At 35.8% G+C, this 72,089-nt stretch overlaps 1 protein-coding gene across 1 annotated transcript; it reads left to right on the forward strand.

Annotated features, from left to right (window-relative positions):
• The first annotated feature begins 21,482 nt into the window (after positions 1-21,482).
• Positions 21,483-22,088, forward strand: LOC116626461 (olfactory receptor 6J1-like). The gene has a single exon (XM_032395783.1). The coding sequence runs from the start codon at positions 21,483-21,485 to the stop codon at positions 22,086-22,088; it is 606 nt and encodes a 201-aa protein (XP_032251674.1).
• Positions 22,089-72,089: the final 50,001 nt, after the last annotated feature.

Here is a 72,089-nt window from a genome sequence, read left to right on the forward strand (position 1 = left end):
GATTTTTGATGACTGCTTCAATTTCCTTAGTGGTTATAGGTCTGTTCAGGTTTTCTATTTCTTCCTGGTTCAGTTTTGGTAGTTGATACATCTCTAGGAATGCATCCATTTCTTCCAGGTTATCTAATTTGCTGGCATAGAGTTGCTCATAATATGTTCTTATAATTGTTTGTATTTCTTTGGTGTTGGTTGTGATTTCTCCTCTTTCATTCATGATTTTGTTGATTTGGGTCATTTCTCTTTTCTTTTTGATAAGTCTGGCCAGGGGCTTATCAATCTTGTTAATTCTTTCAAAGAACCAGCTCCTACTTTCGTTGATCTGTTCTACTGTTCTTTTGGTTTCTATTTCATTGATTTCTGCTCTGATCTTTATTATTTCTCTTCTCCTGCTGGGTTTAGGCTTTATTTGCTGTTCTTTCTCCAGCTCCTTTAGGTGTAGGGTTAGGTTGTGTACTTGAGACCTTTCTTGTTTCTTGAGAAAGGCTTGTATTGCTATATACTTTCCTCTTAGGACTGCCTTTGCTGTATCCCAAAGATTTTGAATAGTTGTGTTTTCATTTTCATTGGTTTCCATGAATTTTTTTAATTCTTCTTTAATTTCCTGGTTGACCATTCATTCTTTAGTAGGATGCTCTTTAGCCTCCATGTTTTGAGTTCCTTCAAACTTTCCTCTTGTGTTTGAGTTCTAGTTTCAAAGCATTGTGGTCTGAAAATAGGCAGGGAATGATCCCAATCTTTTGGTACCGGTTGAGACCTGATTTATGACCTAGGATGTGATCTATTCACGAGAATGTTCCATGGGCACTAGAAAAGAATGTGTATTCTGTTGCTTTGGGATGGAATGTTCTGAATATGTCTGTGAAGTCCATTTGGTCCAGTGTGTCATTTAAAGTCTTTATTTCCTTGTTAATATTTTGCTTAGACGATCTGTCCATTTCAGTGAGGAGGGTGTAAAGTCCCCCACTATTATTGTATTGTTGTCGATGTGTTTCTTTGCTTTTGTTGTTAATTGCCTTATATAATTGGCTGCTCCCATGTTAGGGGCATAGATATTTACAATTGTTAGATCTTCTTGTTGGATAGATCCTTTAAGTAGGATATACTGTCTTTCCTCATCTCTTATTACAGTCTTTGGTTTAAATTAAAATCTAATTTGTCTGATATAAGGATTGCCACCCCAGCTTTCTTTTGGTGTCCATTAGCATGGTAAATGGTTTTCCACCCCTTCACTTTGCATCTGGGGGTGTCTTTGGGTCTAAAATGAGTCTCTTGCAGACAGCATATTGATGGGTCTTTTTTTTAAATCCAATCTGATAGCCTGTGTCTTTTGATTGGGCATTTAGCCCATTTACATTCAGGGTAACTATTGAAAGACAGGAATTTAGTGCCATTGTATTGCCTGTAAGGTGACTGTTACTGTATCTTGTCTGTGTTCCTTTTTGGTCCATGTTGCTTTCAGGCTCTCTCTTTGCTTAGAGGACCCCTTTCAAGATTTCTTGGAAGGCTGGTTTCGTGTTTGCAAATTCCTTTAGTTTTTGTTGTCCTGAAAGCTTTTTATCTCTCCTTCTATTTTCAATGACAGCCTAGCTGAATATAGTATTCTTGGCTGCATATTTTTCTCATTTAGTGCTCTGAATATGTCCTGCCAATCCTTTCTGGCCTGCCAGGTCTCTGTGGATAGGTCTGTTTCCAATCTAATGTTTCTACCATGTAGGTTACATATCTCTTCTCCCGAGTTGCTTTCAGGATTTTCTCTTTGTCTCTGAGACTTGTAAGTTTTACTATTAGATGTCCGGGTGTTGACCTATTTTTATTGATTTTGAGAGGGGTTCTCTGTGCTTCCTGGATTTTGATGCCTGTTTCCTTCCCCAAATTAGGGAAGTTCTCTGCTATAATTTGCTCCATTATACCTTCTGCCCTCTCTCTCTTTCTTCTTCTTCTGGGATCCCAATTATTCTAATGTTGTTTCATCTTATGGTATCACTTATCTCTCGAATTCTGCCCTTGTGATCCAGTAGTTGTTTATCTCTCTTTTTCTCAGCTTCTTTATTTTCCATCATTTGGTCTTCTATCTCACTGATTCTTTCTTCTGCCTCATTTATCCTAGCAGTTAGCGCCCCCATATTTGATTGCACCTCATTGATAGCCTTTTTGATTTCTACTTGGTTAGATTTTAGTTCTTTTACTTCTCCAGAAAGGGTTTGTCTAATAACTTCCATGCTTTTTTCAAGCCCAGCTAGTATCTTTTTTTTTTTTTTTTTTTAAAGATTTTATTTATTTGACAGAGAGAGACAGCGAGAGCAGGAACACAAGCAGGGGGAGTGGGAGAGGGAGAAGCAGGCCTCCCGCCGAGCAGGGAGCCCGATGTGGGACTCGATCCCGGGACCCCAGGATCATGACCTGAGCCGAAGGCAGACGCTTAACGACTGAGCCACCCAGGCGCCCCCAGCTAGTATCTTTAAAGTGATGATTCTGAACTCTAGATCTGACATTTTACTGATGTCCGTATTGAGTAGGTCCTGGCAGTCGGTACTACCTCTTGTTCTTTTTGTTGAGGTGATTTTTTCCATCTTGTCATTTTGTCCAGAGGAGAATAGATTAATGAGAGAACAAAATGCTAACAGGGTGACAACGTTCCCAGAAAAATATACTCTAAACAAATCAGAAAAGACCTGAAGCAGCGGGAAAAGAAAGGGAAAGAGAGAAAAAAGAAAGAGAAAAAAAAAAAGGAAAAGAAAAAGATAAAAATAAAAACAAACAAAAACAGAAAAAAAACACAAAAAAAACCAGAATGTGATCAAATATGATCACGCTGGTATATAGATCAGTGCCACACACTAGATTTTGGGTGTATTTGGTCTGTTAGAAGAAAGTGCCTCTGGAAATTTTAAAGAAAGAAAAACTTATATATGTACAAAAATCAGGGTTGATATAATGAAGGGATGGAATATGACTGTAAAGATGGAAATTATAAAAAATTTTATAAAAGGAATTGATAAGAAGTTTGAAAAAGAAAGAAGAGGATTTAAAAAAAAGAGAGAGAAAAAAAAGGGAGAGAATGTGATCAGGCAGGGGAGTAGAAAAAAACCATACAATAGAAATTTAGGGTATATTTTGATCTGTTAGAAGAAACTATCTCAAAATTTTAAAGAGAGAACTTATATATATATGCCAACAATACAGGTAACTACTATGAAGGGTTAGAATATGACTCTAAAAATGAAAAATAAAAATGAAAACTAAAAATGTTTTTTTTAAAAAAAGGGATTGTAAGATGTTGGTTGAACAAAGGAAAAAGAAAAATTAAAAAAAAAAGTTTAAAAAAAAATTAACTTTGAAAGACTAAAGAATCATGGTAAAAAAGCCATGAATTCTATGTGCAGTATTCCCCTAGCACTGGAGTTATGCTGTTCTCACTGATCGGTAAACTTGGTCTTGGCTGGCTGTTCTCGCTGATCTTCTGGAGGAGGGGCCTGTTGCCGTGGTTCCCAAATGTCTTTGCCGGAGGCGGAATTGCCCCGCCCTTGCTGGTCTGGGCTAAGTAATCTGCTCAAGTTTGCTCTCCGGAGCTTTTGTTCCCTGCAAGCTTTCCGTACAGCTTTGGAGGCGGAGAGTGAAAATGGCGGCCTCCCAGTCTCCGCCCCGGAGGAGCCGAGAACTCGGGGCCCCGCTCCTCAGTGCGCCCTCAGAGAAAAGCAGTCAGTCACTCCCTTCTCCCCGGTCTCCGGCCGCACTCCGTGCTCACCCGGCCTGTGACCGCGTGTTTCTCTCTCTGGCACCCGACCCCGGGTGGAGTCTCCAAACCCAGCAGATCCCCGCGGTGCGCTCCCGCACCTCTCCTCCCGGGGGAAGAAGGTGAGTCTCCCCGGATCTGCCGCTTGTTGGGTCCCTGCTGGAGGAGCAGTGGCCCGACTGTGCCGCGGATCACGGTTTATGGCAACCCTGAGCTGAGAGCCCGCGCCTGGGCTCTGTCTCTGCAGCCAGCTTCCCCGCTCCGATACCTGGGAGCTCTGCCGCTCTCAGGCACCCCCGGTCTTTCTGTGACCCCGAGGGTCCTGAGACCACACTGTCCCGCGAGGGTTCCACCCCCCACTTCACCACCAGAGTGACGTCCCTCAGCGGAGCAGACTTCTAAACGTTCCGATTTTGTGCTCTGTGGCTCTATCACTTGCCAGAAGCAGCCGATGGAGGCCCCTCCCCCGCCGTCTATCCTCCCGAATATCGCCTCGGATTCACTTCTCCACACGTCCTACCTTCCAGAAAGTGGTCGCTTTTCTGTTCAGAGAGTTGCTGCTATTCTTTTCTTCGATCTCCTGTTGAGTTCATAGGTGTTCAGAATGGTTTGATCCCTGTCCAGCTGAATTCCTGAGAGGAGACGAAATCCAGGTCTCCTACTCCTCCGCCATCTTGCTCCGCCCCCTCTGCATAATCTTTGTCAATATTTCTTACTCTAAGACTACTAAAATCTCTATCTTTATATCTTTAAGGTGAGTTTCCTTTGTGTTGCAATGTACTGCCTATAGGATAGTTTCTGGCTATTGACATCATCTCTTCATAACGTAGACTATACTTTCATGGGTTATATGGAAGTAGCTAATAATTGAAGACTGAAATAAGATAAATTGTTCTATTGTCCATACCTTCCACTTGTAGGAGACCTTCTGAGGATTCATTACTGGGACTCCAGTTTTTAATGAGTAATTTTTCTTCTGAGAGCAAACATGATAATGGGGGGAAGTCAATAGTCCTCCGAACAGCACACACTCACACACACACACACACACACACACACACACACTTGTTTGAACATAGGACTCCTAATTCTCAGTAAAATAATAAATTCATATGGCTTGCGCAGCACATTGATAAAAGGCAGTGGAAAAAAAGTTAAAAATTAAATACCCAAGAAAAACTTATTTGCTTCTATGTAAGTTAACCCTATAATTTATTTCCCAAATAAGGAAATGATTGATGATGAAAGGAGGCAATAATAATAATTTAGGGTGATAGGAGGTAGAATCCAAGACTCTCTGAGTCTGATAAGCTGAGGTTATGATATCCTACACATATTGTAATTTACAACAAGATAATTATATGAAAATATGTTTTTATGATTGTCAGTGATACAAAATGACTTCACAAAATTTACTAAATGAATGGTTGTTTTCCAGTAATGTCAGCATCATAGCAACACAATGTGTCCCTTTTTTTGTTTCCTATTTTAACAATTAAAATTCAACAACCATTCAGAAGCCAAAGTGTGTCTGTGCAAGCGGTGGAAATAAGCACCACATGCCAGGGGACCCAGAAGGATTCATGGTACAGGCTATCCTTTATTAGATATGTCTTTTGCAAGTATTTTCTATCACTCTATGACTTGTACTCTAATTCTTTTGATGTCTTTTGCAGAACTGAAGTTTTAATTTTATTGAAGTCCAGCTTATCAATCATTAAATATGAACTGTGCCTTTTTTGTTGTGTCTAAAACGTCATTGCTATACCCCATGCTATAGAGGTTTTCTCCTTTGTTATCTTCTGGGAGTTTTTTTACAATTCTGTATTTTAGATTTATTGCTATGATCCATTTTGAGTTAATTTTTATGAAGAGTACAAAGTCTATGCAAGATTTGTGGGTTTTTTTGTTTTGTTTTGTTTTTTGCATGTGGACATCTAGTTGTTTTACCCTCATTTGTTTGTTTTTGTTTTTGTTTTTTGGTTTTTAATATGTTATGTTAATCACCATACATTACATCATTAGTTTTTGATGTAGTGTTCCATGATTCATTGTTTGTGCATAACACCCAGTGCTCCATGCAGAATGTGCCCTCTTTAATACCCATCACCAGGCTAACCCATCCTCCCCCCCCCCCCAGAACCCTCAGGTTGTTTTTCAGAGTCCATTATCTCTCATGGTTCGTCTCCCCCTCTGATTTCCCCCCCTTCATTCTTCCCCTCCTGCTATCTTCTTCTTCTTCTTTTTTTTTAACATATAATGTATTATTTGTTTCAGAGGTACAGATCTGTGATTCAACAGTCGTGCACAATTCACAGCACTCACCATAGCACATACCCTCCCCAGTGTCTATCATCCAGCCACCCCGTCCCTCCCACCCCCCACCCCCATTTGTTTTTAAGAAATTATGTTTGCTTCATTGTATTGCTTTTGCTCCTTTGTCAAAGATCAGGTGACGATACACATATGGGTCTCTTTCTAGTTTTCTTATTCTATTTAATTGATCTATTTGTCTATTCTTTTGCTAATACTGCACTGTCTTGATTACTGCAGCTCTATAGTAAGTCTAGAAGTCAGGTGACTTTGTTTCTTGTTCCTTTGTTTGCTTGTTTGTTTGTTTTTTCTTTCAATATTGTGTTGGCTTTACTGGATCTTTTACCTCTTTGTAAAAACTTTTGAATGACTTTGCCTCTATATGTAAAATATATACAAGATATATCTTGCTGGGACCAAATTTGACTTGCTAAATCTAAAGATTAAGTGGGGAAGAACTGACATCTTGAGTGTATTTAGTCTTTCTATCCATGAACATGAAATATCTTTCCATTTATTTAATTATTTTTTTAAATTTTTTTTAAAGATTTATTTATTTTACAGAGAGAGAGAGAGCATGAGTGGGAGGGGAAGAGGGAAAGGGAGAGAGAAGACTTTATCAAGCAGACTCCAAACTGAGAGCAAAGCCTGCACAGGGCTCAGTCCCATGACCCTGAGATGACAACCTAAACTGAAACCAAGAGGTGGAAACCTAACCAACTGTTCCACCCAGACATCCCTTATTTTGATTTTTTCATCAGACTTTTTTACTTTTCCTTATATAGATCCTGTACGTACTTTATTAGATTTATACCTAAGTATTCATTTTGGGGGATGCTCATTAAAATGGTATTGTTTTTAAAAAATATAAAATAAAATGGTATTGTTTTTAATTCCAAATTCCACTTGCTTATTGTTAGTATATAGGAAAGCAATTGATCTTGTGTATTCACTTTGTATTCAGCAATCTTGCTAGAATCACTCATTAGTTTCAACTTCTTTTGTTGATTCATTTAGATTTACGACATAGATGATGATGCAATCTGTGAACAAAAACAGTTTTACTTCTTCCTTCCCAGTAAATATACATTTTATTTCTTTTTCTGGATTTACTGAATTATCAAAAACTTCCAATACAATATTGAAAATGAGTGGTGAGAGGAAAATAGCTGTTTTTTTATTACTGAGTCAAATTTGTAAACATATTAAAATATTTTGAATAAATTTGAGATATAATACTGTGTAAGATATACACCATGTTACATTGATACACTTGCATACTGTACTGTGATTCATGAAGCAGTAATATTTATCATATTACATAATTATAGTACAATATTAGGGTCTATATTCATTATACTATTAATTAGATCTTTGTTAATTATTTAATACTTATTACAAATTTGTACACTTAAATACCATCAATCTTATCACCTCCAACCCTCACACATTTACACACATATCTACTGGTACTACCACTTTACTCTTTTTTTTACAGATTTAAATTTTTTAGATTCCACATACAAATGGCATCATACCATTACTTGTCTTTGTCTGACTGATCTCACTTAGCATAATATGTTCAAGGTGCATCCATGTTACTGGAAATGGAAGAATATGATCCTTTCTCATGACTAAATAATTTTTTTATTCATTCATCCATTGGTGGACATTTGGATTGTTCCCATAGCCTGGCTATGGTGAATAATTCTGTGATAAACATGGGAGTGTGCATATCTCTTTGAAATTTTGTTCTTATTTTCTTTGGGTATACACCCAGAAGTGGAATATATGGATTTCATGGCAGATCTATTGTCAATTTTTTGAAGAAGCTTCATGTTGTTTTTCATAGTGGTTGGAGCAATATGCATTCCCACCAACAATGTATAATGGTTCTTTTTACCTTCTTCACCAGCATCTCTTGTCTCTTGTCTCCTTGATAGCCATTCTCACAGGTGTCACGTAATATCTCATTGTGGTTTTGATTTGCATTTCCCTGATGATTAGTAATGTCGACTATTTTTTTCTGTGCCTGTTGACCATTTTGCTGCCTGCCTTAGAAAAATGTCTATTCAGTTTTTTTTCCTTTAAAAAAAGATTTATTTATTAATCTAGAGAGAGAGAGAGAGAGAGCGCAAGCCCCTGAGTGGGGGCAGGCAGGGTAGAGGGAGGAAGGAGAAGGACAAGCAGATTCTGTCCTAAGTGTGGAACCTGTTGTGGGGCTCCATCTCAGGACCCTGAGATCAGGACCTGAGCCAAAATCAAGAGTCAGATGCGTAACTAACTGAGCCACCCAGGCATCTCCAGAATCCATTTTGTAATCTGTCTCTATGTCATCATTATTTTCTACTTCATTTTTTTTATTATATTCAGTTACCCAACATGTAATACATCATTAGTTTTTGATGAAGTGTTCAACAATTCATTAGTTGCATATAATATCCAGTGCTCATCACATGTGTTTGCCTTTACCCATCACCTGGCTACTCCATCTCCCCAATCCCCTCCCTTCTGTGTCCCTAAGTTTGTTTCCCAGAGTCCAGAGTCTCTCATGGTTTGTCTCCCTCTCTGTTTCTTCCCATTCAGATTTCCCTTCCTTGCCCTATGATCCTCTGAACTATTCCTTATGTTCCACATATGAGTGAAACCATATGATAATTGTCTTTCTCTCCTTGACTTACTCCACTTAGCATAATCCCTTCCAGTTCCATCCATGTTGATGCAAATGGTGGGTATTCATCCCCTCTGATGGCTGAGTAATATTCCATTGTATATATGGACCACATCTTCTTTATCCATTCATCTGTTGAAGGGCATCTTGGCTCCTTCCACAGTTTGGCTATTGTGGACATTTCTATTTAGTTTTATTCATTTTTAAATGTGTTTGTTAAATTAAAAAATAAACAAATAAACAAGCAAAGAAAAAGCAGAATCAGACCTGTAAATACAGAGAAAAAAATGATGATTGCCAGAAGGGAGGGGTGGAGGGATAAGAAAGAATGTGTGAAGGGGAGAGGGAGGTACAGGCTTCCAGTTATGGAATGAATAAGTCACAGACATAAAAGGTACAAGATAAGGAATATAGTCAATGATATTGTAATAACATTTTGTGGTAACATATGGTAACTACACTTGTGAGCATAGCACAGCATATAGCGTTGTCAAATCACTGTGTTGTATACCTGAAGCTAATGTAACATTGTGTTACAACCATACTCCAATTAAACTGAGTAAGGAAAAATTTAATTCCAAAGGTCTTAAACTTTGAAATACGATTCTACCATAGTTATCTAAATAAGCAATAATAGGATAGAGAACCAGAATAGTATAAATATTATTGGAATATAAAGCCTTTAATGCTAATAACCAAAATATGATAAAAATAAAATCAATAGGGATGCCTGGGTGGTTCAGTCGTTAAGCATCTGCTTTTGGTTCAGGTCATGATCCCAGGGTCCTGGGATCGAGTCTTGCATCAGGCTCCTTGCTCAGTGGGGAGACTGCTTCTCCCTCTGCCTGCCATTCACCTGCTTGTGCTCTCTGTTGGTTGTTGTTGTTGTTGTTGCTTTTTCTGACAGTCTTACAATTTTGGGAAACAAATTGGGGAGAATACATTCATGACTATAGAATAGTTTATAACTGCTTAGTCTGGGAATGATGGGTCTTCTCCCCTTGCCTTATAGAAAAGACAATCAAGACTATGAAATTTCTAGGGTCACATCTCTAAGTCACTGCAATTTAGAAAGAGGATTGAAGCCTGAGTTCATCATTGCTTCTCCCCTGGAGGCAGGGCTTCTAAGATAAATGGTCTGCAGGGGAAAAAAAAAAAAAAAGAAAAAAAAATATATATATAAACAACTATAATTAAACAAGAAGTAAGTTTCCCAAGTTTAACAAAGTGAAAAAAAAACTTCCATAAAATTTGTACCCCCCCAAAAAAAGAAATAGCTACTTCTATAGATGTACTTTGGACCACAATGAATTAATAAAAGTATACAGTGCAATTTATTGTTATTGACTTAAGAACCAAGTTGGTAGTTTTGATATCATTAACATAATTAGCATAAGGATTTATATTTTTTGAATACTTATGTATTAGGCACTTTGTTAACATTTTTCCCTATATTATCTTTCTTACCCTTACAACAATAATGTGAGGAATATGATATTATTGCTCATTTGTGGTATTTAGTTTATATAGTTAATATAAGAGAAACCATATAAAGTGTTAAAAGTTCTTAAAATTTGAATTTATATATTATAAATTATTATTTTAATATAAATTACTAAAACTTATTGAGTGCTTATACATATTCTGAGTCACTGAGACATGATGCCTGAATCAGAGGCTATAATTTAGTCAGAGTGAAAAGACATAAATGTGTTTAAAAAAACACAATTTTTATACATATGTTAATTTGTATTTTTGAAAACAGAGTAAGGAAAATGTATTTCTGTAAGAAATGTTTGAGTATGCAACTGATGAATCACTAAACTCTACCTCTGAAAATAATAATAATACACTATAATAATACTAAAAGATAATAATACACTATATATTAATTAATTTTATTTTTTAAATTTTTTTTTAAAGATTTTATTTATTTATTTGACAGAGACACAACGAGAGAGGGAACACAAGCAGAGGGAGTGGGAGAGGGAGAAGCAGGCTTCCCGCTGAGCAGGGAGCCCAAAGCAGGGCTCAATCCCAGGTCCCTGGGTTCATGACCTGAGCTGAAGGCAGACGCTTAACAACTGAACCACCCAGGTGCCCCTATTTTTTTTTTTTATTTTTAAAGATTTTATTTATTTATTTGAGAGAGAGAGAGAAAGAGAGAGCACGAGTGGGGGGAGGGGTAGAGGGAGAGGAAGAAGCAGGCTCCTCACTGAGCAAGGAGTCCTTCATGCCAGGGCTTGATCCCAGGATCATGACCTGAGCCAAAGGCAGATGCTTAACCAATGAGCCACCAGGTGCCCCTAATTGATTTTAAATTTAAATATATATATATATATATTAAAATGATATAAACCAGAAAAAGTGAGAATTCTGTTTTGTTTTGTTTTTATTTAAATTCAATTAGCCAACATAAGGAATAGTGCAGAAGATCATAGGGGAAGGGAGGGAAAACTGAGATGTTTGAATAATGTTCTCCCAAAATATTCCATTATGACAAATTATCTTTTTTTATAGGTAAGAGAAGTGGTTATATATAGAAACAGAAACTATACTTATAGGTTACCTAATCAATAGACTGATGTTTTCCAATCATGCAGATATATGGTAATTCAGATAAAAACCCATGATAATCTGTTTTTTATTTTCAGTGTTTAATAAACTGTCCTTATCAAATAACTGGTTATATTCTAGCCTCTAGGATGAATTATAAAATTCTGGTAACCCTTTGTAAATCATTTCCTCTTTCTTCTAGGTCCTTGTTTTCTGTCTCATTTACCTCATCATCTATATTGAAATTTGTTTAGTTCTTTACATATCTTTAAATTTTTCAGCTTATACTTAGTACATCTAATTTCTCTTTGCCTGGAATTTTCTCACTACGTTCTACCACATTTACCATGACCTCTACGACCTGAATAAATCCTTTCTTCTATAACCAGATTCTTAGCTACAGTAGTCTCTATGCAAATCCATTCTACTTTTATTGTACCTGTAAAGTCATAATATTTGCATTAATTTGTAATATCAGTTTTCCCAAATAAGCTAAACTCTAAATGGGACCTGGAACCATGTTTGTTCGATTAATATTGTATCTAAAACATTGAGCCCATTTCTTGTATGAATGGATTAATGAATGGATTGATGAACGATGTGAGAAAAATACTATATTGGGAGAAGAAATGTAACATTATTCTGTAAATGTGTAGTTTAAGTGCCTAAGGAAAAACCCAGGGTATATATGATGAATTTAGGAGGACAGATAAATTTAGAATTTATGTCAGCTAGAAGGGTCAGAATTCAAGGTCTTTAAATTTATGAACATAATTTAGATTACTAAGTGGAGAAGGTGGTAGAGGAGAACATAGATCATGGGAAAAAAATTAAATGGAGTTAGATATCAAAAATTTAAAGAGAATCTTTACAAAGCATTAATGCCATAAAAACATACAATATTGGAAAGTTTAAGCCACTTTGGAAAACAGTGTGGAGGTGCCTCAGAAAATTAAAAGTAGAGCTACCCTATGACCCAGCAATTGCACTACAGGGTATTTACCCCAAAGACACAGATGTAGTGAAAAGAAGGGCCATATGCACCCCAATGTTCATAGCAGCAATGTCTGCAATAGCCAAACTGTGGAAAGAGCCGAGATGCCCTTCAACAGATGAATGGATAAAGAAGATGTGGTCCATATATACAATGGAATATTACTCAGCCATCAGAAAGGATGAATACCCAACTTTTACATCAACATGGATGGGACTGGAGGAGATTATGCTAAGTGAAATAAGTCAAGCAGAGAAAGTCAATTATCATATGGTTTCACTTATTTGTGGAACATAAGGAATAGCATGGAAGACATTAGGAGAAGGAAGGGAAAAATGGGGAGGGGGAATTGGAGTGAGAGATGAACCATGAGACACTATGGACTCTGAGAAACAAACATGGTTTTAGAGGGGAAGGGGTGGGGGTATGGGTTAGCCCTGTGATGGGTATTAAGGAGGGCATGTACTGCATGGAATACTGGGTGTTATACGAAAACAATGGATCGTGGATCACCACATCAAAAACTAATGATGTATTGTATGGTGATTAACATAATAAAATAAAATTTAAAAAAAAGAATAAAAAAATAGGGAGGGGGCCCCTGGGTGGCTCAGTCGGTTGAGTGTCCAGCTCTTGATCTCAGCTCAGGTGTTGATTTCAGGATCCTGAGTTCAAGCAGTGTGGAGCCTATTTTAAAAAATTTTGAAAAATAAAATACAATAAAAATAGGTAGGGAAAAAAAAAAAGAGTAGCATTATACCCCCAAAACAAATGATCCAGTAAAAAAATAATAGGCAGAAGATATGAATGGAAATGTTTCCACAGAAAACATGGAAATGGTAACACTCACATGAAAAGTTGTTAACATCACTCATTATCAGGGAAATACAAATCAAAACAACAATGAAATATCACCTCATACCTGTCAGAATGGCTAAAATTAACAACAGAAGAAACAACAGGTGTTGGCTACGATGTGGAGAAAGGGGAACCCTGTTACACTGTTGGTGGGAAGGCAAAGTGGTGCAGTCACTCTTGAAAACATACGGAGGTTCCTCAAAAAGTTAAAAATAGAACTGCCCTATGACCCAGCAACTGCACTACTAGGTATTTACCCAAAGGAAACAAAAACACTGATTCAAAGGGATCATACAGCCCAATGTTTATAGCAGCACTATCAACAATAGCCAAATTATGGAAAGAGCCCAAATGTCTATCAACTGATGAATGGATAAAGAAGATGTGATATATATATACACAATGGTATATTACACTATATATCTGTATCTATATATCTATATCTATATCTATATCTATCTATATCCACAAAAAGTGAAGTCTTGCCATTTGCAATGAGATGGATGGAGCTACAGAGAACTATGCTAAGGAAGATAACTCAGTCTGAGAAAGACAAATATCATATGATTTCACTCATATGTGGAATTTAAGAAACAAAACAGATGAACATAGAGGAAAAAAGAAAAAAAAGAAAAAGAGAGGGAAACCAGAAAACAGACTCAACTGTAGAGGAAAACCTGAGGGTTGCTGGAGGGGAGGTGGGCAGGGGAATGGGTTAAATGTGTAATGCATATTAAGAAGTACAGTTGTCCAGGTGAGCACAGGATGTTATATGTAAGTGATTAAACACTAAATTCTACACCTGAAACTATTACACTGTACGCTAACTAACTGGGATTTAAATAAAAACTTGGGAAAAAAAAGAACAATATTTCACTAATTAAATCATTCATTATAGGAATAACATCACAAAGATATCAGAATAAGAGATCTTAGCCTCCATTCCCTTATAAAGCTCAACAGTTATACAGCTATGCACAAATAAAAATAGCTCTGAGGGAGCTCAGGGGTCCACTCAAAAAGCTTTATCAACACAGTAAAACAAACGAAAAACTGCAGAGAAAAAATAAGAGGAAGCTTCATTTGGCCCGCATCCTCCCATAACCCAGGCTGGTACTCCTCAATGCCAAGAGGGAATTTTTTGAAAGTAAGTGGGGATAAATGATCATATTCTCCAATCTTTCAGAGCACTGCAGGAATGACCCATGTCAGTTTCACTCCACAGAGAGATTGGAAATGCTGAGACATCTACAGATAAGTAGGAACAAGGAAGAAAAACAGGGGTTACCAGTATACTGTACAGGACCCTAGTGGCCTTGCCCACTGATGGCCTCAGTAACCCTTGCAGATACAGCAGACCCTCATCCCAAGGTTTTATCACTGAGACAGTTGTCATGGATCCTAGGTAGAATACCCCAATGGCGTCTGCTGTTGAGGATACCAATGATTAGCATAACCACCACAGACACCCTACAGATTTTGAGGCCGATTATTCTCCATAGATTTTTTCTTTTTTTTCTTTTATTTTCTTTAATTAATTAATTTATTTATATTTTATTATGTTAGTCACTATACAGTACATCATTAGTTTTTGATGTGGTGATCCACAATCCATTATTTTCGTATAACACCCAGTGCTCCATGCAGTACGTGCCCTCCTTAATACCCATCACCGGGCTAACCCATCCCCCTACCCCCCTCCCCTCTAAAACCCTGTTTGTTTCTCAGAGTCCATAGTGTCTCATGGTTCATCTCTCACTCCGATTTCCCCCCCTTCATTTTTCCCTTCCTTCTCCTAATGTCCTCCATGCTATTCCTTGTTCCACAAATAAGTGAAACCATATGATAATTGACTTTCTCTGCTTGACTTCTTTCACTTAGCATAATCTCCTCCAGTCCCATCCATGTTGATGTAAAAGTTGGGTATTCATCCTTTCTGATGGCTGAGTAATATTCCATTGTATATATGGACCACATCTTCTTTATCCATTCATCTGTTGAAGGACATCTTGGCTCTTTCCACAGTTGGGCTATTGAGGACATTGCTGCTTTGAACATTGGGGTGCATATGGCCCTTCTTTTCACTACATCTGTGTCTTTGGGGTAAATACCCAGGAGTGCAATTGCTGGGTCATAGGGTAGCTCTATTTTTAATTTTCTGAGGCACCTCCACACCGTTTTCTAAAGTGACTGTACGAACTTCATTCCCACCAACAGTGTAAGAGGGTTCCCCTTTCTCCACAACCTCTCCAACATTTGTTATTTCTTTCCCTGTCCATTTTTGCCATTCTAACTGGTGTAAAGTGGTATCTCAATGTGGTTTTGATTTGGATTTCCCTGATGGCTAATGATGATGAACATTTTTTCATGTGTCTGTTAGCCATTTGTATGTCTTCTTCAGAGAAGTGTCTTTTCATGTCTTCCTCCCATTTTTTGACTTGATTATTTGTTTTTTGGGTGTTGAGTTTGAGAAGTTCTTTATAGATCTTGGATACCAGCCCTTTATGTGCAGTGTCATTTGCAAATATCTTCTCCCATTCTGTGGGTTGCCTCTTTGTTTTGTTGACTGTTTCCTCAGAATAAACCTAACCCAAGAGGTAAAGGATCTATACTCCAGGAACTACAGAACACTCATGAAAGAAATTGAAGAAGATACAAAAAGATGGAAGAAACTTCCATGCTCATGGATCAGAAGAATAAACATTGTTAAAATGTCTATGCTACCCAGAGCAATCTATACCTTCCATGCCATCCCGATCAAAATTCCAATGACATTTTTCAAAGTGCTGGAACAAACAATCCTAAAATTTGTATGGAATCAGAGAAGACCCTGAATTGCCAAGGAATTGTTGAAAAAGAAAAAACAAAGCTGGGGGCATCACGTTGTCCGATTTCAAGCTATATTACAAAGCTGTGATCACCAAGACAGCATGGTACTGGCACAAAAACAGACATACAGACCAATGGAACAGAATAGAGAACCTAGATATGGACCCTCAACTCTATGGTCAAATAATCTTCGACAAAGCAGGAAAAAAATATGCAATGGAAAAAAGACAGTCTCTTCAATAAATGGTGCTGGGAAAATTGGACAGCCACATGCAGAAGAATGAAACTCGACCATTCTCTAACACCATTCACAAAGATAAACTCAAAGTGGATGAAAGACCTCAATGTGAGACAGGAATCCATCCAAATCCTAGAGGAGAACATAGGCAGTAACCTCTTCGGCATCGGCAATTTCTTTCAAGATACATCTCCAAAAGCTAGTGAAACAAAAGCAAAAATGGAACTTTTGGGACTTCATCAAGATAAAAAGCTTCTGCACAGCAAAGGAAACAGTCAACAAAACACTTACCTTTCAATAACTTGCTAGCCTCCAAATTCTGTATTCTTTTAGGTAAAGCCTTCATTGTCTCTAATCCACAGTGTACAATTTCATTTATAATGCTCTTTAAGAGAAAGTAATGATTCTTATTACAGATTTTGCTAATGTCCATGAAAAACAGCCAATACTGTAAATTTCCCATATTCATTTATCATTCATTCATTCAAGCACTCACAATATACTTTCAACTACTTACTATATGCCACTGTACTGAATGTTAAAATATCCAAGGTGAACAAAGTATCCATTCTGAATAATTTCACAAAGCATATGAGAAAGGCATAGTTATACTTGCATTGTAGACTAAGTGCAGAGTGTGTATATATTTATCATCTGCAGAGGACCCTAGAAGTCAGGGAAGGTAATTATATTTGCAGCCAGAGAGCACAAAAATAACGGACTCCCATATTAGGCTTTAAAACTTCTATTTCATTTTACCTAAAGGAGAAAGGGGCAGAAAGGCATTTGTGGGAGAAGAAATTACATTTACAAATCTAACAATGTTGAAAGAAAATATTATTTTTAGATCAGGAAAATAATCCCTGCCAAAACAAGAATACAATGTACATTTAGAAATAATTGGAAATAAAAGTTGAAAAAAATGTGGAAATAAAATAGTGTAAGATCCAATATACACACAAGCAGGCCCACCAGAAATACATAAGGGAACATAAGGGAAATGAAAAAAAAAAATGTCCTTTCCCTGGAAACAGAAAAAAAACACACAAATAATAAAATAGACTCATAAATTTTGAGAGTCCCATCCTCACACACACACAGACTTATTTTGAGTGTCCAGTGGATCTTGCCCCTGGCCAGGGCTCTTTTTTCAGTGAACATCCTCTTCATCAATATTCTACCCTTCCTGCATGTAGGCTTCTAGTCAAGTAATCAGATTCTCTTTGGTGCATAAATCTTTCATATTTATTAGACAGACACATTGTGGGGAAATCACGTTTGCACTTAAACCGGGGTCATCCACTGAAAAGAAACAAAAACAAAATAACATTCTGTTTGAACAGAACAAAATAGCACACATGTCCCTGATATCAGAGGACACCTTATTTAGATAACAATATTTTACCTAAAAAGTTTTAGCCAAGTTTGCACAGAAAACAATTACTTTTATTTGAAATACATCATCCTTTTAGTCTTAAAAGTCCTCTGGGAAAGCAAAGTTTTCTCTGCATATTGGAGTCTCAGAGGAACAGACTCATTAAAAAGTTTCAGGAGCACAGAGAGTGAAAACATGGCTCTTCCCCACCCAGCCATGCTCCCCGTGGGCAGGTGGGCTGTGGAGGTGCTTTCAAAACCATGTCAGCCTCTGAAACTATTCCTGTGGAAGGTTTGGGTCTGTGGAATTGTCCTGTATTACGTTGTCATCACAAGGGGTGGGACTGAGCATTTTTTATGGAACCCTAGTTCCTGAGCCCAAGAGCTCAGTGTCAAAAGGAAAAAAGTGGCACAAAGATGGGAATTTCTTCTGCTTTTCCTTCATCTAAATCATTTTTTATTGGGCGGGGGGCACTTCTTGTAAGACAGGATGATGGGGTGATAGAGGAAGAAGTTTTCTGTGTTGGAAAGAAGATGGGGGACTTCCTAAAGGTATTCCCTGTTTTAAAGTTTGTCCAGGAAGAACAAATGCACCCACATTTAACATTTTACATTTGTTTGAAACTGAGATGCTAGGGAAGTTAGAAGAACATTGTATGATTAGATCTTAATTTGGCATTTTGTTGTAAGAAAGTCAGGATTGATTCAATTTAGTGAGAAATAAACTTCCATACTCTCACACATTTTTCTTTGGGATTTCAAACATTGCTTCATTTCTAAAGTATCTACTTTGCCTCATTAGTTTCCTGAACCCCAACCCAAACATTCAATGTCTAGGTTTACTTCACGATACATTCCTCAAATAGCTGTTCCAACTTTTATAGCAATCTTATTTCTTATCTATTCTGAGAGAGCTCCTCCCTCTCTCTCTCTTCATTGATCTCTCCCTCCCTCTGTCCCTCCGTCTCTCTCTCTGTCTCTCCCTCCCTCGCCTTCTGTCTCTCTCTGTCCCCCTCCCTCCCTCCCTCTCTCCCTCTCCTTCCTTCTCTCTCCCTTGCTCCCTCTCATCTCTATTTCTGATATCAATGCATGTTGTCTGAAATTAGATTATCAAGAACACTGCCTCACTTGTTGCTGCCACTAAAAATATTAAGTGACATTTTAATGTGTCACTTCGGTCTCCTGTCTACTTAACATTTCTTTGTAATGCTCACTGTATTACGTATCTTGACAATCAGTTCTTAAAAGGAATTTAACATCGAGGATTACAGAAAAAGTATGCCCCATTTTATGTTTTAAGATTTTATTTATTTATTTGAGAACGAGCCAGAGGAGGAGCAGAGGTAGAGGGAGAAGCAGAGTCCCCGCTGAGCAGGGAGCTGGATCCTGGGATCATGACCTGAGGGGACACTTAACCAACTGAGCCACCCAGGCGCCCACGTATGCCCCGTTTGAACATCACTTGTCAGTTAAGTTTCTTACCTTACAGCTACTCTACAGAATTAAATAAAAATAATTATAGGGGCATTTATAAAATTTGGGGTATTTATCTTAAATGGTTTTGCTCTGTCTAAATAATAGTATACTAGCTAATACTGCGAAATCATACTTAGTGTATTGCCTAAAAATAGACTCTTTAAAAATTAGAGATTATATTTTAAATATTTTAACCATTCCTGAACTAAAATCGAATCCTACCTTTTAGTTGTAATTGAATCTTAGTTATGAATAATTTTTCAGTATTGATTCCAATTAGGGGATTTGTTCTGTCGTTCCATTCATAATATTACAGACATTTCCTATAATTTATTTCTGATTACTTTATTTTAATAATACTCATATAATAGATTCTTTAATTCTCTCGGAAACATATAGAAAATATTGTGTCAAGTTCTCTTACTACCATGTTATTTTCATTTCTGCTTCTATTTCTAAAAGTTGTCTGCCTTGAATTTGATGTGATCTCTCATATCAAATAGTTTCATGATATTTTGATCTGTTTTTTTCTAATTTTGTGTCCCTTGCTTTGATAAAGATTTTTCTACCATTAATATTACAACACATATTTCAGTTTTTCACACGTATTTCCTAAAACATTTATACCAATGCTTATATTTTTTACATCTTGAGCCATTTTATGTTGTGTGTGTTTCTGACAAACTGTATTGGGTTTACATTACAGTCCTAGAGGTATAACAGTACTAGGGAATATATTAATATTTATTGGTACAATTATTATTGTTAAGATATGATTATTATTTTCAAAATGTTTTTTGTGGGTTTTTTTTTTTTGTTTACTTTGTTATTGCAAAAGACGATTATGTTTATCTTTATCCCAGTTTTTTTTGTGTGCGTATGTGTGTGTGGAGGAAGTCAATTTTGATAACTCTGATTTCTGTCAAAGTTATATTGTCTCCCTCTCGGTATACTATTGTGCTTATTTTTTATATGATCATTTCTAAACTTGAGGATTCTTTGTGTACTTCTTCTGCCAAATTATTGTAAGTTATTTTTTTTCTTTTCTGTAACTAATTCAGACACAAACCTTTAATCATTACCTTGTCCCATCAAATATAATATTTCAAAAACATAATTAAAAATTACCAACAGTTTTGTAAATATTAACACATTATTTGTATAATTTTTTACACTACAAAATTTTCAAGAACAGATTCATTTCAACAGAATTTAGTACGGTGCAATGAAAAATAAAGGCTACGAAGGAAGGATGAGTTGAAATCTATAAAGATAATTAGAAGTTAAATAAAAAACTTTAAAAAAGTAATATTAAGTATACAAGGGAGGATAAGCTAATTTGCTTATTTTTCCACCTTAACTGGCAATTGGAGGGCTAGATCTCAGGTGGGAAAATCTGGCTGCCGTGAATGCCCACTGCCCATTGTGGCTCTCAAACTAACTGCACTACTGACTTGGGAGCTAGAGTCAGTGCCCTCCATGTGCCCTTTCAACATCCAGACAGACCAGATCCTATAAGACAAACACTGGAAATAAATTGCTTTTATATTTACATGTACCAACTAAATCTTTCATTGGTGTATTTTATCAGAACACTTACATGACAAAGTTCTTATTGAGAAAACATATAGTTGTAATTACATATTTGACATACCTCTGCAAAGATTTATGGAATATAAAAAGGAAAGAAGCTGGATTTTTTTAAAAGATTTTATTTATTTATTTATGAGATAGAAATAGAAATAGATAGATGATAGATAGATAGACGATAGATAGATAGGGCATAAGAGCAGGGGGAGGGGCAGGCAGAGGGAGAAACAGACTCCCTGCTGAGCAGGGAGCCTGATGCGGATGCAGGACTGGATCCCAGGAGCCGACTGAGCCACCCAGGTATCCCAAGAAGCTGGATTTTTGAAGGATATGTTATACCCAATCATAATATCAAATATCTTGATCAATTTTGCTAGGAAAAAAAGTTGTTAAAATAACTTATTTTAAATTTCTCCTAAATTTCTAAATTTAATGAATGATTCACCATACTTTTTTTTTTTTCTCTGCTATCACTCTCTTTACAGTAAAAAGAGACATAAACATGGAAAGAGGCAATTGGACATTGGTGACCAAATTTATTCTTGTGGGGATACCAACCACCAGAGCCCTTGGGGGCCTCCTGTTCTTGATTTTTTTTATTGGCCTATTTGGTGACAGTCCTTGGAAACACCCTCATCATTACCCTAATTCTCCTGGATTACAGGCTTCACTCACCCATGTATTTCTTCCTCAGCAATCTCTCTTTCAGTGAAGTATTAACCACCCCCTGTGCTGTTCCCAAGATGCTGGCAGGCTTCCTGTCAGAAAGAGCATTTCATTTGGTGGATGCTTCACCCAGTCCTATTTCTACTTCCTCTCCGGATGCACTGAGTTTATCCTTTTTGCAGTCATGTCCTATGATCGCTATGTGGCCATTTGCAGCCCCCTTCAGTACCCTGTGATTATGACCAGCTCACTCTGTGTGCGTCTTGTTATCCTCTCATGGGTGGGTGGCTTTCTCCTCATTCTCCCATCCACTGTCCTTAAGGCTGGGCTGCCATACTGTGGCCCCAATGTGATCGATCACTTTTTCTGTGACAGTGACCCCCTTCTCCACTTGGCCTGTGCTGACATCCATGTCATTGAACTCTTGGACTTCCTCAGCTCACTTGTCCTGCTCCTCAGCTCCCTCTCCCTCACCTTGGTCTCCTGTGTTTACATCATCTCCACCATTCTGAAGATACCCTCAGGGCAAGGTCAACACAAAGCCTTTGCCACCTGTGCCTCTCACTTCACTGTGGTCTCCATGGGCTATGGGATTTCCATTTTTGTCTATGTCCGACCCTCCCAGAAGAGCAGCCTGCATCTTAATAAGATCCTCTTTATCCTCTCTAGTGTCATCACACCACTCCTGAATCCCTTCATCTTCAGTCTACAGAATGAAACCATGAAAGATGCACTGAAGGACAGCTTGGTCAAGGGCCAGAACTTCCTCAAGAGGATGAAGGCCAAGTGACATGATCTTTGAGAATCATCTTACTCCTTGGATCCCCAGCTTCATCAATGATTCCAGCAATGTCCCATGATGTATATAGATTAACGATAGTGTAAGTTATGAAAGTATTTTGACTTCATAATAAAATATACTCGTTTCCTGTGCATGTTAGATTTTGAAGATTTTATTTCAATACTTAAAATTTTCATTTGTAGGTGGTAATAAAGATAACGGTGGGTAGGAATAATAGAAGTAGTATTCACTAAAAACTCAATTTCAGATATCACTTGGTTGGAAATGCATATATTATATATAATAGATATAGAAAATAAAAGTTTTAGAACACTTTTACACCCAAAACACACGCATATACAGGAATTCAACCTTGGAATAGGATTTAAATGTTTTAATGGGCTGAAAGTTTAACTTACATTGGAATAACATGCACATTAGTAATTTTGCTTTATTATTCATTTCAGTTCAATTTTATTTATGTAATTTCTATTTAGATTAAAAGCTTCTAAAAAATTACTTAAAGATGTATATATTCCACAGTTTCTTCTAGTACAAGTATTTTATAATTTAATGTTACTGTTAGGAAAATCTACTACATTTACATTGAGGGAAGGACTACATGATAGATGGTAAGGAGCCAATGCATGGAAAGAGCAAGTAACAGATAGGGATTTATCATGGACAAAGAGTGGAACATACTTTGCATAATCCAGGAAATAATCATTTGACAACTGGCAATATTATAAATTCTGCTTTTGAACAAATGATGCTCACATAAGCTGCTGATTAGAGATAGAAGAGAAATGGGAAATTGATCAGAAAGAGAGATTTGTATGAATCATCTGAACTAAAAAATAGAGGGAAACAAAGAAAGAAAGACGAGTAGCACCACAATTTGACATGCTTCATTCTATGTGTATTTATAGTTCCAGAGTAGAAAAAGGTGAACTATGGGGAAAAAAAGTATGAAGAAATAAGGCTTAAATAATCCCCAATTCAGATTTTAAAAGGGGCAGATTTCCACAAAGGAAAAAAAAAAAGGATAGGAAAACTCAAACAAGATCTTTATAAAATTAACAACATCTAGGCACATGCTAGTCCAAAGGGTATATTGAATATGGAGCAAAACAACAAAAAGTCACTGAGTTTCCATCAAAATTTGGTAGACAGATGACAACAGAAAGACATGTTTCAAGGGCTGAAAAAATAAAAACAAATGAAAAACAAAGACAAACTCTGGAATTCAAACATCCATGTCCTTCACGAATTATGACAAAATAAGACTTTCCTGATTAAAATAAAATAAACAACAACAAAAAAAAGCAGAAATAATTGATCACCAGCATATGTAGATGACAGGAATGTTAAAAGATATCTTCAGGCTGATGGGAAATTATTCCAAATGGGAATTTGGATTCATTAAGTTGAGCAAAATCCCCAGAAATGGTTAATAAGCTAACAAATATGAAAGATTTTGCCTTTTGTTCATCATGTCATTTAAAAAACAAGTATAAACATAAAAAGCATAAAATTATCTAATGTGCAATGACAGAATTAATGTATATGATAAAAGTTGACTAATGATTATTATATTTGTAGAATAGGAAATAGGACAAGGAAGTGTAAGCAGGTTTTAGGAAGTGGAACCTAGAAATCTCATGGTGGTTTTGGAGGGAAGAGGCAAGGAAGAAATATGGAGTGTACAGTGACACCATGTAGAAGAAATGACAGGGAACACTAAAAGAACGTGTCATTAAAAAATAAAAATAGAAAGTAAAATAATGTGTCATTAACAAACAAACAAACAAAAGACAGGGAAGGATAAACTGAGGAACAATAGCAGTAACAATCAGGATGAAAGGAAAATAAGTAATCAGGTAGATTCAAAGCCTGAAACAGAAATTTAATCAAATAGGAATGGACTTCAAGCACCAAACACCAAATAAAGGCAGAGATTGTCAGTCGGATAAAAAAGAACTTGATTCACACAGTCTTCAAAAGACGCACTCTAAAGAAAGAGGCACACTAAAGAAAGTGAAGTATAGAATAAAGAAGCTATTCTATGGGCATAGTAAGCAAAGGGATAATGGAATAACCAGTGATATTAACCAAATACATTTCAAGGTGAAGATTATTGCAAGAGGTAATCAAGAGTATTACATGATGGGAAAAGGAGACAGTTTCGAGAAAGTAATAATATTCCAAATTATGTAACAATGTAACAGAGCATCCAGTTCATAAAGCCAAAATTTGTAGAATTTCAAGGAAAGCTCACTGACCCACAATCCTAGTCAGAATTTTTAATATGTTCTCTCTCAGTGATTGATAAACACTAAGTAATTATCAGTAAAAATATCAGTAAGTATATAAAATTTCTAAATACTATCAAACAATCTGATCCAATTAAACATTAAAACAACACACTATCTTCAGAACAGACACTCTATTCATAGAGAAGGAAAAAATTGTCCTGTGCCCTTTTAGCATCTCTGGCTGGTCCTAAGAATTAACTTGACATAAACCAGATTAACAGGAGAAAAGCATACAAGTTTCACTGAATTTTTACCACACATGAGCGCCTTCACAAGACAATAATTCTCAGTGTAGTTCGAAAGAAAGAAATCATATGAAGCATATGTCCTAATATTGGAGTTAAATTAGAATTCAATAAATCACCAAAGAATTTGGAATTAAGTAAACATTTCTAAATAAGGTTTGGGTGTAAGAAAAAATAAAAAACATCATAGAAAATACCTTGAATGCATTTTTTTTTTTATTGACAACAAAAGCACAAGACATCTGTGGCATGTTTCTAAAGTAGGACTTCATGGTGAAATTATAACTTCAAATGCCTTCATCAGAGTAACAGACTGAAAATAAATTATGCAAATTTCCACGTAATATACCCGGAAGAGCATACTTTACCAAAAGTAGGTAACAGAAAACAATAATACAGATAAATACTGAAATCAAAAGGAGAAATTGGAGGACAGATGTAATATATTGAAAAAACTGAAAACAATAAAGAAAGAAAAAAGAAGTCAATAATAAAATAATTGAGATACAAAACCCAATGGATAAGATTCACTTCAATCTCAACCAAATTCAAGCATAATTTTTGGAAAAAATAATAAGCTAATTATAAAAATGTATATAAAAACAGAATTAAGAATAATGGAGAATCTTGGAAAATTTTTAAATGAAATCTCTCGGATTTAAAAGATTTACACTATCTTATATTAAGGTTTACTCTATAGCTCCAGTAAGGAAACATTGTAGATTTGGTGTTAAGTGTAACTAGATAATCAAAGCAGAATAAAAGGTGCGGAAATAGACCTATGTCTTCTTGTATAGTCTTACCCTTTATATATAGACATAAATTATTTTTTTGCACGTGAAATGCAGTAGAGATGAGATGTTCTTCAATAAGTTTGCTTAAATATTTTTGTCCGTGATATATTTTTTTCCTATACCTTTCCTAAATTTTTCCCAGCTTTACTGAAATATCATTGATATACCTTCGTAACTTTAAGGTATATGCCATGATGACCTGGTAAACATATATTGTGAAATGATTACTATAATAAGGTTAGCTGACACCTCTATTCCCTCAAATAATTACCATTTTTTTTATAGCAATAACATTTAAAAATTTAAAAGTTTAAAAAAAAATTTTATTTATTCATTTGAGAGAGAGAGAGCACAGCAGGGTTGAGGGACAGAGGGAGAGGCAGACTCCCCACTGAGCTGGGAGCCCGATGTGGGACTCGATCCCAGGACTGGGATCATGACCTGAGCCGAAGGCAGTCGCTTAACAAACTGAGCCACCCAGGTGCCCCTTAAAGTCAACTTTTAAAACAACTTTCACATATATGATACAGTATTGTTAATTATAGTCACCATGCTACACATTTGATGTCAGGACCTGAGGCCTCTTACAGGTGGAAGTATGTGTCATGTGACCAACATCTGCCTCTTTTCCACATTCCCAGACCCTGGCAGCCGACATTCTAATCTGGTTTTTTGACTTTAGATTTTTTTGGACTCCACATATAAGTGAGACCATGTAACATTTGTTTTCGTCTGTCTGACTTTTTCACTTTTCATAATGCACTAAATAATAATTAATGTTGTAAATGGCAGGATTCCCTCTTGTTTATGACTGAATAATATTCTGTTATGTATTTATATACCACATTTTCTTTATCCACTTAACTATCAGTGGAAACATAGGTTGTTTCCATAACTTGGCTGTTGTGATTAATGCCCCAGTACAGATATCTCTTAATGATTTTATTTCTTTGGATATATAACCATAAATGAGATTACTGAGTTACATGCTAGTTTCTATGTTTAGTTTTTTCTTAGACTCTGCACAATGTTTTCCTTAGTGAATATAACAACTTACTTTCCCACCAACATTGCACAGTTTCCTTTTTCTCCACATCCTAGCCAACACTTGTTAGCTCTTGTCTTTTGAATAGTAGCTATTCTAACAGGCAAAAAGTGATATTTCACTGTGGTTTTGGTAACATTTCCCTAATGATTAGTGTTTGGAGTCTAGGCCCAGGGGTTGGACTGGTCTGAGGTAGGCTGGGGTTTCTGGCCATGGGACCTGGCCTGATTCTGGGATAGGTTGAAAGCATGGGTCTGTGGTATTTGGCTTGGCACTGGGTTCAGCTAGAGGCCTAGTTTGCAGCTGCCTAGCTGGAATCTGGGTTAGCAGGGACTGATTTGGAGCTAGCAAACACAGGAACCACTTGGGCTGCAGGAGCTGGCCAATGCCAGGTGGTCCAGGAACATGAGTTCATGGATGGTAGCTGCCTATGGATCATGAGAGCTGTCTGAGGCTGCAGGAGCCTCATGCCCTCACAGGAGCTGGTATGCGCTGTGATGAACCAGAGGCTTGGGTTAGCAGGAAACTTCAGAGGGCCACCTAGGACCATGGGGTTCATACTGGTGCTGGAGTCAGCTGTGGTGAAGTCAGGCAGTCACTTTCTCTCCTCCCTTGGGGAAGGGGTTGCTGTTCTGCCCTGGGCTACCCAGGTAGGGGGGGAAGAATGATAGAGGTAATGGGAATCTACCTTTCCTACCTTCATTAATGTATCTTTTCTGATTTCGGTGCTTCATCCGGGAGCTGGAATTCCTCACCTGGAATTCTTGGCTCTTGTGAAAGTATTTTTAGGTATAGATAGTTCTTCAAAAAGATGTTTCAAGGTTAAGGGGCAATGAGTTTTAAAAATTTCTGAGCCACGTTTTTGTTAATGTCACTTCTTCCTCATGATGCATTGATTAGTATCTTTCCCCATTAAATTGTCTTCCCCCATTTGTCAGAGATCACTGTTTAAGAATGTGCAGGTCTGGGCGCCTGGGTGGCTCAGTTGGTTAAGCGACTGCCTTCGGCTCAGGTCATGATCCTGGAGTCCTGGGATCGAGTCCCGCATCGGGCTCCCTGCTCAGCAGGGAGTCTCCTTCTCCTTCTGACCCTCCCCCCTCTCATGCTCTCTCTATCTCATTCTCTCTCTCAAATAAATAAATAAAATCTTTAAAAAAAAAGAATGTGCAGGTCTATTTCCGCACCTTTTATTCTGCTTTGATTATCTAGTTACACTTAGCACCAAATCCACAATGTTTCCTTACTGGAGCTATAGAGTAAACCTTAATATAAGATAGTGTAAATCTTCTAAATCTGAGAGATTTCATTTAAAATTTTTTCCAAGATTCTCCATTATTCTTAATTCTGCTTTTTATGTACATTTTTATAAGTAGCTTATTAATTTTTCCAAAAATTATGCTTGAATTTGGTTGAGATTGAAGTAAATCTTATCCATTGGGTTTTGTATCTCAATTATTTTATTGTTGACTTCTTTTTTTCTTTCTTTATTGTTTTCAGTTTTTTCAATATATCACATTTGTCCTCCAACTTCTCATTTTGTCCACAGATTTTTTAAATATTTTATTCAAATTCAGGTTAGTTAACAGATAGTGTATTATTAATTTCAGGGGTAGAATTTAGTGATTCATCACTTGCACATAACACCCAGAGCTCATTACATCAAGTGCCCTCCTTAATGCCCATCATCCAGTTACCCCAACCCCACCCTCCCCTCCAGCACCCCTCAGCTTGTTCCCTATAGTTGAAAGTCTTATGGTTTGTCTCCCTCTGTCCTTATTTTATTTTTCCTTCCCTTCCCCTATGTTCATCTGTTTTGCTTCTTAAATTTCACATGCGTGAAATCATATGGATTATCTTTCTCTGATTGACTTTTCTCGTTTAGCATAATATACTCTAGTTCTATCCACCCTGTTACAAATAACAAGACTTCATTCTTTTTTATGGCTGAGTAATATTCCATTACATATCTATATCTATCATCTATCCATCTCACATCTTCTTATCCATTCATCAGTCGATGGACACCTGGGTTGTTTCCATATTTTTGCTATTGTGGACTTTGCGGCTATAAACATTGGGGTGCATGTGCCCCTTCAAGTCATTATGCATGTATCCTTTGGATAAATACCTAGTAGTGCAATTGGGGGATCATAGGGTAGCTCTATTTTTAACTTTTTGAGGAACCTCCATACTGTTTTCCAGAGTGGCTGCACCAGTTTTCATTCCACCCAACAGTGTAGGAGGGTTCCCCTTTCTCCGCATCCTCGCCAACATCTGTTGTTTCCTGACTTGTTAATTTTAGCCATTCTGACTGGTGTGAGGTGGTATCTCATTGAGGTTTTGATTTGGATTTCCCTGATGGTGAGTGATGTTGAGCATTTTTTCATGCGTTTGTTAGCCATTTGTATGTCATCTTCAATTTTTTTGTTTTTCTGGGTGTTGAGTTTGATAAGTTCTTTATACATTTTATTTTTTTAGGATTTATTTATTTATTTATTTATTTATTTATTTATTTATTTATTTGACAGAGAGAGAGCACAAGCAGGGGAAGTGAGAGAGGGAGAAGCAGGCTGCCTTGCTGAGCAGGGATTCCAATGCGGGGCTCGATCCCAGGACCCTGAGATCATGAGCTGAGCTGAAGACAGCTGCTTAACTGACTGAGCCACCCAGGCACCCCAGTTCTTTATAGATTTTAGATATTAGCCCTTTATCTGATATGTCACTTGCAAATATCTTCTCCCATTCTATAGGTTGCCTTTTAGTTTTGTTGATTGTTTCCTTTGCTGTACAGAAGCTTTTTATCTTGAAGTCCCAATATTTCATTTATGCTTTTGTTTCCCTTGCCTCCAGCAATGTATCCAGTTAGAAGTTGCTGCATCTGAGTTCAAAGAGATTGCTGCCTGTGTTCTCCTCTAGGATTCTGATGGTTTTCTGCCTCACATTTAGGTCTTCTACCCATTTTTAATTAATTTTTGTTTATGGTGTAAGAAAGTGGTCCAGTTTCATTCTTCTGTATGTTACTGCCCAATTTCCCCAACAACATTCATTGAAGAGACTGTTGTTGTTTTTTCGTTTGTTTGTTTGTTTTTCCCATTGGATATTCTTTCCTGCTTTGTCGAAGATTAGTTGACCATATAGTTGAGGGTCCATGTCTGGGCTCTCTATTCTGTTCCACTGAGCTATGTGTCTGCTTTTATGCCAGTACACACTATCTTAATGATTACAGTTTGTAATACAGCTTGAAATCCAGAATTATGATGTATCCAGCTTTTGTTTTCTTTTTCAACATCACTTTGGCTATTCAGGGTCTTTACTGGTTCCATACAAATTTTAGAATTGTTTATTCTAGCTCTGTGAAAAATGCTGGTGTTATTTTGGTAGAGATTGCTTTAAATGTATAGATTGCTTTGGGTAGCATAGACATTTTAACAGTTTTTTTTCCAATCCATGATCATGGAGTGTTTTTCCATTTCTTTGCATCTTCCTCAGTTTCTTTAGTAAGTGTTCTATAGTTTTTAGAATACAGATCTTTAGCCTCCTTGGTTAGGCTTATTCCAAGGTATCTTATGTTTTTTTGGTGCAATTGTAAATGGGATAAATTCATTGATTTCTCCTTCTGTTTCTTCATTATTGGTGTATATAAATGTAAATGACTTTTGTGCATTGATTTTCTATCCTGTGACTTTGCTGATTTCCTATATCAGTTCTAGCAGTTTTTTGATAGAGTCTTTCTGGTTTTCTACATAGAGTATCATGTCCTCTGTGAAGAGTGAAAGATTGACTTCCTCCTTGCTGATTTGGATGTCTTTTATTTCTTTTTGTTGTCTAATTGCTGAGGATAGGGCTTCCAGTACTATGTTGAACAACAGTGGTGAGGGCGGACATCCCTGTCATGTTCCTGATCTTAGGGGAAAATCTCTCAGTTTTTCCCCATTGAGGATGATATTCGCTGTGGGTCTTTCATATATTGCCTTTATTATGTTGAGATATGTTCCTTCTGTCCCTACTTTCTTGAGAGTTTTTATCAAGAAAGGATGGTGTAGTTTGTCAAATGCTTTTTCTGAATCTATTGAGAGGATTATATGATTCTTATCCTTTCTTTTATTAATGTGGTATATCATGTTGATTGATTTGCAGATGTTGAACCACCCTTGCAGCTCAAAAATAAATCCCACTTGGTCACGGTGATTTTAATATACTGTCGGATCTGATTAGCTAGTATCTTGTTGATAATTATTGCATCCACATTCATTAGGGATATTGGTTTGTAATTCTCCTCGTTAGTGGGGTCTTTGGTTTCGGGATCAAGGTAATGCTGGCCTCATATGAGTTTGGAAGTTTTCCTTCCACTTCTATTTTTTGCAAATATCTTCTCAGTTTCAGAAGAATAGGTATTAATTCTTTAAATCTCTGGTAGAATTCTCCTGGGAAGCCATCTGGCCCTGAACTCTTGTTTGTTGGGAGATTTTTGATTACTGTTTCAATTTCTTCACTGGTTCTGGGTCTGTTCGGGTTTCCTATTTCTTCCTGTTTCAGTTTTGGTAGTTTATATGTTTCTAGGAATTTATCCATTTCTTCCAGATTGTCCATAGATTTAAATTTATATCAATTAACACTACCATTTACTTTGAGGTTTATTTACCTATTGAATTGAAGATTTCTGTTAGTTTTCTGTAGATTAGTTTTACCCTATTACCATTTCATAGAAATCTTCCTGGCATCTATTTTATGCTAAAAATGTTAAATCAATGGATAATAAGAAAAAGTTATATTTCTTAAATTGAAAGCCATAAATTATTTTTTTTTCTTTTTAATGGCATTCAACTCAGTTTAGATAGTTTTTGTAGTGACAAATTTTTATCTTATTGCTTGAAAATTTGGCCAAAAATTCTAAAGGTTGTTGTAGTTAATGGGATAGATTAATGGTGCCCTGAAAACAACAATGAAAATAATTCTGTGCTCTGTACAAAATGCCTTAAATTGCTGAGCTCTCTGATTGCCAATGGAATATTCTTTTAAAAAGGGTATCACCTTGGGGCGCCTGGGTGGCTCAGTAGTTAAGTGTCTGCCTTCGGCTCAGGTCATGATCCCAGGGTCCTGGTATCGAGCCCCGCATTGGGCTCTCTTCTCCGCGGGAAGCCTGCTTCTCTCTCTCCCACTCCCCCTGCTTGCGTTCCCTCTCTCACTGTGTACCTCTCTGTCAAATAAATAAATAAAATCTTTAAAAAAAGGATATCACTGGGGCGCCTGGGTGGCTCAGTCATTAAGCGTCTGCCTTTGGCTCAGGTCATGATCCCAGGGTCCTGGGATTGAGCCCCGCATTGGGCTCCCTGCTCAGCGGGAAGCCTGCTCCTCCCTCTCCCACTCCCCCTGCTTGTGTTCCCTCTCTCGCTGTGTCTCTCTCTGTCAAATAAATAAAATCTTTAAAAAAAAAAAAAAGGATATCACCTTTTCACAAACAAATCTGAGTCACTTGTATATCATCAATTAAATCCCAAGAGAGATACACACTCTAATTCATTCCCTGCAATTCACAAAACTAGGTATACTCTTATTTATTTTTATCAGAAACTTTATAAATGTCATAATTGTAAGGCAAGAAATATTTTGTTTTCTCCTACTTTTCTAAAGGTGAAAAATTGTGAAAAAATAGATACTCAGAACTCCTTTAGGCCACTGTGCATGTTTAGATTTCCATGACCTAAGGACACCATGGAAATACGTGTTCACATTGAAATAAATTTTATTTTACATAATCTTGTTGATAGTCATCTGTTTTAATGGAAGAGGAACACAGGCCAAAACATTTGATACCCTCCCTTGAATTGACCCTGGTCTGGAAATACTTCCATATATGAAACTTTTGCTCTGAAATTAATATAGTGCTAAGAATTCTTTTTTTTAAATCTCCACTTTAAGTTTTTTCCTTGTTGAGATAATAAAGTTAACAGATTTCATCAAAGATAACAGATTATAGTTCTCATGTATGAGCAGACTTTATGAGAAAAATATATTTATTTGTTTAGCTTTATTAATCTGAAGATAACTAGCTCCTCTCAGTGTCCTTTTTGAAACTCTTTACATGTTACTACATTGCACTAAGTAAATTATATTCTCACTTGGAATTTATCACCTCTGGCCAAAACAAAGAAACAAACAAATAAACAAACTGAAAAACTTATAATGGTATTTTCCTAAATTTCTCAGTTCTGCTTAATGCAATAGATATATATATTAAGTGTTAGTGTTTATGATATGATATATATTTTTTTATTTTTATGGTTGAAAAATGAAAAAAAAATGGCCCTGAATTTTTGACAACTCTCTTTTCTGAAATTCTACATGCTCCTTTAAAGTTTGTGAAAGTAGGGCGCCTGGGTGGCTGAGTCATTAAGTGTCTGCCTTCGGCTCAGGTCATGATCCCAGGGATCGAGCCCCGCATCGGGCTCCCTGCTCCGCAGGAAGCCTCCTTCTCCCTCTCCCACTCCACCTGATTGTGTTCCCTCTCTCACTGTGTCTCTCTCTGTCAAATAAATAAATAAAATCTTAAAAAAAAAAAGTTTGTGAAAGTAAACTTTGAAAGTCTAATGTACAGTAGAGTTGTGAAATTTGAGTATGAGATAAATGAGGTCATGAATAAAAAATAGCATCATGAAAGGATAATTGCTATGTAGTTATTAAGAATTAGAAGGAAATTAATGATAGATGGTGAGAGATGGTAACCACAGTTGTGGTGAATACTGTGTAATGTATAGAACTATCAAATCACTATGTTATACACCTGAACCGAATATAAAATTGTATGTCAACTATACTTCAATAGTATGACTTAAAAAAATTCAAAGAGAGATTACATAAAATTAGAAAGTCTCTGGCTATTACTTTATGAGATTTTGTAGAACCAATGTATCCATGTAATCATACCATACAACCTCCACTCAATATTTTAAGTGTAGGTCAGTTCCTTCAGCTTGGGAAGAGGTGGGAGAAATTATCTGTCTCTTTTTTAAGTCACACACATATGGACTTGATTTTCTTTTTCCTCTAGAATGTTTTAGTGGTTGGATCATTGCTGAACTGATAGAAAAAACTTGGTATTGTTCTAAATAATCATATATATGCCCAATGAAATTCCAAAAAAATTGTCATTCTAATTCAAGCTATATTTATAATTAGGGGTGCATTTTGTGGTGTGACAAGTTTGGTACGTTTTATTATTTCCACATGGCACCATTTTTACATTTTTGTTTTTCATCAAGATATACTGATTACAATGGCAAAACGGGGCCTGAGGATTACAGTACCATCATCGAATTGGTTCTTGTGGGATTTTCAAGTTGCCCAGAGATGGGATCCTCCTCTTTTATTTCTCTCTGCTCTACCTGGTGAAACTCTTTGGAAACACATAGATTATCGCCTTAGTCATTCTGAACTCCATTCAGCAGACACCCATGTATTTCTTCATCTCTATTGCTTTTCTTAACCTATTTTTAGCATATTTGTTGTCCCAAAGGTTTTCTTCAATTTTGTTGCAAGCAAGAAAGTCATTATTTCTGCTTTGCCCAGAAGGAGGCAACTGAGTGCTTTCTTCTTGCATGGATGACTTTAATTGCTATGTGGTCGTTTGTTACCCACAGAGATACCTGCTCATCATGAATGGGTCTGTGTTGTGGCACCGGCTCTGGGGGCCAAGACCATCAGTATTTTGCCTCAGTGGTGCCTCTCTACTTCACAATCCTCCTACTTTGTGGTCCATATGTTCTTGACTAGATTTTCTGTGAATTGCTATTCCTCACACATGTTCTGTGCTGTTGCATCCCCACAGCAGACCAGGACTGTTCTAGGAGGGACTAGAACAATGCTATTCCCCTTCCTCCACATTATACTCTCTTACATTTGTTTCCTGGTGACTATGATGAACATAGATCCAGCTAAGGGAAACCAGCAGCACCAGCAACACAGACCTCCACGTGTACTATCCCAATAAGGATATTGTGGTGATGATATATTATGGAACAAGCTTGACCAGGAACATGAAGCCCAAATCTTTCTATTCAGCAGTGAGACAAACTAATCTTATTCTATTTGGTCATCAACCCTATGTTGAATCTTTTCATTTATAGCTGGAGAAACAAGTTATTAAAGGTAGTTTTGTCTTGAGGAGAAACAAGAATGATATATAGCTTTAATAAATAAAACAAAATAAAATACATTTTCATATGGATTACTTAACTTTTAGAATAACAGAAACAGAGTAGTATTTTTTTCAGAAAATGATTTTATTTTTTAAAGTTTTTGTTTAAATTCCAGTCAGTTAATGTACAGTACAATATTAGTTTTCAGTGTACACTTTAGTGATTCAACACTTACATACAAAACTCTGCACTAATCACAAGTGCGCTCCTTAATCCCCATCAACTATTTACCCATCCCCCCACCCACCTCCCCCCTGGTAAATATCAGTTTGTTCTTTATAGTTGAGTCTGGTTCTTGGTTTGTTTCTCTGTTTCCATGATTGTTTCTTTTTTTTTTTCTTAAATTCCAAGTATGAGTGAAATCATATAGTATTTATTTTTCTCTGTCTGACTTATTTTGCTTAGTATAATTCTCTCTAGTTCCATCCACATTGTTGAAAATAACAATAGTTCATTCTTTGCTTATGGCTGACTAATATTCCATATATTTATGAAACAATCATAGGTAAGTAGTTGATGGGGATTAAGGAGTACACTTGTGATTAGTGCAGGGTTTTTGTTTTGTTTTGTTTTGTTTTGGAACAGTTTGAGAAGCATAGGTATTAACCCTTCTTAACTGTTTGGTAGAATCTGTCTGTGAAACCCTCTGGCTCTGGACTTTTCTTGTGAGATTTTTTGATTACTGTTTCAATTTCTTTGTTGGTTATTGGTCTTTTCAAGTTTTTAATTTCCTCTTGTTTCAGTTTTTGTACTACTTCCACTTTAACTGAACTTGGAACACACAGAAGGAGAATATTTGTTCTTTTGGCAGTGGGTCCCCGAGAATTTGCTTTCATGGAGATGTCTCTGCATGGACAAAGAAGCTGGTTGGCAACACTTCCCTCTCCTACCATCAGCATAAACACAGAGCCACCTGCTAGAAACAATGGAGTGCCCACACTGGCTGCCTAAACTGCTTACACCAAGTCCCACACCCCTGCACACTGATGGGGCTTCCCTACTCAATCAAGGTTGCCTCAGTTCCACTGAAGCGGGCCACTTTCCTGGAGACCAGCAAAAACCCCTGCCCACACCATGTCTCCCTGGGAGTACTGCAGGTCTTCAGTTCTAATGGAAGTAGTATCAGGTCTCATTTAACAATCTCCATAAAAAATGACAAAACAAGTAATGAAATGACACTAAATACATATCTATCAATAATGACTCTGAATGTAAATAAACTAAATGCTCCAATCAAAAGATGTAGAGTGTTAGAATGGAAAACAAAAACAAAACAAACAAACAAAAAAAACCACAGCTAATGAATTGTTAAACACCACATCAAAAACTAATGATGTACTATATGTTGGCTAATTGAACATAATGAAAAAGGGAAAAACAAACAAACAAAAACAAAGAAAACAAGATCCATCTATATGCTGCCTACAAGAGATTCATTTTAGACCTAAAGACACCTGCAGACTTAAAGCTAGGGAATGAAGAAACATTTATCATGCAAATAGATGTTAAGAAAAAAACAAAAACAAAAAGAAACCCTGAGTAGCAAAACTCATATCTAACAATCTAGACTTTAAACCAAAAACTGGAACAAGAGATGAAAAGCACTATATCATAATGAAGAGGACTATCCAATAAGAACTAACAATTGTAAATATTTATGCGACCAGCAAGGGAGAACCCAAATATATACAACATAATACAAGTGTAACAGGACTAATAAATAATACTACAGTAATAGTAGGAGACATTAACACCCACTTACATCAATGGACAGATAATCTAAGCAGAAAATCAACAAGGAAACAATGGCTTTGGATGACATACTGGACCAGATGGACTTAACAGATATATTCAGAATATTCCATCCTAAAACAGCAGAATACACAGTCATTTCAAGTAGACATGTGACATTTTCCAGAATAAATCACAAACTAGTTCACAAATCAGGCCTCAACAAGTATAAAATCATTGACACCATACTATGCGTATTTTCTGACCACAATGCTGTGAAACTTGAAGTCAACCACAATAAAAAAATTTGGAAAGACCCCAAATACATGGAGGCTAACCAACATGTTCCAGAATAGTGAATGGGTCAACCAGGAAATTGAAGAAGAAATTTAAAAAAAATACATCAAAACAAATGAAAATAAAAACACAAATGTCTAAAATCTTTGGGATGCAGAAAAACAGTCCTGAGAGGGAAATATATAGCAATAACCCCAACCTTGAGAAGCAAGGAAAATCTCAAATGAACAACCTAACCTAACACCTAAAGGAACAAGAAAAAGAACAACAAATGAAGCCTAAAGGTAGCAGAAGGAATGAAATAATAAAGATTAGAGGAGAAATTAATGATATAGAAATAAAAACAAAACAAAACAAAAATAGAAGAGATCAAAAAAACTAAAAGCTTTTTTTTTGTGAAAATTAATAAAATTGATAAACCCCTAGCCAGACTTATCAAAAAGAAAAGATAAAGGACCCAAATAAATAAAATCAAAAATAGAGGAGAAATAACAACCAACACCACAAAACGCAAATAATTATAAGAGACTGTTATGAACAACTATATGTCAATAAATTGGGCAATCTGGAAGAAACAGATAAATTCCTAGAAACATATAAACTACCAAAACTGAAAAAGGAAGAAATAGAAGATTTGAACAGACCAGTAACCAGCAAAGAAATTGAATCAGTAATCAAAACTCTCCCAACAAACCAAATTCCAGGGTTAGGTGGTTTCACAGGTGAATTCTACCAAACATTTAAAGAAGAGTTAATACCTATTCCTTTCAAACTGTTCCCAAAAATTGAAAAGGAAAACTTTCAAATTCATTATATGAGGCCAGCATTACCTGATACCTAAAGCAGATAAAGACTCCACTGTAAAAAGACAACTACAGGCCAATCTCCCTGATGAACATGGATACAAAAATTCTCAACAAAATGCTAACAAACTGAATACAGAAGTGCATTAAAAGAATCAGTCACCATGATCTAGTGGGATTTATACCTGGGTTGCAATGGTGGTTCAATATTTGCAAATCAATCAGTGTAATACACCACATTAATCAAAAAAAGGATAAGAACCATATGATCCTCTCAGTAGATGCAGAAAAAATATTTGACAAATTTCAATGCCCATTCATGATAAAAACCCTCAACAAAGTAGGGTTGGAGGGAACATATCTCAACATAATAAAGGCCATATGTGACAAATCCACAGTAATATCATTGTTAGTGGGGAAACTGAGGGTTTTTCCTCTATGGGCAGGAACAAGACAGAGATATCCACTCACCACTGTTATTTAACATACTATTGGAATTCCTAGCCACAGCAATCAGACAACACAAAGAAATAAAAGGCATCCACATGGGCAAGTGGGAAGTCAAATGTTCAGTATTTGCAGATGATATGGTACTCTATACAGAAAACCCAAAATACTCCACACACACACAAATTTGCTAGATCTGATACACAAATTCATTAAAGTTGCAGGATATGAAATCAACATACAGAAATTGGTTGAATTTCTAAACACCTGTAATGAGCAGCATAAAGAGAAAGTAAGGAATCAATACCATTTACAATTGTAGGAGAAAGAGTAAGATACCTAGGATAAACCTAACCAAAGAGCTAAAAACCTGTACTCTGAAAACTATAAAACACTAATGAAAGAACTTGAAGATGACACAAAGAAATGGAAAGACATGCCATGCTCTTGGATTGGAAGAATAAATATTGTCGAAATATCTACACTATCCAAATAAATCAACACATTTAATGCAATCCCTATCAAAATACCAACAGCATTTTTCACAGACTAGAACAAACAATCCTAACATTTGTATGGAACCACAAAAGACTCCAAATAGCCAAAGCAATCTTGAAAAAGAAAAGCAAAACTGGAGGCATCACAATTCCAGACTTCACGTTATATTGCAGAGCTGTAGTATTCAAGACAGTATGGTGCTGGTACAAAAAGAGACACACAGATCTGTAGAACAGAATAGAAAACCAGAAATGAACCACAAACTCTATGACCAATTAATCTCTGACAAAGCAGGGAAGAATATGCAGTGGAAAAAAAGACAGTCTCTTCAACAGATGGTGTTGGGAAACACGGACAACAACACACAAAAGAATGAAACAGGACACTTTCTCACAACATACACAAAATATATTCCAAAAGAATGAAAGACCTAAATGTGATACAGAAAACCATCAAAATCCTAGAGAAGAACACAGACAGTAAACTCTTTGACATCTGCCCTAGAAAATTCTTACTTAGATACATCTCCTGAGGCAAGGAAAACAAAAGCAAAAGTAAACTTTTGGGTCTTCATCAAAATAAAATTTTTCTGCACAGTAAAGGAAACAATCAACAAAACTAAAAGTCAACCTACGGAATGGCAGAAGATATTTGCAAATGTCTTATCTGATAAAGGGCTAGTTTCCAATATATCTAAAGAACTTATCAAACTCAACACTCCCCCCCCCCCCAAAAACCAAATAATCCAGTTTAAAACTGGGCAGAAGACATGAATAGACATTTTTCTAAAGAAGACATATATGTGGCCAACAGAAACATGAAGAGATGCTCAACATCACTCATCATCAGGGAAATACAAATCAAAACTATAGTGAGATATCAACTCATACCTGTCAGAATGTCTAAAAACAACATTTTGAAATGATTTTTATACTAATATTTTATATGCTTAGCTCATTCCCTTATTTAGTCTTTTGCTTCATAGTATGCCAGCTTAAAATATATTTGTTTTTACACCTTTCTTTTGTACACTAATCAATAAGCTCAGCTTATTTTTCCATTTCTTCACCCTTCTGCCATGTTTATTGCATTATTTCTTTTATCAAAATGTTGCATATGTGTATGCATACATGTAAATTGAATTTTTCACACAGGGCCTTTTTTTTTTTAATCCTGTCATTACTATTTACATATTTCATGATCACCATCAAAATTTTCTCAGAATTTATCAAGCTATCACATGTGAGCCAACTATCCTCTATTAGTTTCCCCAGGAAGGGTTAAGAGCTACAGCATTCCCTATTTTGGTGAATGTCTGAAATTTGTCTTCTATAGTTATGTTACTTGAAGGCAACATGGATAGCTATAACATCCAGGGGTGACACATTTGTTTTTTGAAAATCATGATGCTGCTCAAGCTCTTTGTCTTGAAAGTTATTTTAAGAAGTTTGGGATGCCTGGTTGGCACAGTTGGTTAAGCATCAGACACTTGGTTTTCACTCAGGTCGTGATCACAGGGTTGTGAGATCGAGCCCCATGCATGATGACAACAAATTTATCTTTAAAATGTAACTTGTTTTTTTCAGAACATGGATTAATGTTGACTCATCCATGTTAATGTCACAAATACACACTTTACATTATGTATGCTGAGATCTTCATTAACTTCTGAAAAAATTTTCAGGTTATAATTTTGTTATATCATTTGTACAATTATTTCCTACTTAGGAAACTCAAATTATACTTTAGTTGAATTTTCTCTGTTCTGATTCAATAACTTACATGTTAATTATTTTCACATATTTATTTCTTTATCAGTTTGGCTATTTTGCTTTTATTAAACATACTGACTTAATTACATATATTGAAATTTATTTCAGTCAAATCTACTCTCTGCAGGGAACGTTGTAGTTTAATCTACATTTATGAGATTATGTTTTGTCTTTTTCTTCAAATTATTGCTTATGTTTGGTCAATTTTCTTCCACATCTTTTTTTTTTTTTTTTTTGCTGTTCAAAGTTTTGTTTTGCTTTGTTTTCTAATTTCACTTTATTTTCATGTTCACAGATTTTTTTAAATAGCAATCATTTTAGTTTTAGTGTGTTGTTGTTCTTATTTTACAGTGTTCCATTTCAAATTTGCCGGGAAGAATTTCATCAGCTTTATTTTTTTTCCTTTTAAATCGACTTAAAAAATAAATAAATCGACTTTATATTTTATAACAATTTTACATTCACAGCAATATTAAGAGGAAAGTACAGTGTTCCTATACACTACTTGCCCTATACATGCAGTTTTCCCACTATCAACATGTCCCACAAGAGTGGTACATTTTTTACAATTTATGCACCTACAATGACACATCATTATCATCTGAAGTCTGTAATTTACATTAGGGTTTATTCTTCGTGTTGTACATTCTATGGTTTGGAAAAACTCTATTGACTGGTGCACTACAGTTTGTTTACCCACTTACCTACTGAAGGACATCCTAGTTGCTACCAAGCTTTGGTACTAATGAATAAAGCTGTTATAAACATCTTTGTGCAGGTTCCCATGTGGACATAAGTTTCAGCACATTTGAGTAAATATTGAGGAGGGCAATAGCTGGATTGTATGGTAAAAGTATGTTTGGCTTCGTACAAAAGCACCAAAATGTCTTCCAAAGTGACTGCGCCATTTTGCATTCCTAGCAACAAGGAGTAAGAGTTCCTATTGATCCACAATCTCACCATCATTTAGTATTGTCAGTGTTTTGGGTTTTGGCAATTCTAATGTATGTGTCGTCGTATCGCATTGTTGATTTAATTTGCATTCCCCCAATGACATATGATGTTGAGCATCTTTTCATATGCTTATTTGACATCTGTATATCTTTTTTGGTGAGATATCTGTTCATTTTTGCCAATTTTTAGTAGTTGTTCATTTTTTATTGAATTTTATGAGATCATTGTATGTTTTAGTTAATAGTTACCTATCAGTATCTCTTTTGTAAAGATTTTCTATTTGTGTCATATGCAAAAAAAAAACAAAACAAAACAATGCAAAGAAACAGTTCCAAAAGCAAGTACAATGTATTGCTAGCATTACATATCAAATAAACATTTATCTATACTCTAAGGAAACCCTTCAGCTTGACAATTCTCTGTCTTAGGGAATGTATGACTATCTTATTTCTTAAAGTATAAATAAATGGATTTAACAAGGGTGTCACTATTGAATTCAAAATAGTGCCCAATTTGTTGAAAGATAAGACATTTTTCTTAGAAGGTCTGGCATAGAGGAAAATGGAAATGCTGTAAAATATAGTGACAACAACCATGTGAGAAGCACAAGTGGAGAAAGCTTTCCACTGTCCCTCGGTAGAGGGCATCCTGACAATGGTAAACACAATGAAGATATAAGGAGTCAGATTAAAGAAAAGAGAGGTCAGAAGCAGAACTGCAGAACAGATAAAATGAGTCATCTGCACCATGTAGAGATCACCACACACCAGTTTCAACATGGGAGCAGGGTCACAGAAAAAGTGGTCTATAACATTGGGACCACAGAATGGCAATTTTAGGGTTACAGTGGAAGGCAGGAGAATATACACCAACCCTCTCACCCAAGAGGCCATGCTCATCTTCAGGCAGACCTGGGTTCTCATGGTGGTGGGGTCTCTCAGAGGAATACAGATGGCCACAGAGCGGTCAAATGACATAATTGCCAGAGTGAAGAATTCTATAGTCCCAAAGAGAAAATAAAAGAAAGATTGGGTGATACAGTCTGCAAAGGATATGGAATTCATTTGTGAAATCGTAATGGCCAACATCCTAGGTGTCACAGAAGAAGTAAGCATGATTTCTAGAAAGGAGAGGTTTGCAAGGAACAAATACATGGGTGCATGAAGGTGGTTACAGTTCCACACAAGTAGGATGATTGTAGCGTTACTTAAAACTGTCAGCACATACATAATCAGGAATGTGAAAAAGAGCAAGATCTTCACGTCCCAGGTAGTGTGAAAACCAAGAAGGTTGAATTCTGTCACGACTGTAGTTTCATTGTTACAGACCATCCCCTCAAAAAAGCATTATCTGCAGAAAAGGAACGCCAAATTGCCTCCTGGCCATATCCTTCCAGATTTAGGGTTATTTTTAGCATCAGTAATTTGCATTAACACAAGCTTATCATACATTAGAAAAGTGTGATAATTATATTTCCTTTATATACATCACACACATGGTGTAAACCACCTTTCAAAACAGCAAATTATACATTTTGTTCCAATAGTTGTCACTGAGGTCCAGTTTTAGGATTTGTTTATGGTTTCTGTGAATGACTTCATCTCCTGTCAAGGTTTCAAGTTCTAGCTAACCCTCTTCACTGAACTCTTCTATTTTCATCTCGGGAAGTCTAAACCTATGGCCCAATCTCTCTCTCAGTAATCTGATTTAGTATATTTAAATGAACAGTGTGTTTTGGCTAGCCTGCCTGCTTTTTCTGTATTTATCTTCCTCTCCTAATGTATATCTCATTATAAGTCAAATTCCTTCTGATAGACATTGCTAGTCTTTTTTTTTTCCTTTTAGGTCAAATCTTAATTTTTACATTTAAGCAATAATCTATTCCTTTTTTCTTTTTTCTTTTTTTGAAAGAGAGCATCCACATGTGTGAGGGGCGAGAGAAAAAAGGAGAGGGGGAGAGAGAGAATTCTAAGCAGGCTCCATGCCAAGTGCAGAGCCCAGTGAAGGGCTTGATCTCGTGATGCCTAGATCACGACCTGAGCTGGAATAAAAAATTGGATGCTTAACCAACTGAGCCACCCAGGCACCCTTCAAGCAATAATCAATTCTTGATAAACCTACTCCCAAAATGGTTATCAACCTTAATATATTCTGTCCATATTTATTGAATAATATTTAGAAAACACCCCAATTATCTTTTAAAATCTTAATGTCTTAAAAATTGTCTTCAAAAACCAGATTCTCCACAAATCATTTATTGAAATATAACTGCCAAAGTTATTATTTAGGAGGCACAAGTAGGGAATCCTTCTTAGATAGAAATGACTCTCTTGGCTTATTTGTGGTAGATGATTCTGCTTCCCTCTATGCCCACAAGCAAACCTCAGTAATAGCAGTTTGATGTAGGAATAGGGAGATCTGACCCAATGAAGGATCAGATTCATTGAGCCACTAAACCTGAGGAATGAACCCAACCTCAGTCATCCTGACCAAGAGTAACCACATCTGTCTCCTACTACTGAAGACCCCATAGCATCTTGCTGACCGTGCAGCCTTCCTTTTGACTATTTAGGGTGTAATATCCAGACAATTATGTTTATTATTATTTTATTAATTAAATTAGCCATTTTACCATTGTACATTACTCTAATCTGTAACTATAAGAAAAACTTCCTGCCATTTATTACACACTCCAGGGGATATCAGAAAATTGTTCTCAACATCTGGTTCTGACTTTTTTTTTTTTAAATTTTTGGGTACATGTAAAAATTCTTTCTCAGGCAAAAAATCATACATTCTTTCTTAAATACTGTAGAGTCTTCCAGAAACCAATCTTTAATATATGCTTTGCCTGTTGTTTTAATTTCTTTATCTCTATCAAACAAGACCACACAATCCTTAAAATATGAGGTTAATTATTTCTGCATGTTTGGGCACTTTTCTCACAACCCCAATCAAAGTTATTCACTAATCTCTTGTGGATTCCAAATGTTCTTATATATCTGTACTATTGGAATGAATGCATGGCTTCATTTTTTTCTTACTATAATGTCTTTAATTTGTACATTACTGTATCTGCTACATTCTTGTATCTACTGGAATAAGAAACATTGATATTAGTAGTATTCATACAATTTATGTTATTGTTAAACTCAACATTTATGTCATATTGACATTTCCAAGAATAAAAATATTTTCTCAATATTTTTTTTGACTGGAAAGTATTACTGATGGAAAAAAAATCAACTGCAAAACCATTCGAAGTGACAAAGCTTCACTTGTCATGGAGAATATTCAGATCAAATTTGAAAATTATAGTATCACTGAATGAAGTAGTATTTTGAAAGAATATGATAACTCCAAATAAATATTGCTTCAAATATTATTTTGTGTAGTATAAAGTCTGGGGTTAATTCTTTCTTGTTTAATGGATTCCTGAATTTCTCCAGTATCATTAGCAAGTGAAACGCAAATGGAGCCTGTACAGTTAATCATTTTATTTCAAGCACTGCTCATGGATTGGTACTACAAACTCCTTCACATTCTCTTATTTTCTTAACAGTGGAGAGAAACAATTAAATTTTAAAATGTGTTTTAATAAATAGTTGACCAGAGCCAGATATAAATAGAGACACAAGGTAAGTGTTATCTAAATATGTATCTAAAATTGTATCTTCCTTTTAAATAGCGTTTCTTGCAAAAAAATGCACAATAGATATTTCAGAGCTTAGGAATCATTAAGAGAAGTGAAAAGATGCTTCTCATAATTCTATTTCAATACTTTACAAATTCAATAGCAATTGATTTTCAAAAATCTCATTCATAAAGTTATGGTGTTGATTTATGTAATCAACCTACATTATATGTTTCATTCAGGAAATACTGTGCTGTCTTCCTCAGAGTTTAAACTATGATGTATTATTTCTAAATAATTATTATATTTCTCCTCTAAGCTTAGAAACTATGGTTATCTAACTCTGAGGCAGAATGAAAAACTTACTAAAATTAATATTCCGAACATTTTTAAGCCATATAATGAAATAATAATTTAGTTAGCTAAGCTTTATTTGTCCAGGTCAGCTTGTTAAGTTTTAATATACAATTATATGTTTGTTTGTTTGTGTTTTACAGTAGGCCCACATTTAAACCTATGGATACAGTTTACACTTACCCTTTATTTTCAGAAGATTCACACATCTGAGTGAAGAACATGCATGGATAACAGAAGGTTGAATGTGCCTGTGTTTTCCATTACTAATACATACAATTGTAAGGTGAATAAGTCTTCTGGAAATTGTGTATACTTATTTTTTAGATATATATCCTTTGATATTTCTTAATTAGTTCCATTTGGCTTATCAAGAAACTTTAAAGAAAAATAATTCAGTGAAACTCACTTCTGTCATGACAGAATTAAAGGCTAACTCCTCTCCTGAGGACACAACCTCTCATAGAGCTTCCCTATGTCTGCTTCCCATCTACCAAAACATTTCTCTGCTTTCCATCCACAGAAGTAAAAATTAGGATTACTTGGCCAGGATCAAAATGTTGCAAGAAAATCAAAGTAAATATGAAAAACAATGAGTATTGGTACAGACCTGAGACATGTATGCATCTTTGCTAAGAAAACTGCAAAACATAATCAAATCCATTACAACATAAAAGGAGCTAAGCAGAGATTGCAAATAAACTCTTACCTTAGTAGAAAAAGCAATAATGCACACATTTCAAAATTGAGCTTAATTTTTCATTAATAGACATTTACTTTTCAGAAACATAGCCAATAATAACTTTATTAAATATGATCAACCTTATAAATACTTTCTGTAAAGATGCATCATGTGGGTTTTGTGTGTACATGTATATGTGTTTGTGTGTGTGCACATATGTACTTTCTAAGCACAGAGCTAACACTTCATTTGGAGTACACCATCATTCCCTTGGTGATTCATTCTAATTCTTAAATATGAAGTGTATTTCCAAATATGTTGATAGTGTGGTCATTCTTTTTAGATATATGGACATTTCTGGCAAGGCTAATAGAATAAGTTGATAAACTATAATCTTACCATCTTGGTGATCTAAGGTGAAGAGAAGGTGGAAATAGAAGACATCCTTCTTATTTTTTTCTTTTAAGAAAATATTAACATCAGGAGAAATAAGAAGTCTGAATTTATTTCAGGAGCTCTTGGGGAAAACTACTGTAAAATGGAGAGAATCCTCAGGGAATTAACTAGGGCTATTAACACCAGGAATCCTGGCTGTACCTATTCCACCTTAATAGGATCAAAGTAATTAGCTAGAAAAAAAAAGTTTAATTAAACTTTGGGTAACTTTTTATTTTTCCACAACAACATAACTAATAATTTTGTTTCTGTATGGTTTTATTTCTTAACAAATATGTTTCCATATTTCTGTAGAAATTAAAATTATAATATAGGTTTAACTAATGAATTTTTCACTCAGAATATTTTAACCAAAAAATTTCCACACATTCTTCTTGATAAATACTACTATCAACTGTTCACTCTTGTTATAAAACACTTAGGCAATACAAACATCATTTTTTGCCATTTTTACATGTGAAATATATTTTTTATTCAAATTTAATTAACATGTAGTATATTATTAGTATCAGAAGTACATTTTTGCCATTTAAAAATTATTAAATTAAAATCCTTCCGAACTATGAACATATCTCTTTGCAAGATTTATGTTAAAAACTTCAGTTTTGAAGTTGGCAATCTCTTACCTCCCCCTGGCTTTATATACGTTGGTAAATGGAAACTAGTCCAATATCCATTAAAACATATATTTTATTAATGATAGATAAAATAACTTATCTATTTGTGTACACCTGCTGTATACAAATACTAAATGAGACTTTTCAGCCATTTCACCTCCATCATAGCCCTGTATCCTATAGACAGTTCCCTGGAAAGAGACTGTTCCTGTGCTATCATCCATCCTCAAGAAAATACCTGGCCTGACCTGAGCAGTAATCTTTGTCAAAATTACAATGAGGTGGCAATCTTCTCGCTGTGGATAAAATGAAATTGGGAGTGCAGAAAGGGACAGAATAATTCCCCTAATACATCTAAGAATGGATGATTCAAACGTGAATCGTCTTGAGTATTTTCTCAAAGCAGCAGAAATGCATCAGGAGTTTCTACTGGTAGGTAGAAAATTATATGTTATGAGAAGAAATAATCTCCCCAATAGTGAAAAAGTCTAGTGAATGCACCTTAATTATTAAAAAATGCTTCATTACTTTGAAGAAGTACAGAAATAAAATATGTGAGGAAAGCATAAAAAGAAGGAATGGCTATTTTTTTAATTGTTGAATTTTTAAAAGATTAAGTATGATAAAACCATGACTACATATATTCTTACTATTTATTTTAATACTTCAAAGTTTGTATCAATCTTGTATATTTATACCTAGGTGTGTCATTAAAATTAAAAATTTGATTTGGTAAGCAACATAACAAAGTTGAAATATAAATCATAAACTGTTTCAGTAAACTATGGAATATGATATTAGTATTTACATTACTTTAGTGAATTTACTGGAGGACATGTTTTCTACTTCTCACTTGTTCGATCAACATTAATTATGACTTTATACACAAGAATGTAGAATCCTGGGTCACTGTATAATTTCATGGTACAGAGTTCTTTTATCAAACTCCCTTTCACATGACAACTTGGGGCACCTGGGTAGCTCAGTCAGTTAAGTGTCTGGCTCTTGATTTTGTCTCAGGTCATGATCTTAGGGTCCTAGGATTGAGCCCTGCTTCAGGCTCCATGTTCAGTGGGGAGTCTGTTTAAGGATTCTCTCCCTCTCCCTCTGCCTCTGCCTCTCCCCTTGCTCATGCTCTCTCTCTCTCTCTAAAATAAATAAATAATCAATCAATCAATCAATCTTTAAAACACATGACAACTAGATTTTTTTCAGTTTTATTGAGGTATATTGATAAATAAAAGTCTACATATTTAAGTCATACAATGTGATGACTTGATATACATATCAACTGTGAAATGTGAAATGATTACCACAATCAAGCTAATTAACACATCCATCTCCTCACATAGTTAGCTTTTTAAAATTTTTATCCTTTTTTTATTTTTAAATTTTTTTTGCAGGGGTGAGCACACTTAGGATATACTCTCTTGGCAAATTTCTAGTATACAATACAATGCTATTAACTATAGTCATGGGCACCTGGGTGGCTCAGTCGGTTAAGTGTCTGCCTTCAGCTCAGGTCACGATCTCAAGGTCCTGGGATTGAGCCCTGCATTGGGCTCCCTGCTCAGTGGGGAGTCTGCTTCTCCCTCTCCATCTCCCTCTGCCCCTGACTTGTGCTTACTCTCACAGTCTCTCTTTCACTCTGTCTCAAATAAATAAATAAAATCTTAAAAAAAAACACTATAGTCATTATGTTTACATTAGATCCCTAGAATTTATTTCTTTTATAACTGAAAGTTTATACACTTTGGCCAATATCTCCCCATTTGTGCCTTCCCTAGCCCATAGCAAATCACATTCTATTCTCTGCTTATATGAGTTTGACTTCTTTACATTTCACATATAAGTAAGATTATATAGTGTTTCTCTTTCTGTGGCTGGCTTATTTCACTTAGGATAATGTCCTCTAGGAAACCTAAGGATTGGAGAAAATATTTGCAAACCATCTATGTGATAAGAGGTCAATATTCAAAATATATAAGGAACATTTACAACTTAATAACCAGAGGTGGGAAAAATGGGCAAAGGATTTGAATAGACATTTCTCCAAAGAAGATAAATGTCTAGCAGATATATAAAAAAAGGTGCTCAACATCACTAATTATCAGGGTAATGCAAATCAAAACACAATGAGACATTACTCCATGCCTGTTAAGACAGCTATCAACAAACAAAAAGAAGAGATAACAAATGTTGGCAAATGTGTGGAGAGAAGGGAACCCTTGTACACTGTTGATGGAAATGTAAACTGATATAGTCAATAGGGAGAATACTGGAGATTCCTCAAAAATTAAAAATAGGTAATAGAGGCAAGATGGTGGAGGAGTAGGGGACCCTGTTTCAACTGGTCCCCTGAATTTAGCTGGATATCTAACAAACCATTATAAACACCTGCAAAATCAGCCTGAGATGTAAGAATATATATCTGGATCTCTACAAGCAGAAAAGCAACTGCTTTTTGCAAGGTAGGACATGTGGAGTCATGAATCTGTGGGGAGATATCAGAAGATAAACAGAAAGGAGGAGGGAGCCTCCATTAGCTGGCTCCTGGAAAATGATATAACACCAGAGCGCAAAACTGGAACCCTTAGAAATCTAGGGAGTGACATCCCTCTCTGAAAGGGGCTCTGGAAATGAAAAAGCAGAATTCTAGGTAGGGCATTGTGGTCTCAGGATATGAGAAACCACAGAGCAAAAAGGAGATGCTAAACTGGTAGAGCGCCCAAGCAGTGGAGCCAGGAAGCAGATTATGGTCAGCGAGCCCAGGAAGGGACTCTCAGCTAGGATCACCATAAACTGTGAGCCAGGCAGGTCAATAATCCCTCTCTTCTTGAGCAGCCTAAATATATCTGGAACCTGTACCTGCAACCGGGCAAAAACTCAAGGGTGGTAGCGGCCCAGAAAGGACATTAGAGCAGTACCCAGACATGATCCAGGAGCTTTTGGTCTCTCAAAGAGTCTCCTTTAATATTTCTTTCAGGACTGGTTTAGTAGTCACCAACTTGTTTAGCTTTTTTGGGGGGAAAATACTATATTTCCTTTTATTCTGAATGATGGCCTTGATGGAGAGAGTATTCTTGGCTGCAGATTTTTCCCAATCAGCATGTTGAATATATCATTCCACTCTCTTCTGGCTTGCCAAGTTTCTGTGGAGAAATCTTCAGCTAGCCTTACGGATTATGGATTTTCCTTTGTAAGTTATGACTTCTTTTATCTTGTTGCTTTTAATATTTTTTATCACTATATTTTGCAAATTTAATTACAGTATGTCTCAGTGTTGGCTTGCTTTGTTGATTTTGATGGGAGTTCTCTGCTCCTCCCAGATTTGGGTGTCTGTTTTCTTCCCCCAGATTAGGGAGTTTTTACTATTTTTTCCTGAAATAAATTTTCTGCCCCCTTTTCTCTCTCTTCTTCTGGGACTCCTATAATATGAATGTTATTATGTTTGATGGAGTCATAGGGTTCCCTAAGTCTGTACTCTTATTCCATAATTCTTTCTCTTTTTTTCAGCTTCATTACTTTCCATTACTTTTTCTTTTAGATCACTAATTGTTCTGCTGCTTCTTCTAGCCTGCTGTTCATTATGTCGAGTGTTTCTAATCTCACTTAATGTGAACTTCATTTCTGATTGATTCTTTTTTAACTCTTTCATTTATGTAGTAAGGATCTCACTGATGTCTTCCATTTTTTTCTCAAGCCCAGCAAGTATCCTTATGATTGTTGCCTTAAATTCTCCATCAGTCATGTTACTGTATCTGTTTGGCTTAGATCTCTGGCTGTGGAGTTATCTTGTTCTTTCATTTGAGATAACTTCCTCCATCTTAGCATTTTTGTCTAAGTCTCTGTCATCTTCTATGTATTAAAATGCTAGTTATATCGCCTGCTCCTAAAAGTGATGACTTTGTGACAAAGAGAACATGTAGTCCCCAGGGCCTGGCACCTCAGGGAGTTTCTCCAGTGTATACTGAATGCCTTCTGCTTCTGTGGTTTGGCTCCATGTTATATACATTTTTTTTAGTTTTTATTTAAATTTCAGGTAGTTAACATACTGTGTAATATTAGTTTCAGGTGTACAATTTAGTGATTCAACACTTATGTACAATACCCAGTGCTCATTACAACAAGTGCGCTCCTTAATCCCTATCAGCTATTTAACCCATCCTCCCTATTCACCTCCCCTCTGGTAACCATCAGTTTGTTCTATAGAATTAAGAGTCTATTTCTTTGGTTTCCTTTCTCTTTTTATCTCCATATGAAATTAAAAAAAATCATATACATGTGTGAAATGATGTGTCACATGCCACAATATTAACCACCTGTTTTATTGGGATATAGTTCAATGTATGAGCCAATTTGGAAATAATTAACTTTTTATAATACTGAGTTTTACAGGTTCGGGATACCTCAAGGATTATAGTTTTCTTTGTTGGGATGTTATGAATACTTGCTTGTATTTAATATTTTTATTCTCTATATTTTTACAGATTATACCATTTTATAATTTATAATTATATAATATTTATAATTTATAATATTCTAAGTATGATTGATAGTCAATTAAACTGTTAATTGGTTATTAACTTGGTTTATTTTTTAATTTTTTATTTGAAATCAATTAAATTAACATATACTGTTTATTAGTTTCAGAGGTAGAATTTAGTGATTCATCAGTTGCACACAACACCCAGTGCTCATTAAATCAGGTGCCCTCCTTAATGCCCATCACTGTTACTAAATCCCCTCACCCACCTCAACTCCAGCAACCCTCAGTTTGTTTCCTAAGAGTTAAGAGTCTCTATGGCTTGCCCCCCTCTCTGTTTTGTTTTATTTTTCCTTCCCTTCCTCTATGTTCATCTGTTCTCTTAAGTTCCACATATTAGTAAATCATATGGTATTTATCTTTCTCTGACTCACTTATTTCACTTAGCATAATACCCTCTAGTTTAATCCACATAATTACAAAAGGCAAGATTTCATTCTTCTTGATGTCTAAGTTATGTGCATATATATACACCACATCTTCTTTACTGATTCATCTGTTGATGGACATCTGGGCTCTTTCCATAGTTTGGCTATTGTGGACATTGCTGCTATAAACACTGGGGGCATGTGCCCCTTCAAATCACTATGTTTGTATCCTTTGGATAAATACCTAGTAGTGCAATTACTGGGTTGTAGGGTAGCTCTATTTTTAACTTTTTGAGGAATCTCCACACTGTGTTCCAGAGTGTTGGACCAGATTTCATTCCCACCAACAGTGTAAGAGTGTTCCTCTTTCTCTGTATCCTTGCCAACATCTGTTGTTTCCTTAGTTGTTAATTTTAGTTATTTTGACTGGTGTGAGGTGGTATCTCATTGTAGTTTTGATTTGTGTTTACCTGATGCCAAGTGATATGAGCATTTTTTCATGTGTCTGGCCATTTGTATGTCTTCTTTGGAGAAATGTCTGTTCATGTCTTCTGCCCTTTTCTTAACTAGAATTTTTTGTTGTTATTTTTTGTGTTGAGTTTGATAGGTTCTTTATAGATGTTGGATAATAATCCTTTATCTGATAAGTTTTATAAATTATGTGAGTTATTTTGAATTGTCTGTATCCACATGCATATCATATATATGAAGGGCAATTTTGGTTCCTCCTTTTCTATAATAACATTGTGAGTTTTTTTCCCTAACTTTATTAAGGCATAATTAACAAATTAAAATTGTTATATTTATGGTCTGGAATTATATATATATATGTATATATATATATATAAAACTTCAATATATTGAATTCAATATATATATTGAAATTCAATTCAATATATGTAGATATATATTCAATTCAATATATATTTATATATGATATATAAATATATATATGTGTGTATATATATATATATATATATATAACCATGAAAATCAACATAATTAACATAGCCATCACCTCATATAATTACCTTTTTTTTTTTTGTCCTTTCTTTTATGGTGAGAACATTTAAGATGTGCCTTCTTAGCTAATTTCAAGCGTCCCTAATTTGACCACTTTAGATTTCACATATAAATGAGATTATACCATACTTGTTTTTCTGGGTGTGGCTTATTTCACTTAGAACAATGTACTCCAGGGGCACCTGGGTGGCTCAGTTGTTAAGTGTCTGCCTTCGGCTCAGGTCATGATCCCAGGGTCCTGGGATCAAGCCCCTCATCGGGCTCCACAGGAAGCCTGCTTCTCCCTCTCCCACTCCCCCTGTTTGTGTTCCCTCTCTCGCTGTGTCTCTCTCTGTAAAATAAATAAATAAAATCTTAAAAAAAAAAAAAGAACAATGTACTCCAGATTCACCCATGTGAATCTGGAATGTCATGATTTCCTTGTTTTTAAAGGCAGATCTATATATATCTATATATTTTTATCTGTATCTGTTTCTTTACCTAATCTATCAGAAAGTCTTTAATTTATCCACCTATTCATAGACAATTAGATTGTTTCCACATCTTGGCTATTGTGAATAATGCTGTAAAAAACATGGAAGTGGAGATATCTTTTTAAGATACTGATTTTTTTTCCTTTGGAGGTATACCCAAAAGTGGGATTGCTGGATCACATTCAATCTATTGAGGTAACTCCAAATTTTTTTTTCCTACAAGTTTCTTGATATTGGTTTGGCAAAGACTTTTTGGATATGACACTAAAAACAAAGACAATAAAAATAATAATAGACAAGTAGGATAGCATCAAACTAAAAAGCCTCTTTATAGCAATAGTATGTCAACAGCATAAAAAAGCAACCTTTTGGGGGGGAAATATTTGCAAACCATATATGAAAAGAGTTAGAATTGAGTATATATAAGTCATTAGAAAGCAACCTATGAAAAAATAATTGTGAACCATATACAAAAATAGGTAATATTCAGTATATATAAGGCATGAAAAAGCAACCTATGAAAAAATATTTGCAAACCATATATGAAGAGAGTTAATATTCAGTATATATAAGAAAGTCTTACAAATCAATAGCAGAAACAAACAAACCCAAATTAACCTGATTTAAACATGGGCAAATGACAATAATAAATATTTCTCAAAGAATACATACAGGTATATGGAAAGGTGCTCAACATCACTAATCATCAAGATTAATGCAAATCAAATTAATGCAAATCAAAACCACAGTAAGATATCATCTCATTCCTATTAGGATGGCTGTTAGCAAAAAGACAAGAGAACCAATTGGTGATGAAGTAGTGGAGAAAAAGGGGTCCTGGCACATGTAATATTTTTAAATATTTTCAATATTTTTTTCTAATCTTCAGATTAAAGAAAGCTTTTCCATGAAATACACTATGATTATTTATCTGTCTCATGATCAAATGTGATACAGGCAAATATACTGAGTGAAGAATCAGAGCCAGTAACATCATAGAAAGGGAACTTCTGTGGCTTTCTATTATTGCCATGAGTAGTGAGTTATTGTAACAGTTTAATCTGGAATTCAGAATTCCTCTGTTAACACATTTGTTTATAGGTTTTCTTTTTGTTGGTTTTATTTTATTTTAACTTAATTTATTTTATTTTATTTTATTTTATTTATTTATTTATTTATTTGACAGAGAGAGAGCAAGAGAAGGAACTCAAGCAGGGGGAGTGGGAGAGGGAGAAGCAGGCTTCCCGCTGAGCATGGAGCCCAATGCAGGGCTTGATCCCAGGACCCTGGGATCATGACCTGAGCCGAAGGCAGCCGCTTAACTGACTGAGCCACCCAGGCACCGCTTATTTATTTATTTTATATTCTTCCTTGTGCATTGGCTAGATTCTCCACTGTAATGTTGAGTAGAATTAATGATAATGAGTAGTTATTTTTTTTTCTTTTTTTCCTAATCCCACAAAAACTTTTCAAGTTTCAAAATCAAGGGTGGAGTTTTCTGAAGGGTTTGTTTAATTTTGATCTTATCAAATTAAAAATTTTCCTATCCAAGAAGGTTGAGTTTTATCAAATATTTTAATTCACTTTTGATACCACCAAAACTGCTTTCATTTATTCTATTAATGTTGGAAATTATACTGGTTGAGTTATATAATGCAATGACAAACTGTGGAAAGAGCCAAGATGTCCATCAACAGATGAATAGATAAAGAAGATGTGGTATAAACAAGACAGAAGAAAGAGAAATTAAGGAGTCGATCCCATTTACAATTGCACCCAAAACCATAAGATACCTAGGAATAAATCTAACCAAGGAGGCAAAGAATCTGTACTCAGAAAATGATTAAATACTCATGAAATAAATTGAGGAAGACACCAAGAAATGGAAAAACGTTCCATATTCATGGATTGGAAGAACAAATATTGTGAAGATGTCAATGCTACCTAGAGCAATCTGCACATTTAATGCAATCCTTATCAAAATACCATCAACTTTTTTCAAAGAAATGGAACAAATAATCCTAAAATTTGTATGGAACCAGAAAAGACCCCAAATAGCCAGAGGAATGTGGAAAAAGAAAAGCAAAGCTGGTGGCATCACAATTCTGGACTTCAAGCTGATGATTACAAAGCTGTAATCATCAAGACAGTATGGTACTGGCACAAAAACAGACACATAGATCAATGGAACAGAACAGAGAGCCCAGAAATGGACCCTCAACTCTATGGTCAACTCATCTTTGACAAAGCAGGAAAGAATGTCCAATGGAAAAAAGACAGTCTCTTCAACAAATGGTGTTGGGAAAATTGGACAGCCACATGCAAAAGAATGAAACTGGACCATTTCCTTACACCACACACAAAAATAGACTCAAAATGGTTGAAAGACCTAAGTGTGAGACAGGAGTCCATCAAAATCCTAGAGGAGAACACAGGCAGCAACCTCTTCGACCTCAGCTGTAGCAACTTCTTCCTAGAAACATCACCAAAGGCAAGGGAAGCAATGGCAAAAATGAACTCTTGGGACTTCATCAAGGTAAAAAGCTTTTGCACAGCAAAAGAAACAGTCAACAAAACCAAAAGACAACTGACAGAATGGGAGAAGATATTTGCAAATGACATATCAGATAAAGGGCTAGTATCCAAAATCTATAAAGAACTTCTTAAACTCAACACCCAAAGAATAGATGATCCAATCAAGAAATGGGCAGAAGACATGAACAGACATTTTTCCAAAGAAGACATCCAAATGGCCAACAGACACGTGAAAAAGTGTTCAACATCGCTTCAAAACCTCAAAGAGATACCACCACACCAGTCAGAATGGCTAAAATTATGTCAGGAAACAACAGATGTTGGTGGGGATGCGGAGAAAGGAGAACCCTCCTCCACTGTTGGTGGGTATGCAAGCTGGTGCAGCCACTCTGGAAAACAGTATGGAGGTTCCTCAAAAAGTTGAAAATTGAGCTGCCCTACGACCCAGCAATTGCATTACTGGGTATTTACCCCAAAGATACAAATGTAGGGATCCGAAGGGGTACATGCACCCCAATGTTTATAGCAGCAGTGTCCACAATAGGCAAACTATGGAAAAAGCCAAGATGTCCATCAGCAGATGAATGGATAAAGATGTGGTATATATATATATATATATATATACACACACACACAGTGGAATATTATGCAGCCATCAAAAGGAATGAAATCTTGCCATTTGCAATGACATGGATGGAACTGGAGGGTATTATGCTGAGCGAAATAAGTCAATCAGAGAAAGACATGTATCATATGACCTCACTGATATGAGGAATTCTTAATCTCAAGAAACAAACTGAGGGTTGCTGGAGTGGTGGGGGGTGGGAGGGATGGGGTGGCTGGATGACAGACATTGGGGAGGGTATGTGCTATGGTGAGCGCTGTGAATTGTGTAAGACTATTGAATCACAGACCTGTACCTCTGAAACAAATAATACATTATATGTTAAAAAAAAAAAAAAAAAGAATATAGTAGGAAGGAAGAATTGAAGGGGGAGAAACTGAAGGGGGAGACCAACCATAAGAGACTATAGATCTGAGAAACAAACTGAAGGTTTAGAGGGGAGGGGGGTGGGAGGATGGGTTGGCCTGGTGATGGGTATTAAAGAAGGCACGTACTGAATGGAGCACTGGGTGTTATGCACAAACAATGAATCATGGAACACTACATCAAAAACTAATGATGTAGGGTGCCTGGGTGGCTCAGTCATTAAGCGTCTGCCTTCGGCTCAGGTCATGATCCCGGGGTCCCGGGATCGAGTCCCACATTGGGCTCCCTGCTCAGCGGGAAGCCTGCTTCTCCCTCTCCCACTCCCCCTGCTTGTGTTCCTGCTCTCGCTGTGTCTCTCTCTGTCAAATAAATAAAATCTTTAAAAAAAAAAACAAAAAAACTAATGATGTAATGTATGGTGATTAACATAACATAATAAAAAAAAGAAAGGATGAATACATACCATTTACATTGATGTGGTTGCAACTGGAGGGTATTATGCTGAGCAAAAGAAATCAATCAGAGAAAGACAATTATCAGTGGTTTCACTCATATGTGGAATATAAAAAACAGCTCAGAGGATCATAGGGGAAGGGAGGGAAAACTGAATGGGAAGTCATTAGTGAGGGAGAAGATCTATGAGAAACTCTTAACTATAGGAAACAAACTGAAGGTTACTGGAAGGGAGGTGGGTGGGGGGATGGGGTAATTTGGTGATGGGCATTAAGGAGGGCATGTGATGTGATGAACACTAGGTGTTATACACAACTGATAAATTATTGACCACTGCATCTTAAACTAATGATATAGTATATGTTGGTTAATTGAATGTACATAAAAAAGGTAATCCAATGGTGAACTATATTCCTAAATTTAAACCAACAGAGCATCATTGCATATTTTCCATTTCAAATATTTCTAGATTTGCTTATGAATATGTTTATTTAAGTATTCACTCTATTTTTGTTTTTAATGCTCTTCATATCCAATTTTTATACCATGTTCATGCCAATCTCATCCAATTAGTTGGAGTACACGCCCTACATTTCATTCAATAAGATATATTGGGAAGATCTGGGGGGAGCTAAAAAGTGGGGTAGTGGGAGGACCTTAAGCTTGTCTTGTCTCTAGAACACAACTAGATAACTATTCAATCATTCTAAATACCCATGAAATTGAGGGAGAGAAGAAGCCACATCCAGTAAGGTAGTATGTGTGGAGACATGGTTTGGGGAAGAAACTGATTACAGGTGCTGCAGAGGGAAGGGATCCCTGTCACAGAGAAAGGCAAGAGAGAGAGGCACATAGGGGAATGTACAAGGAGAACACTTTCCCAAAACCATTGGCTGAGAAAATGAGAGGGGGTGATTTTTATGATTTTTTGCTACCAGTGGGCTCAAAGACTGGAATTTTAAATGTCAGAGGGCATGGCTGGGATAGAGCCCTGAGGGTTCTACCCTACTCCTGGAAAAAGGCAGGCAAACAACCCCAGGGTAGACAGCATAATCTGAAGAATGCCTAAGGCCCATGTGGGAGAGACAGTTTGCTCTTCTTGGAGTGCATCTGTGATACGTGGCATTCACAGAGACAGCTCTCCAGGGACAACAGAGCCTGCTGGTGCCATTTCCCTCCCCCAACCTTCAAAGCAGGTGCAGACACCTGCTGAGGGCATCTTGCCCCAACACTGGCTGCCTAAACTGATTGCTCCAACACCCAAGTCCCTGAGCTCTGGCATGACTGTCCTTCTTTGTCAAACCTCTCTCTGTCCCAGCATGGCAAAACCCTCCCACAGAAGCCACAGCACACAGTCACAGCATTTCCCTAAGTTTTGGACTTCTAAAAGTCAACCGGCTTGGCTGGAATAGAGTCCAAAGTGCACTGTCTTGTTCCATGCAGTCAAGCAACCCAGAGACAGAAGGTATAGAAACTGCGATCTGAAAAATGTCTGGGATGCACAGGGGGATTATTCACTCTTCTGGGAGTGCTTCCCTGAGAGTAGCAAGCACAAAGGCCCCTCTTCAGGAACAAAGGAGCAGACTGGTGCCATTTCCTCCCCCGACTCATCAGCATAAACCAGCTTCATTAAACAGCACAGTGCTAACACCGCCTGCCTAACTTGCCTACACCAAGTCCCACCCTCCTGCTTTCTGTTGCTACTGCTTTCCTCAGGCAAGTGGGTCTAAGTCCTCATGCAGTGCATCCCTTCCTCAGAAAACCAGCAGAAACCTATGCACACACCATGTCTCCCAACCAGTGAGTTCTGAAAGGCTTCAGTTCTAGTGGGAGTAGCATTAGGTCTCATTTAACAAGCAGACCAGAGCACACCTAGTTAAAACTTACCACTTTCTGGCCAAGGTCCAAACAATGACCACTGCAGGTAATGAGAGCCTCTGTAGATGACTGGCCTGAAGGATAGAGCACCTAAAACACAGCAGCACAACACTGAGAGCACACACTGGAGACACTCCCTGAAGAGCTAGGCCCTAGACACCATATGACCTCTTCATGAAGCCATTACACTCGGAAGCAGGAGACATAACAGGCTTTTCTAACAGACAGAAGAAGGCAGCAACTTAGACAAAATACGAAGATGGAAGAATTCATCCTAAAAACAAGAAATGGTCACGGCCAGATATCTGATTGAAAGAAATATAAGTAATATGCCTTATGGAGAATTTAAAGCAACAGTCATAAGGATACTCACCAGGCTTCAGAGAACAATGCAAGACATCAGGGAGATCCTTACAATAGAGATAAAATTTAAAAAAAAAATAAAATTTTAAAAAGGAAATCAATCAAAAATGAAAATGCAACTGACATTCAAAACAGCTTGGATGCAATGACCAGAAGGTTAGAAGATTAGAAGAATGAATGAATAATATAGAACACAAAATAACGAAAAATAATGAAGTTGAACAAAACAGAAAAAAATAACTGTGGATCACAAGAATAGACTTAGGAACTCAGTGACCCCATCAAACATAATAATATTTGTATCATACAAATTCCACAAGAAGAGAGAGCAAAGAGGGCAGAAGATCTATTTGAGGAAATAATAGCTGAAAATTCTGTAATCTGAGGAAGGGAAGAGATATTCAAATGCAGGAGGAATGGAGAATTCCCATTAAAAAAAAAAAAAAAGCAGGTCAACACCAAGACACAATGTACTTAAATTTGCAAAATATAGATATAAAAAAAAATCCTAAAAGCATCAAGATAAAAGAAGTCCCTAACTTACAAGGGAAAACCCATGAGGCTGGCTGCAGATCTCTTCACAGAAATTTGGAAAGCCAGTAGAAAGTGGCATGATATATCCAATGTGCTGAATGGGAAAAATATGAAGCCAAGAATATTCTATACAGCAAGGCTATCATTCAGAATAGAAGGAGAGATGAAGAGTTCCCCATAAAAATAAAAATTAAAGGAGTTCATGATCACTAACCCAGCCCTGAAAGAAATATTGAAGGGGGCCCTTTGTGTTAGGAAGAAAGACCAAAAGTGACAAAGACTAGAAAGGAACAGGGAAAAACTCCAGAAACAATGACAAAGCAAATAATAAAATGTCACTAAATACATATCTATCAATAATTATTTTGAATGTAAATGGACTAAATATTCCAGTAAAAAAAAAAACAAAAAAAAACATAGGGTATCAGAATGGATAAAAAAAAAATACAAGACCCATCTAAATGCTGCCTAAAAGAGACTCATTTTAGATCTAAAGACAACTACAGATTTAAAGAGAGGGGATGGAGAAGCATTTATCATGCAAATGGAAGTCAAAGGAAGCCACGTAACAATATTTATATTAGACAAACTAGATTTTAAATCAAAGACTGTAGCAAGAGAAGAAGGGCATTATATCATAATAAAGGGGACAATTCGCCAAGAGTATCTAACAATTGTAAATAGTTATGCCCTTACCATGGGAACAGCCAAATATATAAAACAAGTAATAACAAACATAAAGGAACTTATTAATAATAGTACAATAATAGTAGGGGACTTTAATACCCCACTTACATCAATGGACAGATCATCTAAGCAGAAAATCTACAAGGAAACAATGGCTTTGAATGACATGGTGGGCCAGATGAACTTAACAGATATATTCAGAACATTTCCAGGAGGAGACACCTTCTAAACAGCAGAATACACCTTCTTTTTAATGCATTCTCCAGAATAGATCACATACTAGGTCACAATCGGGCCACAACAATTACAAAACATTGTGATCATACCATGCATATTTTCTGACCAATAGCTATGGAACTTGAAGTCAATCACAAATACATGGAAGGTATAGAATATGATACTAAAGAATGAATGGGTCAAGTAGCATATCAAAGAAGAAATTAAAAAATACATGGAAACAAATGAAGATGGAAATGAGATGGTCCAGAACATTTGGGATGCAGCAAAAGCAGTACTAAGAGGGAACTGTAGAGCAATACAGGCGAACCTCAAGAAACAAGGAAAACCTCAAATAACCAACTTAACTTTACACCTAAAGGAGTTAGAAGAACAACAAATGAAGCCTAGAGGAAGCAGGAGAATGGAAATAATAAATTGTAGAGCAAAATAAATTATATAGAAATTAAAATATATATATAATAGAACAGATCAATGGAACCAGGAGATGGCTCTTTGAAAAATTAATAAAATTGATAAACCCCTAGCCAGATATATCAAAAATAAAAGAGAAAGGACCCAAATAAATAAAATAACAAATAAGAGAGAAGAAATAATAATACCATATTACCAAGAATATTATGAAAAACTATATGCCAACAAATTGGACAATCTGGAAGAAATGGATTGATTCCTAGAAACATATGATTTACCAAAACTGAAACAGAAATAAATAGAAAACTTGAACAGACTAATAACCATCAAGGAAATTGAATCATTAATCATTAAATCACCCAAGAAACAAAAGTCCAGGACCAGATGGCTTCACAGGGGAATTCTTCCAAACATTTAAAGAAGAGTTCATACCTATTCTCAAACTATTCCAAAAATTAGAGAAGGAAAGAAAATTTCCAAATTCATTCTATGATGCCAGGATTACCCTCATGCCCAATTCAGATAGACTCCACTATAAAAGAGAACTATAAGCTGATATCCCTGATTAATATGGATGCAAAAATTCTCAACAAAACGCTAGCAAATTGAATCCAACAGTACGTTAAAATAATTATTCACCACGATCAAGTGGGATTTATTCCTGGACTGCAAGGAATTCCTGTGGTTCAATATTCCAAAATCAACTGTGATAAACCAGATTAATAAAAGAAAGGATAAGAACCATATGTGTTGGCTAATTGAAATTAAATTTAAAAAGAACCATATTGCCCTCTCAAAAGATGTAGTAAAAGCATTTGACAAAGCACAGCATCCATTTATGATACAACCCCTCCACAAAGTAGGGATAAAGGTAACATACCTCAACATGATAAAGGCCATATGTGAAAAACCCACAGCTAATATCCTCAATGGGCAAAAACTGAGAGCATTTCCTCCATGGTCAGGAACAAGACAGGGATGTCCATTCTCACTATTGTTATTTAACAGAGTACTGGAAGTCCTAGCTCAGCAATCAGACAACAAAAATGCATCCAAATTGGCAAGGAAGAAGTCAATCTTTAACTGTTTGCAGAAAACAGACACATATATCAATGGAACACAATAGAAAACCCAGAAATGAACCAACAACTGTATGGTCAATAAATCTTTGTCAAAGAAAGAATATCCAATGGAGAAAAGACAGTCACTTCAACAGATGGTGTTGGGAAAACTGGACAGCAACATATAAAAATGAAAATGGACCAATTTTTACACAATACACAAAAAATAAATTCAAAATGGATGAAAGACCTAAATGTGAGACAGGAAACCATTACAATTCTAGAGAACACAGGCAGTCACCTCTGACATTTGCTGTTGCAACTTCTTACTAGATATGTCTCCAGAGGTGAGGGAGACAAAAGCAAAAATAAACTATTGTGACTTCATCAAAATAAAAACCTCTGTACCGCAAAGGAAACAATCAACAAAACTGAAGGGCAACCTATGGAATGGGAGACGATATTTGCAAACTATATATCTGGTAATGGGTAAATATCTGAAGTATATAAAGAACTTATAAAACTCAACATCCAAAAACCAAATAACCCAGTTAAAAATAGGAGAAGATATGAATAGACATTTTTTTTCCAAAGAAGACATACAGATGGCCAACAGACACATGAAGACATGCTTAGCATCACTCATCATCAGACAGATACAAATCAGTGTTGTTCATGAAACTTGTGCTGCATTAATGACCTTGGAAACCTGATTATTTGAAATATAGTATCTGGCCTCCAAGTCAGAACTGGCCCTATTTTTCTGGACACTAAGAGCTATAAATCTTGCCTCACATCCCTCCCTGCTCAAGGCTGGGCTGGCCCCCCAGAATGGAATCTGGGAGGGGACGCAGACACACGAAGCTAGGCTCCTTGACAGTATAAAAACATGATAACATAGAGATACTGCTCTCTCCAAATTGCATATAGGTGAACAAGGGTTTAATTTCAATGGGGATGATCAACTGGAAGTCCCACCTGAGGGGAAGGTGTTCTGCCTAGGCCTCTCAGTCAGGACTCCGGCCAGGCTGTCTCCACGGGTCTTCCCCAGCTAGTGAGGTTGGATGTTGTAAATACCCTATTTGATATAACTTTATCTTATTCTCATTTACTGCTTGCTATTGCCCTGACCTATGTATAGATTTCCCTTTTATTCTTTCTGTTTCTAGTATTTTTTTTGTAATATCAATAAAGTGTTTTTTTTTTTCTCCTTCGACACCAAAAACATGGCTGTTGTAAATCTTTTTCCCAGAACAACAGCACAATAAACAACAGGTGTTGGTGAAGATGCAGAGAAAGGGGAACCCTCTTACACCGTTGGCGGGAATGCAAACTGGCACAACCATTCTGGGAGATAGTACAGAAGTTCTTCAAAAAGTTAAAGGTAGAACCATGCTATGATCTAGCAATTGCACTACTAAGTATATTTCCAAAAAATACCAAAAATATTGATTCAAAGGGATACATGCACCTGGATGTTTATAACAGCATTATCAACAACAGTCAAATTATAGAAGAACCCAAATGTCCATGGACTGATGAATGGATACAGAAGTGGTGTGTGTGTGTATATATATATATAGTGGAATATTGCTCAGCCATCAGAAATAATGAAATCTTACCATTTGCAATGAGGTGTAGGGAGCTAGAGAGTATTATGTTAAGTGAAATAAATCAGTTAGAGAAAGACAAATTCCATATTATTTCACTCATATGTTGAATTTGAGAAACAAAACAGTTGAACATAGGGGAAAAAGATAAAAAAAAAAGATAGGCAAACCAGAAAGCAAACTTAACTATAGAGAACAAATTGAGGGTTACTGGAGGGGAGGTGGGCAGGGGGATGGGTTGAAACAGAGATGGGTATTGAGGAGGGCACTTGTGGTGAGCAATGAATGTTGTATGTAAGTGACGAACCAGTAAATTTTACTCCTGAAACTAATATTTCAGTGTACATAACTGGAATTTCAATAATAATTTAGAGAAGAAAAAAGAAAATAAATATTATGGAAGATTTAAATATTTACTTTTTTTATAAAAGTTCTTATTGAAATCATTTTAGCCTGAAATTTTCTCCATGATAAGTTTCCAAATTAGTTGCTTAGTTCAAGTTATTATCATAAAAATATTTATTAGTATTATATTTATAATTATGCCCAAATTTTTATTTTAAAAATACAATTGGGGCACCTGGGTGGCTCAGTCGGTTAAGCATCTGCCTTTGACTCAGGTCATGATTTGGGGTCATGGGATCCAGCCCCGCATCAAGCTCCGTGCTCAGCAGGGGATCTGCTTCTCCCTCTCCCTTTGCCCCTCCCCCCAATCTTTCTCTGTCTCTCTCATTCTCTCTCTCAAATAAATAAATAAGTAATCTTTAAAAAGTACAATCACGATTATACTATCATGTATTATATTCTCTTGTTGCATGCTGCATAAACTTCAGAAAATGATACATTTTAATTGAATTGAAATAATTAGAAATACACTCCATTATTTTCATTAATTTTCCCCTAAACTCTATTTTATCTTTTTCCTAAACTCTATTCTTCTTATATGATATTCATATATCCATATCATTTTTGGTTTTATAATTAATTATACATGTTTAACCTTTCCTCAGACTTCCTGCCTCAAATTTTGTGTTGTTTTTTTTTATCACACTTTAATGGATTGTTTTGGTCTGATGTTGAATTATATTTGCAACATTTCATAAATGTAAATTTTTTTAAAGATTTATTTGTTTTAGAGAGGTTGAGAGTGCATGAGTGGGAGGAGGGCCAGAGGGAGAGAGAGAGGAGAAGCAGACTCCCCACTGAGCGGGGAGCCCAACACAGGGTTGGATCTCAGGACCCTGAGATCATGACCTGAGCTGAAACCAAGACTTGGACACGTAATGAACTGAGCCACCCAAATGCTCCAAAATTTGCCATTATTTAATATTTAAGGTATAGAGCTAGCTTAATATTTTCCTTAGTCCCACATGTACTCCTTTCTTAACTACAGTTGTATTACTTTACCTTTAATATGATATAAAAGAAAGTATTAAATTATCAGTGCCTTCTTGCAAAAAGCAGGGATCTCATTAAGTATCAAGTTTCTGTACAATTTCAAGCATAAATCCAATTAAGAGTAACTGGTACCTCTGAAACAAATAATACATTATATGTTAAAAAGAAGAAGAAGAAGAAGAAGAAGATAGCAGGAGGGGAAGAATGAAGGGGGGGAATCGGAGGGGGAGACGAACCATGAGAGACGATGGACTCTGAAAAACAAACTGAGGTTCTAGAGGGGGTGGGGTGGGGGGATAGGTTAGCCTGGTGATGGGTATTAAAGAGGGCACGTTCTGCATGGAGCACTGGGTGTTATGCACAAACAATGAATCATGGAACACTACATCTAAAACTAATGATGTAATGTATGGTGATTAACATAACATAATAAAAAAAAAAAAAGAATAACTGATGAAGTAGGGAGACGTTTGAGATCTCCAATGCTGCTTTGGAGGTAATTTCCTGTCACATCAGCACATGTTTTCAGCTCGTTTTAATAAGTGAGTATCTGATGAATAGGTGCAATCAAAACAGAACCATAAACCTTTTATACTCTTAATGCTTAGTTTGTTTGCCATTACCATGTTCACAAGTTTGAGAGAAATTATTTCTATTCCTTCTTTATTATGGTTTTTATTATGAACAGATACTAATTTTTTCAAATATTTTTCTGCACTTATTTAATTGATTAATGCATATTGTTTTTCTTTATTGAAAATACTGGCATATAACACTATATTGTTTTCAAGTGTACAGCATAATAATTCAACATTCATTTACATGGTGAAGTAATAACCACACTTGTCTACTCACTATCTATCACCATACAAAGTTAGCATTTTTTTTCTTGTGGTAGAAATATTTAAGATTTACTTTGTTAGCATCTTTCAAATTTGCAATACAATATTTTTGACTAGAGTCACCATGTTTTACATTACATACATTTGACTTACTTATTTTATAATATAAGTTTGTACTTCTTGATTCTCTTCACACATTTTGCCCACCCGAACCCTCCTCCTCTGGCAACTGCCAGTATCATACACCATGTATATCATTGTGTAAACATACCATATATGCATATATATACATTATATCTTCTTTATACATTCATCTATCAATAGATACTTAACTTGTTTCCATATCTTGGGTATTGTAAATAATGTTGCAATGAACATAAGAGTGGACATAAAATCTTTTTGAATTAGCGTATTTGTTTTCTTCAAATAAATACCCAGAAGTGGAATTGCTGGATTATGCTAGTACTGTTTTTAACTTTCTAAGGAATCTCTACTGTTTTCCATAATGCCTGCACCATTAATTGGTTGATTTTTGGAGATGTAAGCAACACTGCATTCCTGTAATAAAACCCAGTAATGCATGATATATCATCTTTTTAATAAAGAGTTTGATAACATTTGCTAATATTTTAATAACATTTTTGTCTTTACAAAGACAAATTTTGACTTTGTCTTTAGGAAGTGTTCATGAATATTTGCTTTTGATTTTTATCTGTAATGTCCTTGCCTATTATTATTATTATTATTATTATTATTATTATTATTATTATTGAATTGTGGGGATCATAAAATGAATTGGAAGAGGTTTTTTCTTCTATTTTATGAAAATAGCTTGTGTAATTTTAATATTATTTCTCCTAAATATTCATAAGAGTTTATATGGAAAGCCATAAAGATGTGAATTTTTCTCTTTGACATTTTTTAAAGATATAAAATAAATTAAGTATTTTTATTGAACAAGTTGTTAATGAATTATATTTTGCAAGGGAATTATCCATTTCATCTTAATTGATGGTTTTATTGACATAAATATCTTCATGATGTTCCATACTATCTTTTTAATATCTGTAGGATCTTTAGTAATATCACATTTTTTAAAAAGTCTGGTGTTGGTAATTTGTGTTTTACATTTCTAATGCTTCATTAATGCTTTTCAAAAAGTGAAATATACTCCATATGTCATAACTAGAATAATTAAGAACATGGCATTTGGAATAAAAAGAGTGTTAACCAATTTCCAGAGTGTTGAATGTCTAAAACATAATGGCCTGACAGTGATTAGAAGTTATCATTTATGCTAAAAACAACCTAATTGAAGATTACTGACTAATTGTTATCCATAGATTACCATTATTGGTTTGAGGCACTCTGGAAGAAAGATTAGCATTGAGTATCTGAATGAAAAAAAATGTAAATAAGAATTGCAATAGGTGATTTTGATTGCTATCTATCTTATGTCTCCCAGCAATTGTGCTGTCACCAGAATTACCTTTTTTATTTGTCATCTTCCCTATTCTTAGGAAGTTGATTCCTTTCAACTCAGAAGGGATTAACATTGATTTACCTACCAGGGGTAGATTACATTAATATTCATCCTCTTACCCTTTTTCATGTATTGTAATAGCACCTTTGTCAGTTGGTGGGGTGGAATTCCCTTCCCTGGGCGGGGAAGCCAGGTCGGCTCCCTTGGCCAGTTGGAAGTCAGTGAACATGACACAGTCAGTGTTGAAAGTACTTGTACCAGTGAGCTGGCTGGCTTTTCTATTTCCGTCATGGCCATAGGCAGCCCAGGCAAGCCGCCGGAAGACAGAAGCCAGGAAGAAAATGAGATATGAATGACACTAGTGGGTTTGTATTTGTATTCTCATTTAATCATTGAATGTAACAAATTAGGAAATGTCCTTATTTTTTTACTATTTTAAAGACACTTTGTAGTAAATGGTGATTGAAATATACTGATTGATTTTTTCCTTTTTTGAGATGATGGTTTTATTTTCTCCTTTCATTTAAAGTGATGAATTACATCCTGTATTAATTAAACATTAAACCAAATTATATTTATCCTATATAGCCATCTAGATTACATTTATGGTCTTTCTACATGATTCAATTTTTAATTTTTGAATTCCCCTATAACGTTTTCCTCTTTGTAGATGAGTGCAGTTATTCGGTAATATTCTCTTATTGAACTATCCTTATTTGTTTTGTTTTGTTTTTAAATTTTTTATTTATTTATTTGACAGAGAGAAAGACAGCGAGGGAGGGAACACAAGCAGGGGGAGCAGGAGAGGGAGAAGCAGGCTCCCGGCCGAGCAGGGAGCCCAATGTGGGGCTCGATCCCAGGACCCTGAGATCATGACCTGAGCCGAAGGCAGACGTTTAATGACTGAGCCACCCAGGCGCCCCTGGTTTTGATTATAGGGGTATATTAGCCTAATATAATGAGATGAAGAAGCATTCTGCTTTTGCCCATTTTCTGAGGAATTAGATCTAAGTGATAATTACTGTTTCTTTGGATGTTTGTGAGAGTACAAATGAAAAACAGGTTATTTCTTTAATTTGTAAACTACTTTTTCAACATATACCATGGTTATGGGAAATAGCGGACTTCACTGAAGAACCACTTATATCCCCTAGTTCTTAGCACTCAGTGTATACAAGCTCACTTTCACTCATATGTTTGTATGTCATGACTGAGTGCTTACTGACCTCTTGAACCCCGTTGCGTAGCAGACTAGAGATACTAAAGATCTAATATAGCCTGTGCACAGCTCTTCATCAAAGGCTAACAGGAATTGGTGTACCAACTACCTTGCCTCACTGATGGGGTAACCCTAGAATGCATGCTTTCTAGTGGCTCCAAGAGTCCTCTCTTGGATTTAGCTCCCCTTTCTAAAAAAGTGTTATTGGTAGTCATCTACTCAAAATAGCATTTTGAAATTTGATTACTCACCAGCCAGGTCCAAACCAAGATCTCATTCTTGTACGGTGGTAGGGTAGTGGCAACCAGTGACATTTTGAAATGTGAAAAGTACTAATAGTTTCACTGTGATAATTGGTACAGGATGCAGATAGAATGAAATAGACTAACAGTATTTCTCTCGCATTTGAGTTATGTTAGCAATGATTTTCAATATTCAAAAATTTGTTGAGTACATGTCATGCAGCAGACTCAAGCTAGGTACTGAGAAACTCAGTAAGTTTGAGCTATTATTTTAGTGAGTATAGAGTTTCGGTTTGAGATGATGAATAAGTTCTGAAGATGGATGGTTATCATGGTTGCACAGCAATGTGAATGTGCTTCATGCCACTGAATTGTGCACTCAAAAAAAAGTTTTATGTATGTTTCACTATAAATAAAAGTAGCATCTATGAATACATATTTGTATTAAAATATATGTGTAAATATTCATAGAGAATGTCTAAATGAATATACATGCAAATAAAACATGGTGGTTATATTGGTCAAAAAAAAGAAAAAAACACAAAACACAGGGGCGCCTGGGTGGCTCAGTTGGTTAAGCATCTGCCTACAGCTCAGGTCATGATCCCAGGGTGCTGGGATCGAGCCCCGTGTTGGGCTCCCTGCTCAGCGGGAAGCCTGCTTCTCCCTCTCCCACTCCCCCTGCTTGTGTTCCCTCTCTCACTCTGTCTCTCTCAGTCAAATAAATAAATAAAATCTTAAAAAAAAAAAAGAAATTACTTGTTCCTTATGAAAGAATTTAGTTTTCGTGAAATATATAATTCATAGTAACAATGATAGATCATAGTTTATGTTAGTCTAAATACTTAATTTGGAGTGATTTCTTCACTTATATCTAATTAAGATATCTTGACTGTCCTTTCAAATAGTAAAAAAGTAATGCAATCTGTTATTTCAAGGTCATTATTAGTATTAGCTTAACAAAATCCTCTTATAAATTTTGTTATGTTCAAAGTTCAGTAGCTAAAGTAATTTCCTGCTATCTGAAAAAATATATAGTAAATAGGCCACTATGATATATTTCTGCTACTTACTTATCAGTTATCTGTATAATTATCAGAGGCCTATAAATTCTGATAAATTCCTTTGCCACAGGTAGATACACCCTCATACTTTATGGCAGAGAATTGGGAGCATAACTGCTAAGGACTGTAACAGACATGGAGCCATGAATAGATCTGTCTACAAGTAAAATCAAAATTTAAATAACAAAAGATATAATTTATATGCAGTATTTCAAAGTGGAAGTCAAATTGTGTTTAACATTATTTTATTCTAAAAATAATCCATATGCATCAAATGCAAAATGTAAATTAATATTAAAAAATGGAGAAAATTATGCAATAAAGCTAAGAACATACCAAAGGCAGAAACACCTAATACTAGCTCTGTTTGAATTCAAATCACTAGATTGTACAGGAATTTTATTCATTTTTTAAAATATTTTATTTATTTATTTATTTATTTATTATCAGAGAAAGAGAGACCACAAGCAAGGCGAGTGGCAGGCAGAGGGAGAAGCAGGCTCCCTACTGAACAAGGAGCCCATTGTGGGACTTGATCCCAGGACCCTGGGATCATGACCTGCGCTGAAGGCAGATGCTTAACCAACTGAGCCACCCAGGTATCCCAAGAATTTTATTTTTAAAACACTGGAGGCACAGAAAAAAAATGGAAACAATGATAATTACTTACGTATTTATATCTGTCTACCAATCAGTATGTGTGTATGTATTACAAATGCATGTATACATTTTTAGATCTATGTGCATTACTCTTAAATAAACCTGGATAAGGATTAGGAAGTAATATATGTTCTCCTAAATTTCTTCCTTATGCCAGTATACTAACTTTTAGTTACATGACAAAATCATTTTATCACCAGATATGAAGATATCTTTGTTGTAAAGATATTATTTTTCAGATTGAAGATCTTGAATTTGTTACCATGCCTACACATTTATTGAAGGCATCTCTCAGGGATTCTTTGATTTTCTCATTTCGAAGACTATAGATGAAAGGGTTCAGCATTGGCGTTACAATGGTGTTCAGCACTGTGGCAAATTTGTTAACATCCATCATGTTGCCCTTTTTTGGGCGGACATAGATAAAGATGGAGCTTCCATAATAAAGTGTCACTACAGTGATGTGTGAAACACAGGTGGAGAAAGCTTTTTGCCATCCCTGGACAGTGGGTATTCTAAGGATAGTAATGATAATGTACATGTAAGACACTCCTGTCAGGAGCAAGGAGCCCAAGAGCAACACAGCAGAGGAGATAAAATCAGCCAGTTCAGCCAGAGAGATGTCTGCACAGACCAGCTTTAGCACAGGGCCACTGTCACAAAAAAAGTGATTGATAATATTTGGCCCACAAAAGGGCAGAGGAGCAGTTAAGATTGATGATGCTAAAATTGACAAAAATGCACCCACATAAGATCCCAGAAGCAACAATATGCATGTCTGTTTATTCATGATGATGGCATACCTCAGTGGGTTGCAAATGGCAATATATCGATCAAAAGACATGATGGCCAGGATGAAGAATTCTGTGGATCCCAGAAGGAAGTAGAAAAAAGACTGAGACATCCCACAAAGGATATTGCCTTGGTGAGGGAAAATGTGTTCGCTAGCATCTTAGGCACCACTGTGGAGGTGATGGCAACTTCAAGGAAAGAAAGATTAGCTACAAAGAAATACATGGGTGAATGCAGACGGTAGTCACCACACACCAAAAGGATGATCACGGTGTTGCCAATCAGAGATGTCATGTAC

Source organism: Phoca vitulina, unplaced genomic scaffold (assembly GCF_004348235.1).
Source record: "Phoca vitulina isolate PV1807 unplaced genomic scaffold, GSC_HSeal_1.0 scaffold87, whole genome shotgun sequence".
NCBI classification, from domain to species: domain Eukaryota; kingdom Metazoa; phylum Chordata; class Mammalia; order Carnivora; family Phocidae; genus Phoca; species Phoca vitulina.

Excerpts from the sequence above, each read along its gene's own strand:
- LOC116626461 (XM_032395783.1), top strand. The coding sequence starts at position 21,483 with ATGTCCTATGATCGCTATGTGGCCATTTGCAGCCCCCTTCAGTACCCT.